General features: G+C 38.6%; 4 protein-coding genes across 7 annotated transcripts; 1 reads left to right on the top strand and 3 right to left on the bottom strand.

Annotated features, from left to right (window-relative positions):
• Window positions 1–305: 305 nt before the first annotated feature.
• si:ch211-1i11.3 (mitogen-activated protein kinase kinase kinase 5) lies at window positions 306–15,076 on the bottom strand. The gene is made up of 28 exons (XM_026372131.1): window positions 14,497–15,076; window positions 14,262–14,401; window positions 12,324–12,511; window positions 11,994–12,162; window positions 11,480–11,586; window positions 11,107–11,277; window positions 10,796–10,908; window positions 10,368–10,527; window positions 10,068–10,218; window positions 9,871–9,975; window positions 9,493–9,542; window positions 8,899–8,994; window positions 8,181–8,265; window positions 7,672–7,805; window positions 6,996–7,123; window positions 6,442–6,578; window positions 6,238–6,343; window positions 5,965–6,122; window positions 5,601–5,802; window positions 5,144–5,312; window positions 4,707–4,872; window positions 3,728–3,913; window positions 3,501–3,606; window positions 3,028–3,274; window positions 2,719–2,828; window positions 1,475–1,563; window positions 1,294–1,370; window positions 306–1,123 (listed from the first exon to the last, which is right to left on the bottom strand). The coding sequence occupies exons 1-28, from the start codon at window positions 14,981–14,983 to the stop codon at window positions 1,027–1,029; spliced, it is 4,134 nt and encodes a 1,377-aa protein (XP_026227916.1). The 5' UTR covers window positions 14,984–15,076; the 3' UTR covers window positions 306–1,026.
• A 1,171-nt stretch (window positions 15,077–16,247) lies between these two features.
• On the bottom strand, window positions 16,248–19,106 carry snip1 (Smad nuclear interacting protein). The gene is made up of 4 exons (XM_026371390.1): window positions 18,798–19,106; window positions 18,459–18,588; window positions 17,498–18,018; window positions 16,248–17,300 (listed from the first exon to the last, which is right to left on the bottom strand). The coding sequence occupies exons 1-4, from the start codon at window positions 18,962–18,964 to the stop codon at window positions 17,042–17,044; spliced, it is 1,077 nt and encodes a 358-aa protein (XP_026227175.1). The 5' UTR covers window positions 18,965–19,106; the 3' UTR covers window positions 16,248–17,041.
• Window positions 19,107–19,244: 138 nt separating this feature from the next.
• Window positions 19,245–21,496, top strand: dnali1 (dynein, axonemal, light intermediate chain 1). 4 transcript variants are annotated; one of them, XM_026371392.1, is made up of 7 exons: window positions 19,245–19,541; window positions 19,649–19,716; window positions 20,116–20,252; window positions 20,330–20,499; window positions 20,675–20,853; window positions 21,090–21,254; window positions 21,358–21,496. In XM_026371392.1, the coding sequence occupies exons 1-7, from the start codon at window positions 19,469–19,471 to the stop codon at window positions 21,391–21,393; spliced, it is 828 nt and encodes a 275-aa protein (XP_026227177.1). In that variant the 5' UTR covers window positions 19,245–19,468; the 3' UTR covers window positions 21,394–21,496. The 4 variants fall into 4 exon arrangements, with proteins under 4 accessions (XP_026227177.1, XP_026227179.1, XP_026227176.1 ...); XM_026371394.1 differs by having other exon boundaries at window positions 19,245–19,716; XM_026371391.1 differs by having other exon boundaries at window positions 21,090–21,392.
• gnl2 (guanine nucleotide binding protein-like 2 (nucleolar)) lies at window positions 21,478–29,772 on the bottom strand. The gene is made up of 16 exons (XM_026371389.1): window positions 29,556–29,772; window positions 28,888–28,972; window positions 28,684–28,778; window positions 28,018–28,157; window positions 26,863–27,047; window positions 26,696–26,762; window positions 26,431–26,589; window positions 26,198–26,311; window positions 25,414–25,542; window positions 24,227–24,331; window positions 23,762–23,920; window positions 23,488–23,595; window positions 22,880–23,361; window positions 22,473–22,558; window positions 22,132–22,211; window positions 21,478–21,950 (listed from the first exon to the last, which is right to left on the bottom strand). The coding sequence occupies exons 1-16, from the start codon at window positions 29,617–29,619 to the stop codon at window positions 21,807–21,809; spliced, it is 2,202 nt and encodes a 733-aa protein (XP_026227174.1). The 5' UTR covers window positions 29,620–29,772; the 3' UTR covers window positions 21,478–21,806.
• Window positions 29,773–54,563: the final 24,791 nt, after the last annotated feature.

Below are 54,563 nucleotides of genomic sequence, written 5' to 3'. Positions count from 1 at the left end.
GGCAGTGTAACTCAGAATCAATGTAAATTTTTAGCATGTGCCAAACATTATAACAGTTATGTAATGTTTAACATGTCTGTTAAATACTAAACTAACAAGAAAATATCATATTGGGTGAAGACACATGTAGAAAATGTAATCTACTTAGCTGTGGAAGATGTGGATGCACATTTTCATTCCACCCAAACAGTATTACAGTTCATCCTACAATCAGTTCTGATCAGAGGAGGAAGTAAAGGAACCAATGGCATCGACAGAGGTTGACAGAAGGGATCCCAGTGGAACAAACCTTGTTTTTTTTTTTATTTTAAGTATGACGATGTTTCCTCTCCTGTATATGCACGGAAACATGGCTTTATTCAACAAATAACAGAAGCATGGAGCTGGAGAGGAAGGACAGGATATTGATTTATTGAATTTAGTCAATAAAATCAAAGTTTTAATTTTCTTTCTGACACCATCCAAGGACAAAAAAAACCTAGCTAGATTTATCGGTCTTCTCTCTGATTTGTTCAGCATCTTGGAGTAATGAAGAGGTAAATCAAAGACTGATCTTTCAGTGTCAGAAACCTAATCAGTATTTCAGCCAGTAGGGCTGGAGAACCTGTCCACTTTCCTTGGGGAAGTGAATGAATAAAAGATGCCTTAAATGGCAACTCGTTTAACTCAAACTCGATTTGTAAAGCTCAAATTTGAACACTTAAAGTGGTACCTTGAAGAATTGAGGACCAGACAAAATAATTTATCAAAGAAAACATTCCTCACCTTCTGTGTCAGTAGACCTACTCCACACAGTAAACAACCACACTCAATCCCTCTCTGCTTGTTACAAAAAATGGCTAACAGTAGTAAGTAGTAGTCAGTATCTTTAAAAAAACATTCACAGTCAACAGGGTTCAAAATGTTTTCTGCTTTACATCCATTCCCTGCAACGTCAGTTCAGCCCCTCAGTGCCTCTCCCCTTCCAGATAACACAGGACCAGCCTGTCAATAAATCTGTCCTTTGATGTACAACATCAGCAGCCACTAAAGCAGAGTGTCCTCACTGTCCTCATTGTGCGGGCTCAGCTGGGTCTTTCTGTGAGCGGTGATAGCTGCCCAGATTCGACACAGCATGCCACCTCTGAAAGAGCAACATTGGACAGATTTAAACATAATATTAGAAATGAAGCATGTCAAACACCAGAGGAGCTTTCTGATGTAACTCAAACAAACAAGGTGAAGTCTGACAGCAGTTACTTCCTAAGCTGCTGCATGGATAGGGTGCGAAGGTGATGTGGGATGGCAGCTCACCTTATTCCGCAGTATATTAAGTCATCCCTGGAGGCCATGTAGAGAAGACAATCCAAGGTGAACTCATGAGACAGCAACTAGAGAACAAGATAACACAGGTGTGGATTAACAGTGGGTAGATGACTAACACCAACCGCCCTCAAGAGTCAAAAAAATGAGGCTGAGCTTCAGTGGAGTTTACCTTATCAATGGTGTTTTGATCTACAGGGACAGACTTGAGCCAGCGCACCAAAGCCTTCACTTCTGGATCTGAGCTTTTCTGTGAAGAACCTACAACACACACACATCACAGCTATTAATGGGGTCTGTTAGGACAAATCTACTGATATTAGGAACGACATTGTGCTTCCACAGTCACGCCTAATAATCATTATCCAAAGTTACAAGTCGAGTTTGAGCACATAAGCTGATGACTCTGTCTCGCCTACGTCTCTGACAGAAACCAGTCGGGCAGAAATCCAGAGCCAGGAGCTGAGGTGTGGTAGGGATTGTTACAAATGTTAAGAAATGGTGATGAGAATCACTGAGTGCACTGATACAACCAACAGGGCTTGGTCCATTGATGTAATACTGGCCATGCTGCAGCAAGTGTGACTAATCATCAGCCTACAGGCTGAGCTATTACCAACTCTTAGACTAATTCTTAAGCCGATTATGAAAAAGAAAAAAAGAAATTAAGAAGTATAAAATATTAATATTTCTGTATAACCTTATACTGAATGTACTCCATTAAATAAATGTTACAACATGAGGAATTATTTAACACACAGACTCTCTTTACCTGGATCTAGTTCAATATTACTGTTCTATAGTAAACTCAATACAGATAGCAGGATTACCAGCAACAGACAATGTAGTAATGATGACATACAGTGGCAAGAAAAAGTATGCGAATTTTGAAATTTTGTGATTTTCTGCATTAATTTGTCATCTGATCCTGATCTAAGTCAAGAGTATTAATAATAAACCTAAAATAATAAAATCTGATCTTTTATGACACCCTGTTCGTTTAATGTTTTACATCCTGTAGACTCATGAACACAGATGTTAGCCAGTTCCGATGATGCGTTTAAATGTTTGGCTGAATGTTTGCTGTGCTCTTGGGGTCATTTTTAATGGCCGCCCACTTCTTGGTAGAGAAGCCACAGTCCCAAAGTGTCTCCATTTGCAGATTGTTTGCCCAACTGTAGGCTGGTGAATTTCTTTTTTTCTTTGTAGCTCTGGTCCACACCTACAAACTAATTTTCTTAACAAGACTCCATGTATGCTAGCACCTGACTCCAGTTAGGGTTCACATACTTTTTCCAATAGCACTATGAGGTTTTTATGGTTGTTCTGAATAAAGACATGAAAAGTAATTTTTTATACGTGTAATTTCTGGTATAAATATAATTGTGGAGCAATCTACATGAATATTTTGAATACCTTGAATGACTGCTTTCCTCAGTGCATCTATCTGTTCCTGTTTCCCCTGGACAGAGTTCCTCAGTAGCTCCTGGAGCTCTCTCTCTTTCTCACTCAGCTGACTCAGCAGCCTGAAAAACACACAAAGCCATCATCACTCAGCAGAAAGCAGAGCACGTCAAACTTCTCATTAATCACTGCGTGCTACTTACTAGAGATACCTCTTTTCCACAGCAAACATGTTATTTACAAAAGCCACAGTTTATGCAGCCTTGAAAATAAATATTACACAAAAAAAAGCTCCACAGTAAAGGCAAAAGAAAAAGCTACCTTATGGTCTCTTGTCGGAGGTTTCTCACTTCCTCGCTGAGGGCATTGTTGGTGTTGAGGATGACATCTATAGCAGAATTAGGACCAGCTGCAAGCTTGATTTCATTTAGGGGTGCCTGATGCAGCGTGTCTGCTTGCGCCCCCAGCTGGTCAGGGACAAGAACTACCGGAGTGTCTAGGTCAGCAGACTGCTCCTCGGGAGTGCTGTCCTCAATCTCAAATGAGGACTGCAGCTGGAGTTTCAGCTCTGAGAGGAGAGAAGGAGGGTGACAAATGAATAACCCAACCCTCAAAAAGTAATAGAACCAGCAAATCAACAAATAAAAGCAACATACACACTAAATATCAAATAAGATAAAAATATAAACTGAGAACTGGTTGCTAATGTTATTTCTGCAACCACTTACTTACTCTCCAAGGATTTATCTGAAACTACTGGAACTTTACAGTACAAGTACAAGATGCGGCTCTACCTGGTAGAAGTACAGTTATGGCCTCCTGTACTGCCTGTCTCAGCAGATTGTCCAGAGCAAACATCCAATGAGGTTTCACTTGCTGTTGCTTCAACACCTTCTTCACCTGTGTGCAGAACAGTTAGTGTAGCTGTTACAGTAACTCATTTAATCGATCTCACCAAGCCTAAAGCAGACCACAGTGAATTACCAGCAAAATCGACGTGTTCACTGTAAAAGTAACTTACTGCATCTTGAAAGCTGAACAGCACCGCCTGCAGGCTGTTCAGAGGCAATGTGGCAGCAACGAGCATTGTACGAAGGCTCAGCAGGCCACTGGTCAGCTGTTTCCTGTCCGGGGACCGGATGTTGTCTCGCAAGCAGACAATGAGCTTCTTGATGTGATCTGCAGTGAGCGATGGTCCCTCATCGTTCTTTTAACGGGGAAAAAAACACTGAAAAATGAGGATACAGTACTTCCTGTGTTCTTATTATGGCAACACTCAAAGACTTCTGCAATCTACAAGAGTGCCCTTCACTTGGATAGCCTATTGTATCAGAGATATTTCAAACCTGTGGGGTGACAGCTGTGGCACTATAATGAAAAGCACTGTGTTTTACTGTTTATTAATAACTCTTTGCGCCAAAAGTGGAAATATATTAAAAACATTAAAAAGACCAAATTTCAGGATATTCAAACTTTTATAATAAAATAGTATTTACCTCTTAATAACCCAAAGAAACTTTAATATTTTAGGTATATACTCTGTATACCATTTAACTAAAAATGAATTGAGGAGAAACTGCTAACGCCTACAACTTAAACGCAATGAAAGTTAAAGTAGACAAAAACAATCAGACTTTCAGCTGTAATTGTTCTGGGAATGAGCGCTGCCATGCATAAGAAGATAGAAGCTATTAAGTGTGAAATAAATACCAAATGCTGTGCATAATAAGATAAAAATAATTGCAGAAGTGTCTAGATTATTAACTCGCAAACAAATCTTTATATTAGCTTTCCACATTGTCATGCTGTGGAGCTGTCGGAGCACATGAAGGCTCCATTTTCTCAGTTTTGGCAACATTTGGAGCTCATTTATTAACTGTCCAATAATTATTGGTGAATATACACTAAAAGTAAAATCCTATTGCTGCCATGCAGGAGGCCCGGTAGTAACCCATTTCCACACAGTGCTTAGAGCTGTTGTGCTGCTTTTCTTCACACACCTGAGGTAGAGATTCTTGTATATTAGAGACAACGTGACTGATGTAGTCAGTGAGAATACGATGTAGTGTAGCTCTCCTCTCGCTGTCCTTCCTCAACATGAAAAGACCAGTACTCTCCATGGTGTTGGCTGGACTGCTCATATCTGATGAAGAATCCTCTTGTACTCTGGACAATAAAACGGGGGTCAATAAAAAGATAAATCACACAAGATCAAAAGATAAAGATGAAAGACATTTAGGTGATGCATGATTAACTGCTGACTGCTGCATTTGATACAGTGGCATTGTACCCTTTGTACCTAAACAGGATGTAGCCTCACCAGACTATCTAACTGAAACCTCAGTGTGGTTTGCCACTGATGTAAGATCCTGTGGAACCCCGGCTGATGCAGCGATTGTAAGGCTTTTATCTACTGTTGAGGAAAAATCAAACTCACAACAGGAAGGTGCTGGTGCTCGGTGGGCTTTCAGAGATTTGATCTGCTCTGAGAGCGGAGTGGGGCTTCCGGAGGTCCAGGGAACACGACAGGTCAATTGAACCGGAGTATGAATCGGTGTCCTCTACAAGGATGGAGATAGGTACAGAGAGGCTGCGCTGGTAGTCAGCTGCAAAACCCAGTGAGATTGTGGTTAGATAATGTAGGTTGTTGATGTCAATCGCTGACATTTACCAAATTTCACAAAAACACTGTCAAAACAGAGAGAAAACAGAGAAATTTGAAAGTAAAAGAAGAAAACAAAAGAAATTAGATGCAAAGAAATCCGATAATAGTTAAAAAGGGGGAAGGATATCTAAAGTGCAGAGGATATTAAAAGTAATTTATATAAACGGCTGATGAAACCTGACCAACCTCATAAGATCTATGAGAAAGAAGAGCGACACAATATCCTCACCAGTAGAAAGGATGTCTTTAGGTTCTGCTTCCTGATGACACTTGGCCTTCTTTTTGGGGGAACCCCTTAGGAAGGTGTCCATCAGCAGCTCCGCAGCTGTGGCTCTATTGTCTGGATTCGGCACAAAACAGGTCATGATGAAGCCCTTTGCCTGGTTTGACATGCACTCTGGAACCGGGGGATGGATCTTAAACATGCCCACCTTGAAGAGATTGTTTAAAAGTCAATGACAGAGTTTGACGATTACCATTTATTTGTAAAAGAACATTGTTTACATTCATTCACACTTTTTTTTATGATTTTATGACAGAACCATTAAGTGTATTTATTTACAAAAACATAGGTGCAACAATTCCCTTTTTACCTTGAACATGGCTGCCTGAGGACTTCCCAGTTCATGGAAAGGTGGTTTGCCAGTTGCCATTTCTATGATAGTGCACCCCAGGGACCAGATATCAGCTGGCTTCCCATAACCCCGAGGCCCTTGGTCTATTATCTCTGGGGCCATGTACTGGAGCGTTCCTATTGAAAAATCATAACAACTGTAAATAAAATGTTTCTATAGTAGCAATGGTGGTACTATAACATATAAGATTATAATAGAGTTATTTTTGTAGAGGCAGATTCAACATCTTACCAGTAAATGTCTCAGTACAGGGGTTGATCCCTGCTAACCGTTTGGAGGTTCCAAAGTCAGAAATCTTCAGTACTCCACTATATGTGTTGATCAACACATTGTCACCCTGCAGAGAACACATATTCACCAACAAGGCTAGGACAATTTTTTTTTCTAGTAAATTAAACAAGTATTTGCTATGGTAGCCCAGGTTGCTCTGCTCACCTTAATGTCTCTGTGGACTATCTGATTGTCATGAAGGTATTTGAGCCCCTCAAGGATCTGTTTGGTGTAGAAGATGATGGTTGCTTCATTGTCTTTCAGAGGACCCCATTTGGAGCGCAGTAGAGATGACAAACTTCCTGCAAGGAGGAATGTAAAATTTCATTAGATGGTTTTCCCCCAGTGAGCAGGATGGTTTTGGAACCACCTACATCCTAAAACTGGCTTCCAGTAAACATTACACAATCTCTGCAGATCTGAATGCAATAAGACAAATACTAACTTCCCTGATACTTAATACGGTCATCATCTTGTAACCAGCAAAAGATTAAAACTAAACAAAAATTAAATTACATTTATCCTACTACTATTACTACTACTACTAAATTACTACTAAATTGTTGTTCAACAATTGTGTACCAAAGTGTATGATTTTACACGAAATATATTATTCGTAAAACATCTTTCTCATCTTTGGGAAAATAACATTTCTATTGTTCTTTGCAGTTTATTGTTGAAGCTACAAGTATTAGAAGTTTAAAATTTAGGATCCACACCTCCCGGTACTTCCTCCATAAAGATCTTGATGAAACCATCCTGACTGACAGAGCCCAGATACTGGACAATGTTCCTGTGTTTTAGCCTCTTGTGTAGAGCTATTTCCTCATGCAGCGGCTGGGAGTAGCTGGGATAGAAAATAAAATTAATTCAAGTAAGACATGTACCTAATTTTAAAACAAAGTCAGTTAACATCTCAATTGAAAGTTTGAGTAAAACTATACTTCCTATATACCTATACTTCCCCTTAGCCTCATTGTAGGCCATTATTGTAGTAGAAAGTGTTATAGTTTATGTATAAAACAAATGAAAAAGGTGAAACATTCAACTCTCCTATTCTAAAAACATAAAAAAACAAAATCTTCACAATTTAGTTATTTTACATATGTTTCCATATGAATAATCGCACATCCAGCAATCTGACACTTCTCCGTATGAGCAATTTCTAATAGCTAAAAGTATCTTGCAAAGCCTGGAAATTACAACATCAGAAGAGTGACGTGGTAAACACTGCCAGGTCTCGGACAAAGAGAGGTTACGCAAATTATGTCACTTTTCCATTGATGGAATCCAATTTTCACAAAACCCTGCAATACAGGCCTAAGCTTAGTGCCCCTCAGTGTAAGATGGCACCAAGCTGCAGTGGATAAAAACGTGGAAAATTGTTTTCCATACGTGCTGTCCTTCTCGGGGATCTCTTTGATGGCGATGCGCACTTGGTTGCTCAGGTCCCTCCCAGCATACACCACACCATACGTCCCTTTACCCAGAACCACCTTGTCGCCAATTTCATTGGTTTCATAGATGTACTGTAAAATGAGGTCATGACACAAATGAGTTTAAAGAAGTGTCTACAGAATTGTGAGGAATTTCACAAGCAAGCACAAGTTGAGAAAGAGAACTATTAAAAGTGAAAGAACAGATGTTTCATTGAGGAACAAAACATGACTAATGTATTCTGAGAATCAAAATAAAATCATACATGGATGTATCTGTGTTCTTAAACAACAATAAACTTTACACACAGAAGACTCTGGAAAATCTGACAACACGTTCAGAGAATGTTTTTGTTTTCGAGAATTAGCTTCCCCAGCAACTGCACTCGTTTTTTTCTACTTCATTTTGGAAAATAAGACCTAAAAACAGCACACTGCTCCTCGGAGGAATTAACGACTCCGACTGACCTCTGGAATTTCCTCAGTTAGTTGGTCCAGGTCCTGAGCTGGGTCTTCGGCCTGCTGAAGCAGAGAGTTCACCAGTTCGCAGAAGCTAGTGCAGGAACAGTATGAGACATTAAATGTGGATGAGAATAATGTTATACCAGCAAAGACAACTTGAGTGCATGTGTAGACCTGTAGGTCTCAGTTGACCTAAATCATACTTCCATTTCCAACCACATTTAACCTGCAGTATTACTGTTTGTCTTAGTGTTCTGCAGCCATGCAGAGAGTTTACTTAATTTATCAGTGCTCTGGGCATCATAAAAAAAATACACCTCTGACTTCACTTCTATTAAATTATATTAAAGTGCAGGCATAGGTGTCAGAATGTAATGTCGTCAAAACTAAAAGCACCTGTTGCGCTAGATAACAACCCAAGTTAAAAGGAAATGTTTAGATCAAGTGACTCTTAAATTGAGGGGGAAAAACTGTCCTAAGGGACTTTCAAGAGAAAATAAAGCAAATGTGACTCATACAAGGGAATTACGTCACCTTTTTTAGACTCAGTCTGCGACATTTGTTTTTGATTATTTGTCTGTTGCCCTCTGATTATTTTCCTTCACCCTCTAATGGTCTGTTTATCTTAATAAAGCTATTCAATAGGTTACTGAGTCATTCGCAGTGCCTTGCACACACACACAATCTGCCATGCTGTATCTTTGCCAATTTATTAGTCACTCACCCTTTACAGTGAAGCTCAGAGGGGAAGCAAAGCTGGAAGTCATCTGAGTTGTAGTGGACGTACAGGAAGCAGCACCGCTCATCAATCTTTGAAATACTTCAAACGGAAAGAAGAAAATAAAAATTCCAACTGTGAAATGAAATAGTCATAATCCTCAATTCATTTGTTTAGAACAATGCATGGCTGTGTTTACTGTGGAAATGTAATTCTGCTGAACATATTAGATACTGACACTGTTTAAACTATTTTCCTGCTTGAGGCTAATGTTTGAATTCTCCTCTCAGCTTCAAGGAAAAACACTCAAGGTGTTTCTCATCTTTCCCCAAATGATTTTCCAAGCTCATATTGTTCTGTGTTTTGCTTAGTTAAGTGAAATTAACCCACACTAGTGTGTGTAACTAAGTGTCACAGTGAAACCTTTCAGTAGCCTCAAAGCAACCATAAAAAAAAAAAAAACCACCAAACAACAAAGCCAGGATTTCTCGGAAACTCAGTGTGTGTTTTGGGTCACCTGGCTTTGCTGCAGGCTTGAACACACCCAGAAATTAGAGCAAATACTTCAGAGATGTTAGCACATGCTGGAATCTACATTACCTCACTCCCCGAATTGCAGAGGCTGGGAAAGTCCACTGGTGTAAACCTTTCTGTAGAAGCAAAGATGACGTCAAAAGACAGGTTAAACGTCTGTTTGACTGCTAATAGCAGGTTAGCTGGTTTGATTTTTATGTAAGTAGATGGTAAGACATTAGAGTATGAGGTAAGTATTTCCTTCACAGACAGTAAACTCAAAGACCGCACCTACACACTTCCTAGATTAAACATTCACTGGACCATAAATCACTGAGGGAAAAGATGGCTCTTCCTTGTATGATGTAAATTTGTCTGTGCTGTTTATGCACAGCAGCAGGTACTAACAGTCAAGGGTGTAAATTAGAGACTGGCTGCAGACAGAGGAGGCCAGTGGGTCTGTACCTTTAAGGGTGTGACGTGTTTCAGCTGCACAGTGTGATTTTCATCCTCCTCACTCACACACACAATAGCTGGCTGAAGGACCTTACTGGGCTCCAGAATGAGCACCTGAAAAACAGCACTTCAAATTCCAATACCTGTATTTTATAATACTTAGTCCTATGGATCTTGTTACTATCACGGCAATAGTGTCGTCTTACAGGGCAGCGTTCTGTGGAGACAGTGGGTTTACAGGTTTGCAAAAACAGCTCCATCCAGAAGTCCATATTATCCTGTTTAGAAGATTCCACGCCAGGCAGTTTGGCAAATTGACGATACATGATGTACGTCTCCATAATGGATGCCACAAACCTGAAATGAATATTTCACAGTCACTAATCCATTTCAGTGACTATGGAAATAATACTAATAATACCTACTAACCCCTGATGATGACTAAAAACCCACATCTGCATCACTGCATCATTACTACCAAGCAAGAATTAGTGCTTAGGTCTCACCAGACAGGAGCCTTGAGCCTGTAGAGCTTCTCAGAGGCGTCGATGACTTTTTTGTGCTCATTAGCTAATATATTTGCGCCAAGGTAGAATCCAACATCCCAGTACTCCTTCATCTTCTCCAAACTACCCTTCCTACCAAGCAAGCTGCTTATAGTCACACCTAATAAGCAACATGAAAACACAGTGCAAAACAAGTCATTAACCAAATGCATGCTTTAAATACTAATAAACTAATAGACTAACGTGTGCATCAACATGTGTTGACTGTGTGCTCATGTGCAGTGTAAGCTCATTCATCTTGAGAGATAAAGAATGAATGAGGATGTAAGGCTATTGTGCATAGTGTGTCGATGTAATGCATGCAAGTAGCACAAACAACATCAATGCTATTTGTTATTAATAATAATCCGATAAAAAGTATAAAGCACCTATTTTGTGTAGCTCCACAGATGTATTAAATTCGTGACCCGCAGCCATCTGGAGGACCACACTGTTGATGCCGGAGTGAAGAGTTGGCTCTGCCTGAAAAGCTTTTTTATACCTGACAAATGATGACAGACAGTACTGATGGACTATATCACAACATCGATGCAGAATTTAAATTTAAATAGTAGCTAGATATGACATAGGGTCTATATTGAGGCAATGGGCTGTCTAAGATACCAAAATTCCTCCTTTCTCATTGGGTGTGGCCAGACTTGTACAACTAGATTCACACAAACACACAAACTGGTCGTACCAGTAGCAGGCTTGATCTCTGCTGTGCTGATCAGTGAAGCCAGAACTCATGAACATGTCTTTGTATATCCGTCCACACAGGCAGTAGACATCTGATGCCACCGTGTCCCCTGACTGCACAATAGGCAAAATTGCTTGTAAAGCCTTAGTGCGATCTCCAGGGTGATTCCTCCTGACATAGGAAAATTTAATATTATCAGCAGAGCAGCAGCTTTGACAAAAGCCATTTTTATCATGTATACTGTAAATACGAAGCCAATAAAGGCTACAGGGTGATAACAGGACAAAAACACAAACTGTAACCAGAGAGGAAGAGATTAAATCTCCTCAATTATCTTTAGTATTAAAATAAAATCCTGGGGCAATCTGGATACCTGCTTAGAGCAAAAATGTAGTGAAACTGGATATTCTGATGTCCTGCCACTAGACACATGGGAAGGTCGTTCAGAGTCTCCACCAGTTTGATTATGGCATCATAGTCCTGAGAAAGGAGTGTGCAGAACGACATGAATTACTTGATAGCATATAATACATCATTTACATACACCATTTATCATTTAACATTACATTTAGTTTTATTCATCATTCATAATCATTATAACCAAAACAGAGATCTATTTAATCTCAAAATGTTTTAGATTCTTCAATAAGTTGGTCCAACATGTATTTAAGTAAGTAATTAATTAAGCAGGAAAACCAAGCATTCCTGCACGAATACATTTTACATGTATCTCATATTATTATTGATTGTCCCTTTTTTAAATAAAACTACAAATATTGAAATTTTAATTGATGAAGAATCAATACAGTAGTATACCTATCACACACGCCACATAGATTATGTTTACTCATATTTACACAAACGTACATATTCACTCCCATACACACCTGAATGTCCCTGTAGGACAACAGCAGGTTCATCACTATATCAGGGGTGAGCAGCTCTACACTGTCCAGGCGTTTCTGGATGCGACTCAACTCGTCACTCAGCTCTTCACCGCTGAACCGCTCCCGTGCCATTCGAATCTCATGCCTGATGGACTCCCGGAAGTACTCACTGTCAGCATAGAAAAAGGTGCCATTCAACACTCTTTAATAAAACTACTAATTAAAGTCAAACACTGAAGAAGATGCAAGATAAGCAATGTAGAATCTGAGATGATAATGTTTTTGATAAAACAAGTGATGGTGCACAGGGCGCTGAAGTTCATTTCTGACCTGGACTGAATGTGTACGTTGTTGAGCAGATGCACCAGCGTCTCCACCAGCGGTGTAAGCAGTGGCTCCAGCTGGAAACTCGGCTGCATCAGCTCTTGGATACCAGTCATTATTGTGGCATCACAGGCAAATACTTTACCATGAGGTGACACTATGTATGGAATGAACGTGTAACTTCCACACTGCTCCTAAAGGGAGACAATGCACTCATCACACAGGGCTAAATTCACACTGAGTGGGGCCGCAACATCAGCAACAATAGTCACTACTTCATTTTAATTATATTCTTATTCATAACTAATTTAATGCTAATTTCAAATGAACTCGCACACATAATACCTTCATCAACTCTCTCCATTTATTATGTATTATTATTGATTATGTGGTTTTATATCTTGCTTGATTTTTTTCTTTTTTTGGCAATTTGAATATTTTTGCATTTCGAATCACTGGTCACAGAAACAACAAAACAAGATTTAAGATCACACTTGGGTCTGGAAACTACTAACTGTCATTTTTCAATATTTTCTGAGATTTTCTACACCAAACGATGCACTGATGGGTGGAGAAAATAATACAAAAAGTAATGTTCTTGGGGGCTCCAACTGTCCAACCTTAAATACAGATGAAATGGTAATATTCACAAACCACTATGCTTGTGTTTGCAGAAGCTGGTCTGATGTTTGCTGGAAACAACATTGTCTTAAAACTAGATTTCTTTTGCAGCTATTAATATATATAATGTGCACGTCATCATGTTATTAACAAATATACATAAATTATAAATTTACTGCCACAATTTGTAAGAAAAAAAATGTATATACTCACTTTTCCGATATTATGTAAAGGTATTTTTTATAAATTCTGGTTTTGCCATATAGAAATTACAGCGGTGTTTATACTGTGCACAGTGCAGTGCACCATCATGTTGAGGGCACATGACTCACAGCTGTTTGAAGTTGCTCAAGTGTGTTTAGTTACCTGATTTATCTAAAAACAACAGAACTCTCAGCACCTGTAGCAGTATTTTCTGTAGTTTTTAAATAACCTGGAAACTTGGACCTAAGCTCAGTCACTTAAAGAAAGAATGCAATATGAACATAAAAAACACCACTAACATTCGTACAGGTATTATTCAAACCTTAGGCTGTCATTCCACGGCACTAAGAAGAAAATCTGTTGAGCTCTCGAATTGCAAATGGACCAACAGGCTAATGACATTGTGGTTTGGGCTTGTATAGCGGCTACAGGAGCTGACTCATGCATCTTCACTGATGATAGTAGTAGCAAAACTCGCTCTAATATATTGACACATCCCATCTACTTAACTTCACCTTCAGTCAAATCACTCAAAATGTAATGACAAAATAAAAACACAACTGAGCCTAAGACCCTAAGAAAGAAAACACGCCCCATCATTCAAATTTGGCTGTGTGGTTAATAGCACAGTTTGTTGCGCTAGTACAAACTCAAAAAAACATTTATTACTGTTTTAGCTGAAGTAAATCAGAAAAAACATAATCTGAAAATGGGTGCAGCAGCAACACAGGACAACAGTTTCTGCTGCTTGTTGTTGTTGTTGTTTTTCCTCTTTCCACTCACCCCAACCGGTCGAGGCAGATGGCCGCCCACCCTGAGACTGGTTCTGCTGGAGGTTTTTCCTCTAAAGGGAGTATTTCCTCTCTACTGTTGCCTAATGCTTGCTCAGTGGGATTGTTGGGTTTACTATATACGTTTTTATACAATTATACTCTGTAAGGTCTTAAACCTTAAACACTGTACAGTGCATTAAGATGACTGCTGTTGTGGTTTGGAGCTATACTCAGAAAATTGGATTCAATTGGATTGAATCATACACTTGATGTCATTTCATGCAAAATATCTGCAACAAAGAAATAAACAGGCCATGGATTGTTGTGTGCTGTTTAAGCTGTTTACCTTGACAGCCTGTAAATCACCGTCTTGCTTGTAACAGTACAGAATGATGTTATTGGTCATACTGAAACTTTCTCTCACTCCCAGGTGATAGAAGAGGGACGGCTGGCAGAAAGTGTCACTCATCTCGACCACTGCTACATCTGCAGGAGGAATAAAAAGGGCGCGTCAGGCTGTGGAGCTGGCACAACACTGCGTCATGTCCAATCCCCCCCAGATAAAGCGTGTCTGCACTTGCCTGCGTTGTAGAAACTGTCGAGGGTATCTGTGGTTCCCACTGAAATGCTCTCGAACGAGATGGTTTTGAACGCGGCGTGTGCGTCCGCGCACGCTTCTTTCAGACACTTCAGTGACAAGTTCTCCTCAGTTTGCGGCACCGACGCGTCCACGTTCACAATGTAAGCCACGGACAGGGCTCTGGTCCGACTCCGGGGAGACATGATCTGCTTCGCCGAGCCGCTGGCGCTCAGCTCTATCGCCAAAGAGTCCTGCCACAAACTTCCAGCCGACACCCTCACTGAGTCTTTCCTCTTCAGGTCGTGCAGGCTCATTCGCCTGCGCTCTGTCGTGTACATGTTCAGCCTGATTCCGCAACTGAAAGTCGCTGCATGGACTGCAACGGGACAACTTCCATAGAAAAATACGAGAGAGAGCACGTTTACTTGGTAACTCCCCCCAGGTGAGCCGCCCCCTCCGCTCATACGACACACGCACTGGAGCGCCATTCCCGGTCCTCCTCTCCAGAAGAGCCGCCCTCCTCTCCTGCTCCGCCCGCTGACACCGCTGCCCACACGGCCGCGACTCTCGCACGACCCCTGCTGTGAAACACATCACAGCTGGATCAACAGCAAGAGGGTTTAACACAGACGAGGTAGACATTACTGATATCTGTAATATATATCTGACTAGTCAAAACTTTAATTAAAGAAATACATTATGACAAGTCAAAATTCAGGTTACACATACTAATGCCATTTTAACTAGTCTCAATTCCAATTAAAGATTTCTTAATTGGCCACATTTTAAAGATATCTTAATTAACTTTTTTGATTTCTCAAAGCAATATATTACTAGTCGCATTTCAATTGTAGATATATTTAATTGTAGTTTTGACTAGTCACAATTCCTTTAAACATGTCTACAATTACAATACGTCATGTAAAGGTATTTACAGACGCCGTGTTAAAAGGGTTAGATTGACTAAACATAATAGCATTTTATATATATTTAATAGCATTTAATAAAGTCACATATTACTAGTCCACAACTGTATTCTGACTAGCAAGAATTACTGTTTTAGATCTCTACAATAACATTTTGACTAGTCACTATTTAATTTCAGATATCTGAATGACATCAGTGACGTCGGTCAAGTGATTTTTTTTACATCCAAAATGACGTCACAGACGTCATTGCGTCGACTTAGCATTTATAGATATCTGCAGTGTATTTCTGACTAGTGAAAACTGTAATTGGAGATATCTGCAACTACATTTTGACTAGTCACAATTCCAATTAAAGATATCTACAATTGAATTACGACTTTGAATATCTTAGTTTGAGAGATATAAAAAAAGGTAATTAAGATATCTATCTAAAATGTGGTCAATTAAAATATCTTTAAATCGAATTGTGAATAGTTTAAATGTTGTTGCAGATATCTTTAATTACAGTTGACTAGTCAGAAAATACATTTCAGAAATTTGCAATATGAACTCTTTTGGTCCAAAAAATGCTTAAGTTGTGGTGGTATCTGATAATGTTATTTCTGATATCCCCAAAAGAATTGTGACTAGTAAAAATGTTATTGTAGATATCTTAAAATGTCATTCTCACTGGTCAGAATGCAATTCCAGATATCCTGAATTATAATTTTGCTTATTCACATTATAATTTGAACTGGTCAAATTACCAGATATCTAAAATGTGATGGATATTCAAATGTGATCATTATATGCGTCACACGGTTTATTTGCTACTTTTGTTTTATATGTAGAATTAATAACTCCATTCACAAATCAAAGTTTGCAATTGTGCACCTAATAATCACCTTCAGTTTCATCTTCATGTCATAACCTTTTGTATTAAAATGAGGAATCAGAGAAAAACACAGGCTCAGATCTGATGAGATGTCTCTACTAAAACTCTTGAGACAATAGAAATTTTCTTCTTTATTTACATTACAAAAATGAAAATTTACTATAAATGCTGCGGGCACAGACAAAAATAAATGTGGGAGTCTACAAAGACAACAGCATCAGCCATTTTCCCTTCACTACAAAGCAAAAAGGCAATATGATTAAAAGTTATATGTTTGTTTACTCTGACAATAAGCAATGCTTGTTAAACATGAATCTAGAGTTCACATTCCACATTATAATGTACACTGACATATGCAGTCAGGACTTAGACATGAGATTAGACTTCAGCTATACACAATTACTCAGTGCTGCAGTCAAAAAAGATTTACTCAACTGTTGTATTCAGCAAGACATCTTTATCTGGCACTGAGCACTCTTGTAAGCACTGTCTGATGTGGGATCAGTCATGCATCACTGACATTACACAACCTGAGAAAAGAAAGTCTTCTTAAAGACAGTTGTGGCAGGTTAAAGCAATAATTCAGTACTTACAGAATATACAGTCTTGTTCCTTTATTTGTATCTTATTTTACGTCCCACATTTATCAGTTCAATTCATTGTTACACTCCCTGCAAAAACAGCTATTCGCTGAACACTGAAAATGATGTTAACCTGAACAAACTTAACACAGTGGGGACAATTTACTCATCGAGGCCCTCGTCTTCCTCTTCCTCTTCCTGCTTGGCATCCACCTCACTGGTGTCTGAGAATTCGTGGAGGAGGACGTACTCGCGGCTACTGAAGCCAAACTTGAGAACATCTTTTTCTTTGAGTTCATAATAGCGCTGGGCCTCGATGCGCTGGTTGTTCAGGTAGGTGCCGTTGCCAGAACCCAGGTCAATGATGTAAGGCCTTACCCTGCGACCAGGGGTGCCATCAGCACGTGTAAATTCCATCAGTCTGGGCATAAACAGAAAAAAGGTAGAATCAGTTTTCTATACGGCAACAAAATCATTCATGTTTAATGCAGTGGACATAAAAATGAATTTAAAAAAAAAAGTTGTCTGGATTTTGTCTATTTCTATTTACTTAATTATACTGATTAAAATGAATAATATATTAAATAAAACATCATAGGTAATGATCATTATTCTTACCTATATTGGAATACTGCGTGTTGCTTGGAGCAGGATGGGTGGTCAATGGGGATATCAGCAATTCTTCTCTGCCGCCCCAACAAATAGGCACTCTGTCTGTGAATGTACATGACTGGAAGAGGCTCGTCATTTTTAAAAGGGTAGAGTCTCCACCTTCGCTTGGGAATGCGAGCCTCAGGTGGCTCATTGTACTTGATCACCACCCCTCTGAAAGTGTTGGTATCTTCGGTGAGTGCCCCTGACAGTTCAAAATTGGGCTTCTCCTTTTCAACAGGAGGTGGAGGAGTTTCATTTCTCCCGCCTTCTGACTGTCCAAAATTATCTTCATGGTTTTCCTCACGCCGTTGACGGTTTTCCCTGCGCCGCTCATCATGTTGCTGTCGCTCCATTTGTTGAGAAGCAAGTGCATCTCGTTCTCTGCGTCTGTCTCCCCCACGATCTCTCTCGCGCGGTCTGTCCGATTCCCACCTGCTCCGCCTCTCCTCTGGCTGGTCATCCCTTCTCCTCTGCTCATCTCGCTCCTGTGGGATATTTTAGAGGAAGTTAAATATACAAAGTTCTACACACATTAACGATGCCAAACAAGACTGAAAAGTGGAAATCTTTTGAGTCACTGTTATCAATAAAATGTTATTTTATATCTATATGTGACACTTAAAATGTAAGATTTTGTAGTTAAAATGATAAGACATTCCAAGGAAATACATAAAATCAGCACGCTATTAAACTATAATAATATGATTATTATTATTATTATTAATAATAATATGATTATTATTATTAATAATAATAATAATAGTAGTATTAGTATTCATCCCTCTGTCTCCACTTGTAGGCGTCAACATGTCACCATGAACTGAAATAACATCTCACCAGCTACAGAATTACTTTACTGCCACCGTTTGATCACTTCTAACTTTCATGAGGTCCTGCTGATATTAACAAATTAAAACCTAATCACCCGCTTCATTTTAACATCAGCACCGCGCTGAGGACTGCGACTCCTCCTGTTCCTGGGCGATCTGCTGCCGCGTCTAGCGGGAGACGCAGCTCTTCTGCCCGGTGAGCGGTCCCTCGTCCTGGCAGGCGATCTACGTGAGAAACAGTTTTACGTCACACATTTCTTAAAAACAACATGATTTCGACATGACGCAACAAGCATGGGCCGTAGCCATGTGGAAACAATCACTCTCCTCCACCAAGGGATTCGGTGGCAAACAACTCGTTTAACGTCTGCCGAGTGAAACGACGCTAAACACATGACAATAGCGATGCGATAAGATCATAATGTCGAATCTACCTGCTTGTTCTTCTCCTCTGTGGACTTGAGGTGCCGCTGGATCTTGACCTCGAGCGCCGTGATCGCTGTGGCCTAACGTTAACAGGGCTCAGTTTCTCCTGCTTAATCTTGACTTTGGTCTCCCGCTCCGGAGATTCCCGTCTTCTGTGTCGCTTTTCTTTGGCCATTGTAAAGTAATTATACAGCCTCAGTCGTTAACGTGACTAAACAGACATTTCCGACCAAACGCAACCGTGTAATAAACAAAGAAAAAGTCAGAAACAAAGCGATTACAAACTTCGACTGTTGTGCTCAAAACACGCACTTCCGTTTTCCGTTGTGCGCCGATAATTTATCTCCCCATGAACGCTGGCCACTTTTCACTTAGGTTCCGCCAAGACTGCCTTTTCTTTTCTTTTTTTTTTTAAATACACATTGAGTAAAACAATTTTTAAAAAACGATTATTTTTTATTTGTATCTTATCTAGTTTGATAACACATATCTAGCATTAACTGTAAAGGAAGCGGTAGAAAAAGTAAGCATAAAAAACGTGATAACGCTAAAACACACAATGTTAAAACCCGTGAGCGCTTAAGCTGTTCTCGTTTTATTGTGATAATTAAATCATATATTTTTGAAAAGAAGAGAAATAAACGAATACTGCAACGACATCCTAACGTGATATCTGTGAATGGAGCACCTGATTCCACCCGGTAAAACTAAAACGGAACACAGGGACGCTGTTGCCATGCCAACCCAATACAGTAAGCACCAGCTCGACAACAGCACCGATGTTCGTGTAACTAAGGTCTAAAGCCACAAGTTCTGTGTTTAGTTGTATTATTTACTGAGTAAAACATGATTCCACCAGCCGAGTCTCTCCTGAAATACGACAACCCGGTGCTGGTCAGCAAGAGCACAGACAGAAAATCACCGAAGGTAAGTTTGGCTAGTTCCTAAGTAACGACACCGACTTGAGTTGACGTTAGCCCGCTAAAGTAACGATGGGTAAACATGTGTACAGGACTGTTTATGTACTATTTAATTCTCCTTAACCTGTTTTAAAAACTGCTGACACGTGTAATGTTCAATTGTTTTAGAAATGTTAGAGCAGAGCCACTAATCTAGTCTGTTAAATTAAATAAAACGTTTAAAATATAATGTTAATATGGCAGCTAGGGTTAGGGTTAGTCTTAACATTGGTATATACATGCTGTTTGTATTTGTACGTATTGTACACGTAGTTATATTCATACTGCAGCATCTGTAAGACTGTTGCTGTTATCCTTGTGGATATTAGATCATGTATAACATTAAAAATATGTAACATCACTGCAGGGACGCCCTTTGAGAGTGAGTCCTCAGCAGTCTGCTGACTCTACCCCTATTCCACCGCCCCCCAAACCTAAATCATCTTTAACTGATGCTACCAAGCAGGAAAGTGAGGAGATCCTGAACGCCATCCTTCCACCCAGGTATGGTTTTCCTCATCTACAGAGTTTTGCTCAACAAGTATATATATAGTCATTTATCCCAACTTCTGCCATCAAAGAGAATGGATGGAGGGGAACCAACTCTGGATGCAGCATGTGTCCAGTACACCATGTACGAGAACTGATGTTGTGCACCTAGAGGAGCTTCTTGACACAAAGCTGCAGCAAAGACAGGCCAGAGAAACTGGAATCTGTCCTGTGCGGAGAGAACTGTATTCCCAGTGCTTTGGTAAGGATTAGGGTGATCATCATAATACATGTATTAACATGTATTATAACTGTTTTGTCCTCTGTGTGGTTAGATTTTGTCTTTACTAAGCACATCATCTGCACGGTGGTATCTGATAACTCACCCACATCACCATTTTCAAACTGCCTAGTCCTAATTTTTTTATTTATTTAAGATGAGCTAATTAGACAGGTGACCATCAACTGTGCTGAGAGGGGGCTGCTGCTGCTGCGGGTTAGAGATGAGATTCAAATGACGATTGCAGCCTATCAGACACTGTATGAAAGTAGTGTGGCTTTTGGCATGAGGAAAGCACTGCAGGCTGAGCAGGGCAAGGCTGACATGGAGAAAATGGTAAGAACACAAAGTTGCTTGTTATGACTTATATTAAACATTAACATACAAGACACAAACAAATTCCTAATTGTTGCAACAATTGTCAAGAATCATTTAGTGTTTTTCAATCAGACTTCCAGCAGAGAGCACCATTTCACTTTAAGAGTTTCTATAAAATGAGCAGAACACTACACTGCAAACTCTGTCCCATGTTCAAAACTATGTTACAAGTCTGTATCTTCCTACATTTGTAGATTTCTGATCTGGAGAGTGAGAAACATGACCTGAAGAAGCAACTTAATGAACAGAGAGCTAAATGTGATGCAATTGAAAAGAGAGAAAATGAAAAGCGACAGGTGGAAGAAAAGAAGCACATGGAGGAGATTCAATTCCTGAAAAGAACTAATCAGCAACTCAAGGTGAGGTTTTATAATTCCATACAAAAAGGTCCTTTAGATTCACTAATAACAGTTTTGCTGCCCGCCTTAAGAGTTTAATCACATTACTTCTCGTTCTATTCAGACACAACTGGAACTGATCATTACACCAAAGAAGTGACCTCAACAAGCAAAACCAGTACAGAAGATTCCTCTGTCTTTTGTTTTCCTTCTCAGGACACCAATTAATGTAAACACAACTGGGTTCAATTATCAAATATTTATGTGTCTTAAACAGTGTTACATGACAAGTACAGTACAAAAACTACTGTACATTTCTCTTGAACGTCAAGAGAGCATTAGACTTTTTGCTGAATGAAATGCCATTCAAAAACAGAAAAGTTGAAAGAAAATGCAAGTTGAAAAGGCAAAACACAAATTCATATTCCTGACGGTCAACTGAGGTCAAGATCGTCTCTACTTGATGAACTCCCAGTTTGCATTCCACCTTTTATCAACTCTACATTCTCAATAAAAACAGCCTGTTTGGCTTATTTAAATAAAGATTTATTTCGTATTTTGTGTTTTATAACTCTAGTGCTTTGATCGTTTGGCTTTTTGGCCTTCTGTGGTCGACGCTGGAGCCTTTCTGTTCTTGTTCTTGTTCTTCACATTGTGTGTATCATAATAGCGTACGCCAACTTTCTTCGTCTTCTTAGCACGGTCCATTGCTCTTTTCTGTAGAGACAGGCAAAGAGGAACAGAAGGGGAGAAAACAACTGATGAAATATTCAGCTTAAAATCACCAGGGCTTTCATCATCCTTCCTGTTACATCAGTAAGAGAAATACTCATTAATCTTATGTGTCTACCCAGAGAAATCTGCCTGTTTGACGTCAGAGAGAACAAACAGTGCATACCTGTTTAGAGGTCAGTCTGCGCGGCTCAGTGGATTCCTCATTGTCCTCCGCTTTTCTCTTCTTGCTCTTCTGGGTTGCAGCTAAATTCAAACAAAGATTAAGAAAACTGATGTCAGTGTCAAAATAGTTTTTCCATTTCTACAGGTAAATAACATACAAATAAGGTAATATATATTTTTGTGGCAAATAAGTGGCATGTGAGTAAGACAGAATGTATGTGACCTTTTAATTCTGTTTTTTGTTCAAAGAACGGTGGAAGACTTTTTAGACCATAACCAAAGCTGATATACTTTCTACATTCAGAACCATACAAAGTCATAACAAAGGTATTGATTGACTACCTTTCGTTTGTGCTTGCTTAGCTGATGCTGCTGCTTGTTTAGTCTTGATGTCTGTAAATGCTTTGTCAGAAAGTGCCTTAGGTATCCTGTCCAAAGAGAAGGAAAAAAGAAAATCATTAGCTGGGAAGGTCAACAGTTTATTCTGCTGCGATCTGCTGAAATGATCAGTAATTAAATTGAGCCCAATATATCTATACATCTCTTGTTTGAACTTTGTGGATTGATGACACAGTTTTAAGAACTTGTGGAAACTGATGACTGCTAATCCTCAGCGGCTTAAAGGCAGGTAGCATACACAACCTGAAATGCATGGCATCTCTGCCTGGCAACTTCATGTTACTTGACTGGATGAAAGTCATGAGGGAAAAGAAAATATGTAAGTAAGGTCTGAGCGAGAACAGACTGACCGGATCGCAGAGAAGTGTTTGGACTTGGCCCGGTCCAGGAACTGCTTGTACTTAGCAATCTTCTCATCCAGCTCACGGATCACCTCACGCGAACTCTTGTTGCTGTTTGCTTTGCCTGCCTGAGCAGTCGTGGGCTCAGAGACCTCAGTTTCACCATCAGCTAGCTCAGCATTGGTCCCGTCTTCCTCTTCATCCTCCTCCTCCTCACTATTTTCGCCATCAGAGCCGGAGATGTCAGACATGTCCAGATCAGGCATCTCCACAGGAACTAAGTCTTCCTCGCTGAACTCAGGTGCCACATTGATCTTGCCAAAGTTCTGTCGCACATTAGCCAGAATCTTCTTGACCTGCTCCTTCTTTCCCTGTTGCTGCTGCTCTTCCCCCTGCTCATTAGATATGGTGTCTGGATTGTTTGATTGTTCCTCTTGCGCATCTTCAACTGACTCTGGGGGACCATAAGCCACTGTCAATAGCTCATTGCCCTAAAGTAAAAAAAAAAAAAAAAGAAGTAAAACATAGCTTGACACAACGCGCACAAGCTGATGTAGTAATGTACTGGAAAAAAACAAAAAACAAAAACAAAGGTGAAATCTTCAGTCAATACCTACCTCTTCATCCCCCTCAGGTCCAGGGGGTTTCACAAAGAAAGGGATACGTCCTCTCTGCCAGTCGTTCAACACCATTTTGGAGACTGTGGTGAGATCTGGCTCTCCGCCCTGCACAAACACATTGCTCAAGCTTGAAATGGCATTTTGTTTGGTAATCATATCCTCTACTTGTTAAAACCTTTATGTTTTTTATTGAAGATTTTATGAAACCGGGAAAGGAAACAAAACAGCCGGCAACATCCTGCAAGTTAGAAAATGAAAGGAACATTTAGACCTTCAGAAGTTTCCCAGTGCGGAATGCCAGCTTCTCAAGAAAGTCTTCAGGAGAGTTCCAAGTAGGGATGCGGTAGGTCTTCTGAATGTATTCTGGTTTGGCCCGTTCCAGTACGGCCCCAATGTGCTCCTCTGGGTTCCTGATCTTCTCCACTTGAACCTTTAAGAGAAAGGGGAAGGGACAAAGAATGCTATTTTACATATAATTTTACAACTAGAGGCCTTCACGGTAAAGCTGTGATCTCGAATAAGGAGAGAATCAGAGCTGACAAAGTTATTTTTTTTAAACATCCAGTTTTGTATTTCTGTTTGTATTTAGTGTTATGAAGCCAAATCCACTTTAAAGTCTTTGCTCGCTGCACTGCAGGAACTGTTGAAAGTTACACACATTAAGAGTTAATGAGTAACTGGGACTATTATGTGTTGTAAAAATTTAATACACAATAAAAATAAAAGAGAAACTTACCACTCCCTTCAAGACAATATCAGACTCGCTGTCTTCTGAAGGATACACAACACCAGGGCAGTCGATGAGGAAGATACGCCTCATTAAAGTGATGTACTGCCACACCTTAAATACAAAGAGGTAAATGTTATACATTATTTATTTAATTTAACATGTGATGTGAAATCTATTTTACCTTGTTGATATTTACTGTATGAAAAGATTAGACAGAACAGAACCAACGAGGCAAATGTATAAAATAAATACTAAAACCAATTTATCTTTTGCAAAGTATTATAGTGAATGTGAACAGAAATAATAACAGGCTCTTCTCTTTTCTGTCCTATTTCCTTTTCTATGATCGTTCATCAGATAGAGGAAGATTAAAGTGGCTGTTTATATCACAATACACAATCATTCTAAAAAACAGAGGAATGAGAGGTACAGCAGTGCTGTGGATCACGAGCTTGTCACTGAAAAATGTTGAGTATGTGATCGGAATGAAAGACAGGGTGGGAAATAAAGGAGTGCTGGGCATGGGCCCATCAGATTCACAGGTAGGTGTGCAAAAACATCTCCCATCTACTGGGATCCAACATCGGCATTTTATTCCTGTTGACCCTTCTTTGGAAGTTTGGGTTTTCAGATCCTTGTTCGTTTCCAAACAGGATAAACAGTCCAAGAGAGAGGAAATTAAGGATAAAAGTGGTTGTTGTTCTTTCTTTTGGCTCAGTCTGCACTTAGATTTTCAGTTATATAGTTAAGAACACAGAGTCGACTATTTCTGTTGTTGCAGCTATCAATCATTGCTGAGTCGGGAAAATGTAACATGCATTTTTTAACCTCACATCACCTCCACACCTAATCCAAGTTCCTGCCCTCCTTTGCTCTATAGAGTTTATAGAAAGCTTATATACTACTGCTGTAGTTATTTCTTTCTGCAATTCTACAGTAAAGGCCTTTGAGTTGCATCAAAAACAAATTTCCATTATGTTGTTATTTTTGCCAAATGTCTTTAATGTAGGCAATGGCCAATATAGGCAAACTATTAGAGATGATGATAAGAAATCAGTGTAATGTCGAGGTCTGTAAATCTGTATTATAGGTTTGCCTCCTGCAGAGCTTTCTACAGACTTTACAATAGCTCATTATGCTTCCTTGTATAGCAAACGTTTAAATACAGTTGCCCGATGACACACGAACATTACCTTGGTTTCTCCAGCTATGGGTGCCACATTGCAGACCTTCTTCGACCGCAGCGTGTTGATCACTGAGCTCTTTCCCACATTAGGGTAGCCAATGAATCCCACGCTTATCTGTTTCTTGTCGGTGTGGAGCTGTGAGAAGCAAAAAATAAAGTCAGTGTTGTGTTTCCTAAACAACAGTCTGTCCTCAGTTCATGGTGGTAATTTTAGATGGGACTCTGTTGCCATTAGCAATAAAACAAGTGGACTTGTCATCACTCCAGAACTACACTGTAGTCCCAGTTCAAAACACACACCAAATGATATTTTAAAAGGGCTTTTTATGTAAACAAGTCAATCCCAGAGATCGAAAACATTTTAAAACAAGATATCAGGCATAACTTAAAAGGTGTTTTGGAAAAGCTTCTCTATCTTATCTCCTGACTTTTTGGTGAACGTGGTTCAATAGAAAAAACTTTTACAAGGGGGAAAAACAGGTTTTTTGTGTCTTCCTCACAAAGGCCTCCTTAAATCACAACATTAACTGTAACAAGAACATTCTCCCATTTTGATTTTTAGACCTTTCCGATAATTTAAGTCCCACGTCTTCACAAGCACAGGCTATGTTGCACTGCATGCGAGTACAGATAAAACATCAGACTACAACACCTAACACTTCTGGTTTGTATGTTAAACCAGTATTAGGAAGTATTTCATATAGAATAATGACATGTAGATCTTTTGACTGATCCAGCGAATTAGATCTGTAACGAATGTGTTAGTACATGGGTTGAATTTATGTTCGTACCTTGCCAAACTGCCTGAGCAGCTGAATGAGTGAACCTTTACCAAATGAGTTGGTGAGGCTTGCATGGAAAGCCAGAGTGGGGTACTCCTTGGACAAAACAGCTACCCACCGTTTCTGGTACAAAATTAAGTGGAGACAAAAAGACAGATGACGATTTAATAAAAGGAAAACACACTCAAAACTGTTTTAAGTCAAACAAGGAAGCGAAGATGAAGATGGTGTAAATATCTTACTGTGACCCAGGTGGGGATGAGATCACACTTGTTTAGTACAAAGATGAGATGTTTCCAAGGTTTCTCCTTTTTCATATATGTCTCTATGCTTTGGGAACGTGTTCCCATGGGATCACGGGCATCAAGCACTTGGATGATGACATCAGATGAGTCAATCACCTGTTGAAATAAAAACAGCCAGTAATGTACAATAAAACCCTTTTTTAAGGTGCCAGTTTTACAGTAAAGATAATGCAGAATATGAAGAGGAGGATGGAAATGATACCTTGTAAAGTTCTCCCCAAATCCTCTTTGACTGACCCTTCTTGAAGATTTCCTCACGTGCTTCCTCCCTGATGCAAAAAAAAAAAAAAAAAAAATTCAATTAATCAAATTTACTCCCACCCAATCAAATGTAGTGTGTGCTATTTAATTATCTGTTGAAATTCTTACCGGACTCCTGTGTCCTCAGTCACTAGGTCTTTGTCCTTGTCTGCGTTGTAGCTCATGGCTGAGGCCTCGGCTTGCTCTACAAGGTCCTTCACATCCCCCACCACGAGACTGGGCCTTTTCCTCTGAGCCTTAGGTCCAAATGTGGTCTCAAAAGCCTCTGTGTCTAGAATGTGCACTTTGGAGTTCTGTAGAAAAAGAGAACAATAGATCACATCATTGTGTTAACAGCTATAACCACCAGAACAAATGCGAACAGAACACCCAATTATGCAAAGACTAAATCAACAGAACAACAGATAAATCTGCCTTGACTTTATGCCAAATGTTTCTAGAGGAACACACACGTTCTTCCAGTGGACGATCTCTAGGTGATCAGTTAAGTTTAATTGAATTAATTTGCCTTTTTGATGAACCAATGGTCAGATATCAAAATTTAAGTACGCTGTGAAACAGTCACACATTATGACTTCATAATTATAATTTCAACAGAAGCAACACTACAGCAAATGAAATTATATATATATATATATACATATACATATACATATATATATATATATACATATATATATACATATACATATACATATATATATATACACACATATATATATATATATATATATATATATATATATATATATATATATATATATATCTATATATACATATACATATATATATATATACATAAATACATAATATACATAAATAAATAAATACATAAATATCTGAATCTAAATAATAGTTTGGAACAATAAGCACTAGATCATATTTGGAATTGTGTTGGTTATAATGTGGAAAATTTACAACCTGGCTGAAGGCACCTTTTGCATGCCAAACACAGTGCCAGTACACTCAGGGTCAGAGTGAGAACTGAAAAAGGATTAAAGTGAGGCCTCATGTTCAACTCACCTCATAAAATCCCTTCAAACAAGTCACTGAGAGAGGGTTGTTCTCTCTCTCTGCTCATCATTACCAAGGAAAAAATATCAAAAGCGTAATTGACCATAATACGCATAATAATATTTAGAAATGATGTCAGATGCACTGGAGAGCCTACCTACAGCCACAAAGATTCTCAAACAGACTGTATGAAAAAAAAATTCTATCTTTAAAGCACAGTAATAATAAGTTTCTACACCCTATACTTACATGGGCTTTGACTCTGTCACTCAAGAGGGACATAGGGAGTTTGCTTTGTCTCATCACCACACGATATGGATCCTTCTGCACAGCTCCCATCTCTTCCTGGAACTTCTGGAGAGACGACTGCTTAATCACACGGGTATTTGCTGAAAGATGCCAAGTGTGACCCAGTTAGTTTAGATATAGAACCAGCTATCACACTTATAATCCCTTGTTTACTCAATTTTCCATTATATCCTCTTACTTCTTGATGAGTTATTTTTGACTAGTTATAGCAGGAAAAATATGTAATTAAACAGATTTCCTTAATGTTACATCAAGTGTCCTGGAAAGCAATGCTGGTGAGCCACCCAGCATGCACAATATAGAGATCCTGAAACTGGCTCCCTTGAGCTGAATGCAACTATCACTACTAGTAAGTGCACCAGCAACTTTCCTATTATTAGATGTCTTCCATGAGAAAAGTCTAAGGTCTCAACTTTAAATGGATTTAATCACCAGTTAAGTTAATGTAAGTAGCATCTTATACATACTACAAGACAGCTAGAAGTGTGGGTGTACTGCAGAAGCAGCTCCAGTAGTGTGGGGAGAGGAGTACAGTATGCAGGGCTGTGTGACAGCCAGACATAGATAAATATGACAAAAGATTGCATTGCAAAAGAGTGCATTTACCAAACCATTTGATGTTCGGTTCAACTCTGGCTACTGTCCCTGGAGTCACTGTGGATTGGTACTGTAAAGGCTTGATGACTTTTCCACGGTTATTACTAGAAACAGAAGATCAGAGTCAGTGTGACTACAGTGCTGTTAAATTTCACAGGCACTTTAAAATCTCACAGGAGCTTACAAGAGCACCTGAAAAACGTCATCAATTACCATCTCTGCTTTTGTCTGTACATATTCAGACGCTTGATAGTTGCTCGGTCCCTCATGTTGTTCCCACTAGCACCTTTCACTCGATCTGTGAAAAACACACACGTTACAATTCATCTGTTAACAATATCCTTATATACCCAGTCTAATGCCACCGTCCTGTGAGAAACAATACAACCGAAAAGGTTATAATGTTCGTTATTGGTTTCAGAAGAGTGTTGACTTAAGTGTGGTGCTGCTGAGATGTATTATACAAACTTATACTTTGACAGTTACAAACAACACAACCTTCATCAATTTTACATTCACTAGAGAAGAGTCATATTATATCACTTTTAGCTAAGTTTAGCTAATAAACTGGTAACTCAGACTATGTTCACATTTCTAAACAGTAGACATCTTTCTGAGTTTCTAAAGTAAACACCTTGGTGTCAATTTTTAAAGGCCTAGCTTAACATTCCTACGTGTGTTGTACCTGTGGCTAACGTTTTAATAAAGTCAACTGAGCTGTGTTAGCCATGTTGACATCCTGTACTTATAATGTAAACCCCTTGTTCAATTTAACAAAATAATAAATCTAGAAATGACTTTCTCTGGGTGATGTATCACACGGCTAGCAAGCATTTAGCATTAGCTGTAAACAAACACTAGCTAATGGGAGGTTAGCTCACCAGGATTGCTGCTGGACGACGAGGGGTTTATTGAGCTTTTCCCCTTAAACCGAGGCTTCACCATTTTGACGGCTGAGTTGGCAAAGCCTTCTACGGACGAAAAAGATAGAGACCACACGGATATGTCCGAAAGCTGCGGTTAAATAGCTATTTTTCCCTTCAGCTCGAAACGGTACACCGTACACGTGTTGTACGGCGAAGGAAGAAGGACGTCATCAAAAGAGCGACAGCCACAAGAACCAATCAGAGCTCGTCAGAGAGCTCCCATACATCCATGTGAACCAGCTCATAATATCATACATGTATATGATCTGTGTGTGTGGTAAGAGCACCAAACACATCCAATCCAACTCTGTAGCCTACTTTTGTTATTGCAAAAAAATTTCAAACAAAGCTGACAAAAGCTTAAGACACTAATGAAAATTAGACTCCATGTCATAAATATTTGTACTCGGCTTGATGAATGTCTTTCTTTTAAAGCATCGCGTTGAAAACCAAGTGAAGAAACTAAGACTAAAGTTATTTATTTAAGCCAATGGCCTTGTTTTTCTTTGGAAGCCAGGAAAAGTTTGGTGGTTGCCACCAGTTCTTGACTTGCAAAGCGAACATGAATACAATGTCTTCATATGCTGGACTGTGTTTCACCACCACTAAAACCACCAACCACCACCAACCAGTTCCCAGTATGCCGAAGAGCTGATCTTCTCTCCCATATACACCTATACACAGTTTGAGTCAGTATATTTTTATTTATGAAACCATTCTAGATAATCTTCCCTATTATTTTTGTGAATTTAGACATTTAGACATATCATAGACTCCATCTTACAATTCAGTTGTATTTAGGTTGAATTGAGTACAAACTGAGATGGCATAGAAAGGTTTCATGTTTTTTTACTCCGGACACTTTGAATAACCTGGATTGTAGAGATAAATTATTGTGAAGTCCTTGATAGCTCAGACTGAATTAAAAACAGGATACTTAAAAAAAAAGGTTTTATCACATTTGAGCTTCTTTATTATTGACAAATTTTTACGGTGTCTTTAAACATCATACATTTTTGCCTCATAGCTAATGTTGGATGCCGTATAGTCCTGTATGAACGTTTGTATGAACATTCTCAAATCAACTGTATCAGCAACTTTATAGCTTATTTGCAAATTAAAACTTAGTTTAATAGAATAAAAGATGCAGGAAATCAAGTTTCCATGATTTTCAAATCCAGAGAAGCTCGAACAACCTTGAAAGAGAGCAGTCTAGAGTTCAGTAACAATTATGTGCACATTTTTACTGCTATACACTTTTTATCCCAGAAGAGGGTGCAACACAGTTTGTATTAGGATATTGCCATGTGCCTGTGCCCTGCTGAATAAATATGGTCTGTCATACCAGTGTTAGCCCATCATTACCTGAGTGGCTGCTGCTTAAATTTGAGGTGAATAACCAGGGTCATAGGAGGCACATCACTTGAAAGGAACCATATTTTGCGTGATAAAAGACGCTTGGTGGTTCAAATATATTTAGAAATATATTCAGGCTAAATTAAGGCAAGAAACAAACACGAACAGGGCTGTGGCAGCAATTTTTAGAAATACAGATGTTGTTTGTTTCACTAGTATACCAAAAAAAAGTCGGTGAATGTTTGTAATTGGTGCAGCTTTTTATATAAAAGGTCTAGTGAAGGCCTAAATGTCTAAATGCTGATTCAAAACCTACTGATTCTTTACACTACAAGTATACAACAATGTTACAGTTGAGAATCAATTAGTTTTATTTTTTGTTAGTAAATTACCCCAGTGTGCTCACAGGTGGCTGCACCCCCGCTTATGAAATGTAAAGCTGAATTAACGGTACAATTTCCTATTGCCAGTATTTAAATAAGTAAAGTACATATTACTAGTCTGATGGTCACGTTTGTCTGTGATGATGCTGTTTTCACCATGTGTACAGTATTTTACACAAATGTGGCTAAGTACCAAGGTAAAGACTCTGGTCTGGAGAGGCTCCATCCTCTATTCAGTTATACAGCAGGGAGACTAAGGAATGTTCTCTGTTCAATTTCATTTGGATAAAATTGGAACTGACTGCGTCAGTAATCCACTGCAGTGAATAATTTTTTAAATCAAAAAGTAGCATTTTTACTCTTGAAGCTAAACTGAGAGATGAAAAAAAAACAAGCAGAAGAAAAGGAAAAAGAATCGGCTGAACAGTCCAAACACTTTCTCCATTTTAAAACATACATTTACAATATAAAAGTTCTTATTACAAAGCATATTTATGAAGATAGAAAAGAAATAAACAATGTTAAATTTCTTTTATTTAAGTTCAGCCTTTCACCTCAAACTCTTTGAACGTTGACTTAAGCAGCCATTTCTGCATATTACATTTGTATTTTTGTGTCTTTTTGCACCTGGTACACCTTGTCTTTAGCAATCATCATCCTCGCCTGCAGTGGCTTCGAATGCCAAACACCTTTATGAGAGCCTGTTGAAATCCTTCCTAAAGACTGAAAGGAAGATGATTTTTGTTGCGGAGGAAATGTAGTTTCCTCTCATAAAAAGCCACTACCAGTTATCCTCTTCAATTAGAAGAAGCACTAAACACAGTTTACAGTGTTCTGTCATCAGAATGAATGCAGGCTATATTTTGTCTGTCCTCACGTCTGTATTCAGCGGTTGTGCATTTTACAGCTGCTGAACCAACTGGCTGGCTGAACTTTATGTGACCTTGATTTGCATGAACGTGTGTAGTTATAGGCAAGGTACCAACACAACTGAGAAAACAAATTCACTTAACAAGTATTATTCAAAGTGTGTACGCAGGAATATAAAAGGATAACGACTGGATCTCCGTCCTGTCATCTGTGACAGACTGAGCACAATTTATGATTGATCATCAGCAACCAGAAAAGAGGCCATTTAAACAACAACAACATCATATAGCTGTTGTGGAAACATTAAACATTAGTAGTTGCCCACTTTGACTTGAACTGCTACAATAAAACCAGTAGCAGATCTATGAAGCAGACCTACATTACAACTCACCATTGTGTTCCACACCAGATTTTATAGACCCATATAACATGAAAAAGGTTGAAAGCAGAGGTTCCGCATGTTCTCTCATAAGCGTGTTGGAGTGAGAACACCTGACAGATGATGTGAAAATTTCCCCCACTTGCCTCCTGCCTTTGGTCTTCTAGCTGTGGAGCGTGACAGGTAGAGCTTGTTTATTTCTTTCTAACTATGTGGAGTGCCAGCCACTGAGGTCACAGCATCCATCTTTCAGGCAGAAACCTCTTCAGCCCATCAGCCTCAACAGTTTCTGACTGGCAGTTCAGGAGTTATAAGGAGTGAGGTGTTGGCGGTTAGCACCAGAACACCTGCATTCAATAAGGTTATGTGCAGATTCATGCTGCAGTCTCAGCATGTGTCTTACACATTGAAGGCTATTTATCCTGTTAAAGAGTTTAATTCCAAAATATAATAAATGATGAAATGTCCACTGTTTGAAAAAAAAAAAAATGACGCATTCTTTCAAAATGATTAATGAAAAGCATCAAAAAGAGAAGAGAAGCCTTTCTAACAGGCAATAGACCTGGATAACACCTGCTCGCACTGGGTGTCATTAGAAAGTATTTTAGATTTATGGAATCATTTTCCACACAAACACATCCTCTGAATATATGTTGCCTAGATCCTGAAATAAAATAGTCCTTGGTTAAAGTTCCACAAGAATTAGGAGAAGGAAATAAAGTACAAAAAACAATAAATTGTGTTTAAACTGGAATTTGTTAATCGAAAACAGTGGAAATCTAACAATAATAACACATTGACAGTGCATCCTAAAGTACACAGTTTCAATATAATACAATTAAGCTATTGCTTCCTCCGTGTTTCTCAGCAAGGCTATAATGTGCTGTGGCAGGAATTATAAACATTTTGCTTTAAAACATTTTTTTTGCACCAACACATCCCACATTCACTCGGTGATAAAGACCAGATGCAGAGGATTTCACCGGGCAGAGGTAGTCAAGGTTAAATCTACTATACACATTAAGATGAACATAGGTTATATGGGGTTAGTGTGACGAATGCTGCTTCACAACTCAGCGGCAGTGCACTGAAACTCCCCTAAACTGCTCATGTCAGTGTGTGCATTTGTGGATAATATTTCAACCTGGCTCACTTGCTGAGTCTCTGCTTTGGGTCAAAAATTGGAACACGGGTTAGATGACGGAGAGCAGCCTTCGATGGGCCTGACTAAACAAAACGAGAAAAATTGGCAAAGGCCTGAAGGTCACTCCTCCTTACGGCCTCGCTGTAGAGAGGGCTTGCACATTTCTGCTGAGACTAAATCATGACGTCACCAACGTTAATTGTTACTGTAATTGTCAGAAAGGAATCTGCGAGGCTGTTTTTAAGTGCTAATGTTAATCATCATTATCACTACCTTAATGTGTGCTAGTTGGCATGCAAACATTTCCTAATTATCATTATCACACAGGTCATTATTCTCTTGGGACTTAAAAGTCACAAAAATGTCCGTCTCGTGTTGGCGCTACAATAAATGTCAGTGAATCAACAAGTCAGGAACATTTGTTTGTACAAAACTGGTGGTGGACCTACAGTCTCAAGCCATCAGTACTCGTGTGTCTGTGATGACACTTTCCTAAAACCAGGAGCTGAGGCCTTCTGATAGCAACCACACCCCCTTTTTATAGACAGAGATACTATTAACAGGTTTGAAGAAAGGATTAGAAAGATTATGAGGACTCAAAAATAAATAATGGTACATGAGAACCATGAAAAATTAAACAAATGAAAAACCAATGTTGGAAAAACCCGGCTGGTAATGAAGTGATGGAATATGTTGTTTTTCAACAGATTATGTTTCACTAATGTGTAATGTCGTCTGTGTTTATTTTTACCAAACCTAAATCTTCCACTTATTTAGTTCACAGCTTGTCGTGGCCACAAGTTTCACACCACATAAATCACAGCATAATCTGTTGGCAAGGACTATTGGGAGGTGTTCTCAAAGCCGTCTAATGAATGGTGTTTATGAGCGCTAATCTGTGGCATGTAAACTACCAGTTTGGTTGAGATAAGCCACAATTAGGTGAAAATGTATTTCACAGTGTTTCAGTGTAGCCTGTACACTCAGTGAATTATATTTATATAGAGATATATATATATTTATATGTGTATACATGTGTGTTTCTGTGTGTGTGTACTTTTTCTCTGAGGTTGCTGAGACATCAAAACATAAAAATAAACTTGAATGCATTGGCAATTTTTGAGATGGATATTTCTCAATAGATGGCAATTCATGCACAATTACTTCATAATCATTGAGACACAACTCTGCACCACATCTGATGATAGAAAATGAAAAAAAAAAGTGTTGGCAATCCCACAGTCAGGTCTCTGGGTGAAGGTAATAACTGAATATGATTTATGGAAATATTGAGTTTTACAAGAAGTCATTTGGTTACCTGAAACATTTTTTTTTTAACTTTTGGTTAGTACTGTGCCTGATAAGATTGATATCACTTGAGAAACACATGGGAACAATTATAGGGAAATAGGCCTAAAAGGTCTAAATAACCATGATTTGAAGGGATTTTAATGGAACAACATTGAGGGCCTTTATAACGGTAAACCACAGTGCATGACTGAGCTAAGAGGGACAAGCTTGTGTCTAACAGTTTCCATAGCAATGGAGCATCAACACAGAGCTCTCCCACACGCTTAAGAGAAGAGAGGAGAAAGGTTGAAGCCTGTCTTTCTTTCTTGTCTTGTGTTCGTGTTTAGTAGAACAATAAAATAATTACCTTACTTACAAGAATGCTCCTGTACTATTTCAGTGTACCAAACCTGTTTAGTAGCTGCTAAAAGATGTCAGCACCAGCTTTATCTCCACCTCTCCTAAGAAAAACAAAACGTTCTCGCTCCGAAGTTTGAAGATGAGCGGTCAAGTAGTTCAGGCCTCTGTTTGCAGCATGCCTGTGCATCTGGTCTGCAGCACCAGCTTGACTTTGCCAACACAGGGTGTTTGTGCAAAAAAGGTTTGGTCGTCTACAGCACTTTGAGTGTCAGTAACTGGACTGGTGTTCGGCCATGATGTAAACTTAAAGGGTCATGGCATGTTTCAGGTGGGCTGTGTGCCACAGTGCTTCTTGCCAGCAAATTTCTCCACTTGAATTGAAATAGTGTTCACTGGAGGTGGGCACCACCACCCTTCTCCCGTCTCTCTGCTTGTTTTTCTGTGGCTCACCAGGGCAGCTTGTCTCTAACATTTATCTGCTGCCCTTTCAATTAGATAGGGACAACAGAGAAGCCTATTTGGGCAGAGGACTGTGTCACCTCAGGGCTATGGTTGCCACTGCTGAGGTCATGCCATGAAAGGGAAATGGAGCACTACTGTTTCCCCTGAGTGCTCTGAAACACAAGTGATTACATTGACTGATCTGTCCAAGGGACCCTGGTTGGTGAGGATCAAAGCAAGCCTGGAGACCACCTGGAACTTCTCTTGGCAGTAGACTTGGCCTGTAGAGGGATGAGAGGCGCTGGGAAAAGGAACAGAAGTACTGTGCCTCTCATTCCCATCCTGATCTTCGTGAGAACACAGGCTCTTTGAGTGAAGAACCTCACTTGCTTCCAATGTGATTTTTCTAAGCATTCATTGTCACATTCAAATATATAAAGATGAGTGATTGTAGAGAGAAGACCAGAGTTCAAAGACAAAATTTGAGAAGTTTGGAAAGCTTGGTTTCACTGATCCTTGGCGTTACTCTCGCACAATCCAAGTAGACTGGGGCTGAATGGGGTGGGTTGCTATAGTTAAACAATTGGTTTCAGCATCCTGGTGGGTCTTCCTGGACCCCCATGAAAGCTGGACAAATTAGTTAAGACCTGGTACAGAAAGGGCACAACGAAGTCAGAGGAACTACACTGACAATAAAAGTATCAAATGGAATAATTATATTAAAATTACAAATGTTCACACTATATTCACAAGAAATGACTAGCATTTTTTAATTTCTCAGCAATCAAATTTCACCTTAGTGCATTAAATGCTGTGCAAGTGAAAAAATATGGAAAAATACTGCAAATCACAAAGGGACGTAACAAGAGTAAGTAAAATGTTGGACCATTTAGCTCTTAAATTCCTATCAATGGGCCAGTAGTGTGGTTTGGCCCTCTCGCTACCCAATGACAAACATACCCAAATGTGTACTCAGTGCAAGAGAGAAGACAGAATACATTTAGTGCTGAATCACAGAGTGGGATTGTGTATATGGCCGGGGTCAACTCTTTACAGTACATACAAGCAGCACACTGGGGAAAAAAGGAAAAGATGAGCCTGAAAATCAGTTCCCAGTTGTCTGGGATTTACACACGTTTACATTGCATGTATGCAGGCAATGTAAATATAGTTGTACATGTAGTAGTGGTATACACATTCCTTTTTCATGCATGTGATTCTGAAAATAATTTTTTTGTACTTCATTGAGTTCATATGAAACCATTAAGCAACATATTGATTGCATCTTTGTGATGCATTCCTGGTGTGTTGCTGTGCATGGGATAAAGACAATAAAAGTGCAGAAACAAGTTTATTAATCTAAAAATGTCACACTAGGAAAGAGTCAGCCTGCACAAAGTGTCTATAAAAGTGAGATTGGTCACACCTCATGTTTTTCCTCCTCTGTTTCCATTGCGTGCAGATAGTGTGCTCGGTTTTTGTTGCTGAACACTGGCGGAAGTAAACGCTCAGCACCCTCACAAATTACCAATGGAAAGCCGACATAGCAATGTTTGTTTCCACCAGCTCAGGACTTTAATGATGTGTGTCCCATGTTGTTGCTAGATGTGCTTGTTTCTCCACAATATGTGCTTGGCAGACATTATAGTGTCACCATGGTTCAAATGTTACCATTTAACTGTGGTTAAATGTTACCTGCTGCTGTTCTGGCTGTAAAGGTGATCTTAAAAACACCATCCGCTAAACCTGCAGCACGATTCTGAAACATCCTTTTTTCTCTGAATGCACTGGAATGGCATGTCTGTTGAGCGTATGCGTGGACAATTAGACGACCAAATATGGACTAAACAAAGTCTAAAAGATACGCTAATGATTAGTAGTGTCTTCTGTAGATTCAGCAAGATTGGTCCAGACAAAAAGACAAATGAGTTTGCCTTGTGGTCGTATCAACAATTCATAATGCTGCATGCTAGCTGAGGAAGTGCTGACACTGCTTTCAGAACAGACAGATAAGTGAGTGCACAGATTTCTGAATCCACCAGGAATTAACACGGTGCAAATAATTTTTGCAAATTAAATTTACACTTGACCGCAGTGGAATCTGCATATATGAGTGTTAGAGATAGAGACAGAGTTAGAGCTGCAGGGCTTTCTAAAGTTTATTTTTTGAACCAGACTTCAGAGGCCACAACTCTTCTGTTCTTCACACAATAACTCAGCGGTGACATACAATTTAAAACACCATAAACAATTTCTAGGCACGCTCGGCTGAAGCTTAGAGGATTGTCCACAAATATGCAATAACAATGATTTACACAGCCAATGCATCCGGACCTGAGGCCACAAAGGACTTTTTGGCATCCAAACAGATTAGCAACACAGTGTCTTAAGCTCCTTAGGGATATATAAATTTTTCCTTACATATGGGGATAAAACTTTACTCGATTTTTAATTGAATACTTTGTGTTGAACTCCTCACAATAGTGGTCTAAAATTGTTCCGAAAATTATAAGAAGTCAGTCTGCTGGTCTCCTGCCATGAGTTATATGAGATCTAAAATACTGGCTTTTACAAGCAAGGCAGGATAAAGAGCCAACCTGTGTGTCTCCAGGAGGAACTAAACCTGAGTCTCGAGGAATGTTCCAGACCATAGAGAGTTTCTGTGGTGCAGATCAGAACCCAGACGTGCAGACCATTGTGAAGGGATTATCAGTTCCCATGTAGTCCTCATACCCTCCAGCTCCCCTTTTTCCTTCTCCACACTCATCTTTGTGCTCGATTCTACTCCCCGGGTCCACTAAGCTCAGAAAATTAGTTTCTGGCCTTTAAAGTGTCATGTCCACTAACTACGTAACTCAGCATCTGTAGTGTTGGTTTGATGTGTTGGAAGAATGTTAAAAAAAAATGTTTCCAAGAATTTGGCTCATTAGTGCCATATTTCTCAAGACACTTTTGACCTCAGTGTTTTTTTACTGCCTTGCTTGTCCTCTCTAATGGTTCCAGTTTGACCTGACCTCGGGAGAAAGGAACAGTTTGCCACTGGCTGTAGTTTTGGTGCTAAGACAACTCCAGCCAAGTACAGCATTCACACCCTGGCAGGCCTAAAGACTTACATGAAATGAGTTCCCCCTAATTGGCTTTTTAAAAATTATTCGATGGATGAAATCTAACGGTGTTCTCTGCTGGTGAAACAGTGAAATGGTGGATCTGACACAACTCCGACACTGTTGCTATGTGAAGTCCCATTACTTCTGCTTTGAGTTTTGGTGTCATTGAGGTCGGTGTACCTTTCCCCTCACTGTGTCTGCCTTGAGGAAGAGGAGAGATTAAAACATTCAGCTTGCTCCTGTGCTGTTTTGCATTGGGGTAATGTTACATTGAACCTCTCCCAAATCTTGGTCCTGGTAGCCTATTTATGGGCTCTTTCATGCCTCACCTACTTTCAAAAACATTCCATCATTTGTGCACCATTAAGTTTGGTGTAGATGGATGTGAGATTCCTTAGATCACTTTTTCCAGTTTCACAATCTTGGATGCAATTTTGACACATTTGTGACTGCATTTATTCTTTGTGGTTAGTATGCAGTATGTTAGCAAGCAAAGGCAAGATCAACAAAAAAGTATGGTGGTGGCTCAATACAGCTGCACATTATCTCTGTCTTATCTTGAATTAGGGGCGGTTCTAGGATTTCATCCTCACTACTGTATAACATCACTACTGATGTTTATCTTTGTTAGCATGTTAATGGGGAATTCTATTATGTATTAGCATCGAGGTAATAGGCTAGTTTTTCATTGTCATTTGATTAGAATGGGAAACATGTTATACTGTTGTAGATATGCTGCCAAACTGGACACCTACATTCAGGAAGGGGGAAGACAACACAGAATTGCAAAGGTAATAATAATAAAAAAAAAACATGTCCTGCATTTCTTAGTTATTTAAATTTTAATTTTAATAAGTAAAAAATATACTTTCAATACATTTTGATAGTTCGAAATAGTTTAATAGTCTAGTATTGTGATAAACTTTTGCGATAGACTTATCCTTATCACATTTGACACATATGAATTAAACAAGACAATAAACCATTAATTCCCACTAATTCCTGATGTGCTATGACAAACACTAAAGCCCACAAATTAGCCTTACAGGTCATCACACCCAGTTCATGAAACTATTTCCTACAACTCAACATTTTACCGTTTTTGACCAACTGTGATTAAATACTCACATTTGAAGATTATTGTTGTGATTTTATCATTTTACAGTTGATTTTAAATGATGATATTGTTGGTTTGTTTAAGCCAGTTCCTACATATCCCACATGACAAATCCTTAACATTATTAAACCTTAAAGAGTTTTAAGACATTATTTTATTTATTTCCTACCTTCCTGCGTATCACATTATTTTGAGAGTGAGGCAATTTCCCTGTATTTGAGACGATGTGGCCGCAGGCTACTCCACATCCCACCGATTATTTCTTCCAGGCTCTTTTGAAAGAAAATGTTTTGGACCCAGAAGCAAATAAGCCTAGAGGGGTTCTGTGACTGATCAAGACATGGCATGTCTGTATTCATCATGACAGTGATTGCCCTGGCAATGGAGTTTGTGGTCAGTCAATTACTCCAGGGATCATTTCCCCTCTTTTGTTTTTGTGATTTCTTTAAACAATTTAAAATTTGATTTCCACAGAATTCAAGCCAAAAAAAAAAAAAATCAGGAATCAATGAATTTATGTCCATGAATCCCACACCCGTCTTTGTGTGTATGTGTATGTGTATGTGTGTGTGTGTATACAAAGCAAAGTATATTTGCCCTTGCTTCCTCAGTCACCTCCCACTTGAACCACATCTGGAAGGGATCAGCTGGGAGGGCTGGAGACCGTGAAAAATTAAGAACCACTTAAAACACAACAAAATATTTAAATTGAGCGAGCGGATAGGATGTGTGAACTACACCTCCTTGCACTACAGGAATGTGGAACTGGAGAGGGAACATGTATCCCTCACTTTCTCTTGCTGGACTGCTTGTACTCCTTTATGGATTTATTTTAAAACACAGTCTTGATGCTTCATCTTGTTACATGGGGGGCGGCAACCTTACACTTAAACTTGTGTAACGATGTAAACTTGCCCATACCAGAGACTAATACACAAGAATCAACCTACATTCAATACATGTAATACATTCATACATGTTCCTATGCTCTTTTGTGTGTTAGGTGAGAGGGAGAGAGGCAGATTCAAAGACAGAAGAGAGTACTAGTTATATTTGGGGAGACAAAAACATTACTATGCTGATGTTTTGCAGGATTATTATTTAAGAAAGGCCTGGATAATACAGATGCTGTCTATTTAACAGGTGTGTAAACTCAGTTTCATTTTTCTATCGAGCTCGATCAGTGGTACGGTGGCTCCAAAACAAGAGGCGCACAGGACTGCGTTTTTTTTTTTTTTATAGTGACAGCGGTGACAACTCGTCTCCCCACCGGCACACAGCTCACTGCAACACAGCTGCAGGCAAGAAAAACATATACACCAACTCAGCAGGATGGTAAGCTGTGAAATTTCCTCTAAATGTCTGCTGTGTCTTGTAAAAGATAAAATATTTACTTTTCAAATGACCATATGATCAACATTAAGTATACATTGTGAAATTTTTTTATTATTATTATGTAATGCAAAATATACTGAATGTGGCAGACTAAACAATATCAAAATCACCCACCTGTTTTACCATTCCTGCTTGGAGGTAAAATAAAGAGGTGGAAAAAGTGAAAGTCCATTGCACCTCATTTCTTAATTCCCCAACCAAGCATACTAATTTTAAATGATTTTCCCACCTTCGAAATTGAACCATCACAAGGTGTCCATACCCAGTTCCTGAATAAGAAAACTCTCATTTGACAGATGTCAAAATCTGTTTTGTCCAAAGAGGAGACGAAGAGGAGTGACCCAAGTAAAAAGTGGAATTTACTGACCACCCAGCAGTCCACATGTATGCTGGAGGAAGCTCAGGGTCAAAGGTCTGCATGTGTGACATATAAGAATGCTTTTGCAGTCTATCAAACTCATGTTACAGGATATTAAATGTTGTCTTTAGCAACAGAATAGAGGTTACATTTGAGACAGCTGGGATACATTTTGGAGAAACCAAACGGTGTCCTGTTTGTTGTTCTTTCAACAAGTTTGGGAGTTCATTAATGTCTCAGTCTCTTTTAGTTCCCTTTCACTCTGCATTGATCTGTTAAGTCACATGTAAAATAAAAAAAAAGTTCTCTTAAAGCAATTCCCACCTCCATAAATCTGCATGTGCTGGTTTCACAGAAACACTTCTATTTATTAATCATGACAATCTTTCTAGCAGTCTGTGATTTCAATTACTCTTAATGAGCACAGCAGAAATGTGAGTGCTGAGAAAATTACGTCTTTACTTCTGTAGATTTCAGGTGAAAGTGTGAAAATAAAATGAGACAACAATTTGTCTAAAAAGGAGCGAGCACCAAGATTGCACTTTCACACTTTTCTGTGCTTCAGCATTGCTCAGACGTTGTGCAATTACACAGTGATGGCATCCTTCCTGCATATTTCTCTCAGAGTTTAATTTCATACACATAAGATTTGAATTATAGGAATTTCCAGTCTGTGCCATATCTTTTGTTACACAAACTGATCCTTTGGTTCCTCAACAAATCTTCACTGGCAACCTCACTTTCTTTTCCTAAGTAATCAGTTATTTGATCCTCCATAGGGTCTGTCTCCTACTGCAGCACTTGAGTTCAATTATTGGGCGGTGAGCAATCTGTAGACAGTTTAACTGACTCTCAAGACCAAATCTTCTGGGGAAACCAAATCTTGTCTGAGATTTTTTCCTCTTTTCTTTTTCTTTTCTTATACTCACAAGCTCGTGTACAAATGTAATCAAAGTTATTAGGAGTTGGGGGTGTGTACATCTGTCGAAGATGCGTGATCAGGTCTGATGTTTGAGTAGTATAGGGGATCATATGGGGTTTTGATCATGGTGTTTACTGCACAGTGTCATGTTAAATCACTAACACATTCACATTTCCAACATCCAGCTCTACTTATGTTCTACTTGTACAGATGGGAAAACAAGTTCCGATAATGACTTCTGCTACCAATGATCATTTGAGTGGGAGACACGTGCATGTTCAAAGAGTGAATCTGTAGCATATGGAGGGTTTATTCATTCTCAAAACAGACACTTACACAGTAATGCATTCAAATGTACTGCTCAGAAAAGTTTCTTTATAAATAGAGTTAACTGTGTCACCCTGTGGACTCATCCACGTAGTTAAGCCTGTCCTTACAGATGTGGACAAAATTGGTGGTAAGAAAGAAAAACCCACAAATGTCACTGAAATAACATGAAACTGGCAAAAATAATAATAAAAAAAATTACTAAAAATTTACACATGAAAATCAGGCATTGCTATTGAGCTGTTGTTCAATAGAACTGGACAAAAATGACTTCATATTTTGTTGCACCGTGCAATCAAGTGAGGTGTCGACAGGTATTTTGGTCCAGTCCTTGCAAGCAAACCGCTTCAGCTGTCTCAGGTTTGAAGGGTGTCTTCTCCAGACTGCATGCTTCAGCTCTTTCCACAGGTGTCCAATATGATTTAGATCAGGACTCATAAGGTCACTTTAGAATAGTCTGATGTTCTGTTCTTAACCTTTCTCTTTCTTCAGCTGTGTGCTTTCGGTTATTATGCTTTTAGAGGACCCATGACCTGCAACCTAGCTTTCTGACACGGGGCAGCTCTAGAATCTAGAACTTGTGATTTGCTCTAGAATGCCTTGATAGTCTAGAGATTCCTTTTTATCCTGCAAAGATTTAAGACCCGCTGTGCCAGATGCTGCAAAGCAGCCCCAGAAGATGACCTAGCCTCCTACATGTTTCAGTAGGTACAATGTTCTTTTCTTTGTGTGCTTCATTTTTGCATCTGTGAACATAGAGCTGATGTGACTTGCCAAAAAGTTCCAGTTTTGTCTTATCTGTCCAATGGACATTCTCCCAGAAACTTTGTGATATGTGTTTTCCCTTTTTGGTTATCATTTGTATATTCTGTCTCTTCCATTTGTCACCAATTTTCCTCTTATCGCCACGGACCTTAAACTTCTGAATAATATGTGAAACTGTAGTCAAAGGAACATGAATCAAAAATCAGGACACACTTTAGTTTAACATGTTTTTTTTTTAAGTTCTGCTGAACCACAACTTAAAAGCAATGTCTGATTTTGACAAGTTAATTTTTAGTAAAATTTTTATTATTATTACTTTTGTCAATTTGAAGATATTTCATTGACCTTTGTGGCTTTTTTTTTCTTTAACAGAAGGGTACCAACCATTCCGTCCATGTCTGTATATACTTCATACAATATATTATTCTTGATATGGCAGACACCTGACATCATATACATATTTACATAGTATATATACACATACGTAGGTTTCCTCAACACTGTAATCTATCTACCTCGCTCACTCTCTCTCTCTCTCTCTCTCTCTCTCTCATATATATATATATATATGTACATACAGCATATTACAGCAAGCCATCAAGTGCTTTGTAATAGCTTTGCAAAAGCAAAGCCTGTGTTGTGAATTCACATATTTTAAGCGTGTTGAAAGGTGCATTTATTGAACTAAGGCTAAAAAAGTTGTTTCAGGTGGTTTCGATTCATCAGCCACATTGGACATCTGTTCCTGGCTCAACCAAGAACCAAGAAAAAGGACTTAACTTACAAAAATGTGTTTATTTTGGAGAGTGTTTTAAATGACCTTTCCAATCCTAACAATTTGTCAAGTACATCCCACATGCAGGTAAACTGCATAGCGCTGCCTTAAGACCTCCAAACAGTAACAAAAGTAAAGACATTTACATTTTCTATTCTGAAACTGAGTGACGTGGGACCATTAAATATAATTTCATGGTGTACAATAGTGTATAATGACTGCTGACATGTCTACTATTTGGTCTAAATAATTCCAACTATGTGATTTTGAAACACATTTTTCCAACATAGCAATGCTCTTAAATGCTACTGAAATAACATTATGATGTAAAACCCACAGCTAGTATTATTAACAGCTCAGTTTAGAAGTGAAGAAATATCAAGCTGCTTCCATTCCTTATTCTGACGACCTAGAGGCTTGACTTGGAAAGAACTTTTATTTTGATAGCTTGCTTTAAATGAAGAATATGAATGTGTAATTTAATAATTTATGTATTAGAACAAAATGCAAAATGTTTTGTTGCCAGATAAGGATGGAGCTAATATAAGCCTGGCAAAAACTACCCACTCTTTAAATATCTTGCGTCAGCCTCAATAATAATCCACTTAAAAGATGACATTACCCATCTCTGTGGGTCACGTTGTGCTGTTTTAAAGACACGGCCTTTGAGATTGGATTAGCCTGACTTTTCTCCCAGGTTCTATACTCAAGAAAAATAAATCTTTTCCAACTAGTTAGTATAATATAAACAGTGATGTAAATTGTAAAAGTCAGAACTGGAAAGATTATTCCAATAAATGGTAAGGGGGAATTGAAGACATGCTTCATGATGAAATATTTCTTGTCTTGAGATAACTAGACGTTTTCATTTTAGTAGGGAACACTAACAGCATCTCCTGCCAAAGTTTAAATGAGCTGAAGACACAAGACACAAGGGATTTTCTGTTATGATGCTGCTTATTGTCCAGTGGCTTATTTTGTGTGAGATTAAAACAAAATGTGAGAACAATCCTAGTATGTCTACAAACAAGTCATTTTAGGAAAGGAGGTCACACGAGGTTGGATGGACAGACTAGAGAGGTATCAGAAAGACAGAATTAGCTTTTCAGCCACCTGTATTTGTCAGTCTTGTAAAATCTTTAAGGTCATATAACGTTACACAGCAAGTTCTCCCAGCTGGTGCTATTAGACCAGTTTGATCAAAACATACTGACAATATGTGACAAGTTCAAGACTTTAAATAGTTGCAGATGTATTTGTTCCCTCTGGATGTTTTTGTATGAATAAGCTGTTGAGTGTCAACATTTTTTACAATTTGATGAAGGCTGGAAATGTGTAAGAAATGCAGAACAGCTGAAATCAAGCAGATGCATGCTGCCGTGATTTATCTTTCAATAAAATCATTTTCACATGCAACACAGGGGTCACATAAAACTTAAGCATGCCCAGACTGTGATTTGTTCAATTCTAGCAAATACATTAAATGTAAGTTTTTGCTGGCATTACCGACATTTTTGGTGGCATGTGATGACTGTTTGATTTAGTCTTTTCTTAAATCATGATTAATTACTGCTGTAAAGTACCCCCGAGCTTCCAGATGTTTTCTGGTTCAAATAAATTTAGGGGAAATACAGCTGCATCTGGAACTCTCTTAAGTATGATTTTATTTTACGTTGATTTCACAGGAGTTTCTCTCAATGTGCATGTCTCTGTAAGTCCATTTATCCAATGTGTGGTGGTCTTCCCACATTTCCCTCAGCCATGATATTTGTCCTCAGTGTTCCCTGAATCAGAGTACAACCCTAATGACAGTAGGTTTTCAGGCACGGTTCGGAGAAACACGGTGAGCATCAGACCTGTGGCTTCTGGTTGCTGTTCAAACTAACACAGGGCTGGAGGTTACATATCTGATGGCAATTTGTAAAGTCACGCAAGGAAACCCAGCATGTATGCGAGGACATCATCAAGCTACACCATTCTGGATTTTAAATAAAACTTTTTTTTTTTACTCCTGTCTTTCGTTGTTTTCTTGTCTGTTGCCAGTCATGCAATCTTTGTAACACTGCAGTTCTACACAAATCTCACAGATGCTTGTGTCTTTCAACCAACTAACTCTATAAGCCAATTACCCAGCTCCAAACACTGAACCAAAGATTATTTATGTGGATGTTTCTCATTAAATGTCAGAACTGCAGGCCAAATGTGTTGTATGATGAGTGGCACGGCAGCATTACACTACAGCCTGACCAAGACTTAATGCGCTTACAACATTATTCATTTTCACATCATGCCCATGACATGTTATTTTACAGTCTTTGTGTTCACAGGAATAGTCATCTTTTACTGGGATACAGAACCTAAAGAAATATAAAGGAAAATGTTTCCTATGGAGCCATGAAGGTAAAATAATGTGTTAAAAAATAATGTATTTTATGTCTACATTTATATATCAAATGAAAATATCCTAGATGCTAATTTTATGAAAGCTACTACTCCAGAGGAATATTTCTTTTGCAGCAACTCATATAGCATAATATTTACAAATGTATTTATGATGAAAATACATTTAAAGAAAATGTACCTTGTTTAAAATAACCTTATTAAGACATTTGAACGAAGGCTTTATTTTTTTAATTAAAAAACAATTCTTGTAGAAAATACTGCATCTTTTATAGTGACTGATGACAGCACTTAAAGTTTAGTAGGTGCAGACACTTTATGGAGCCGCTCTCACTTTCAAGTGTTAATGAACTCATTAGCCTCTGGATGAGAAAAACACATGAGCCTTACGCAGAGGCTTGGAGAGAGATTGAAATGTCACCAGGCTCTTTTACACCACGGAGTATGTTACTTGTGATTAACACCCTGGACAGTTCCAGAACATCTGTGGGAGACGAATCATGGTTGAGTGAAACATAAACAATATCGGTCAGAGAGAAGAAGCATGACTGGAGCTGTGTAATCCATGCACCATGCAGGGAAAGGGGATGAGAGAGAACAGCAGAGAGAAAGCGGAGGAGCAGAAAAAGTGGTGGAGCAAAACTGACATATAACTATATTGTTTCTGTTATTTTAAATATGTGTTATGTACAACAATATAATGTATCAGACAAAACTATTAAAATTTTTATGAAAGAAACAGTAAGGTGGATGCCTTCCCGTGTAGCATTTTAGCTCATATTCACTGGAACCATCTCTTAAACTAGACTTGATGTGTGTGTGAATCAGTCAGTTAATTTTGTTTTATCTGGAAAAACTAATTTGTCATGACACATGATTAAGTGTGACATCAAGAAACAATAGGGTTTGGCATGACCCGCATCCAGCAATTCTCATTGGACACGCCAATAATCCGTCTGAAGGCGAGGGAATAAGTATATATATTTATTTTTTTCTAGGAGACAGTCCAGAGAGTTATGAATGTGGTTATTGATATGACTAATATTGTTATTGTCATGATTTGATGTAAAATGATAGGCCATAAAATTGCAAATTAGTTTTTGTCCCCAATATGTTCCCATGCTGGAACTGCTTATTGTTTGTATTCTTTATGTTTTAATTTTATTTTGTGCTATTCAATTGTGTTTGCCAATCAAAAAATTTAATCAGAATTACATTACATTGTTGTTTTTTTTGGCTAAAATGTTACCTGAAAAATATCAGGTAATCTTATCTCTGGAGTTTCTTGGCAGTTTCCAATAGTCAGAACAAAACGAGCCTATGAGACCCTGTTTAAACTTGGTTTTGAAATGCATCATGAGTATTTGGATCACAAGTGGACAGTGCTAAAAACAATTGTAAATATCCACCAAGACGGATTATGATCCACTCATTCAAACCACTTGCTGAGGTGACTTGGGACACATTTGACCACATACCTTTTGCAGTGTAAACTCGAATGCTTTTACATTACAAATGCATTTGCTACGTGTTCTGATGCATAACCAACAAGGAATTTATAGGAAACTACATCATCGGTGCAGAGCATGGCAGTTTTTATGGTGAGACCACACTGGACTGAGTGAACCCCTATTGGGCCCTGCACCGCCCAATAAATCGGGACCAAACTTGCAAACTTGTGTGATAGTTTGCAGCAGAAATTGCCAATTGCTCCAAACCCCAAACCAACAAATCAACGATCCAATATGGACAATTACCATTTTCTCCTTTTGATCTTTTATGACTTTTATATTCAGCTGCAGCACAGATAAGAGAAAAAAAAAACAACCACAACATTGTATAAAGATTATTGGATCAAATCATTTGCTTTATCTGACAACGCTAACATCTGTTAGCGTTGCTTGTTTCATTCTCTGTAAAATCAGTCAAAACTAAACATGGAGAGGTTACATGAGCACTTGATGACACCACATAGATATTAATCCTCTGATATAACCTTATATATTTGATTTATAGTTATGCAAAACTATGTTGTCAATTTGTTTAAATGTTGGCATCTGATTTCATTTGAAGTACTCTTCTGTTGCATGTAAAATTTATCAAACTCACTATCAGACAAAACCGATGTGACAATTTTAAGACTTTGGCACTGACATGTGTAATTACTTTTAGATGAGCAGGGATTAAGTCACTTAATCACTTAAAGCTACGGGTTTATATGATTCAGATAGACGCCAAGTCAAATCATTTCACTATATTCACAGAGTCAGAGAAATAGAGGAAGGGTATAAAACTGAATAAACAGACTTCGTAAGAGCGCCTCAGAGAGTTGTCTCAGTCTGGTTACAGGAGGGTATGAAAATAAAAACAAGATTTAATGACACGACACTGTCTGGAATCTCGGAAACAGTCGGACGCCATCTTGTCTGTTCATGTTTCTTTTTATGATCAATGGCGTGAATGTTAACCAGCGATTGGGTGCGCCTTCATCAATTTTGCATAAAATCTCCAAAAACTATTGTTTTATGTTCCACCACCTAGTATCGATCATCTTTTTGCGCACCTGCCAGACCACAGCTGCAGGTTTATGGCATTGACCTCCATGACCACGCTCACCTTAAGATACCTTTGCCTTGGCTTTGGATTAGTCAGTAAGATTAAGGTGCACCAAGTAGTGGTAACTAATGGGACATTGTATTTTACTTGCTCTATTAAAAATACAACCAGACAGCCAGTAAGTGAGAATCTGTTTCTGTGATATTCCTTGGCTGGATCCTGCAAAAATGTCAGCTGCAATATATAAGCGTCTGCCACTTCAGAATAAGGCATCCTTAAAGCTGCATCCACATAACCAAAACTATTGTTCTGGATATTTGGGGCTATGGGAGCCAGCTGTAAACACAACAGAGGCAGCAGCAAACACGCCTATATCATTCAGACATGGGGGAACATGTGTGTGCGATATTGTTTTTGACCACATGACAAACATAACTCCAATATTCGCGCTCTCTAGCTACATTTTTTAAGTTCTTTAAATCTTTAGCTCTTTAAATTGTGTTATATGCTGTTGCTATGTTGTGTTCTGCCTTTTGATGCAGGGCCGAGAGAGTATGTTAATTTATATGAGCTGTTCCATTGAAGACAGCTGCATCTGGATAGTGCAGTTAGTGCAGTGTTAAAGTTATCATCCTTAATATGTCAGTACTGTTTAATTTGGCAGCACTTGTGGTTACTGGTAGCTGTGTAAGTGTGTTTTAATAACTGATCCCAGAGTTCTTTATAATGGGACATTTGTATTTAAACACCGGAGGCAACAAATACTCTTTAAAGATTCATTTAAAGGACACGTTCACGATTTTTCAAGTCCGTCTTAAAACAATTGTCAGGGGCTTATGTGAACACTGAAACAGGTTTTACTTGCTCTAATCAGTCCTCCTGTCCATACTGGCTTTTAAGAGATCCATCCAAGTGATGCCTCTGTAAGTGGTGGGGGCCAAAATCTGCAGTCCTCCCTCTGTGCAGAAATGCATGAAGTATTTCAATGTAAGGTTTTAACAGTGGTGTGACGAGATTTATTGCCTCAAACTGTTTTATTAAAAAAGACAACAGCAGGCAACATGTGATCTTTCACGATAACACTGATAAGTCTTAATCTTATGCATCTTGGCCAGAACATGAATCCTTTGTGCATAAACATGCAGTGAAACCTACAAATGATGCAAAACCAGCAACAAAGATGAATTGTGAGACATTTACAAAATGCAAATACATTGGCTATTTGCAGAAAGGCATTTTTTTAAGTTTAGAGTAGAAGTGGCAAGAAAAAGTATGTGAACCTTTAATTCATCATAAAATGTGATCTGATCTAAATATAATATGCCTAAAATAATGACACAAAAACAATCTGATCGTTCATGTCGTTTTTTCTTTAGGTCATTATTCAAAGGGTTCACATATCTTTTGCACTTGCACTGTGAATTTTTTATGGTTTCCTAATAAATACATGATTGTGTTATTACTTTAGGCACATTATATTTGTTAATACTCTTGACTTAAGATCAGATCATACTTTATGACAAATTAATGCAGAACACCATGAAATTCCAAAGGGTTCACTTACTTTTTCTTGCCACTGTATTTAGTGTCTACTGTACTGTGAGTTTCACATCTGGATTGTTCAGGCATCTATTACAGCCGAGCTATGTGCCTCACACATTTGCAAGCCTCTTGCACTCAGATCTTCATGAGATTTACTGTCTTTCACCTGGTCTGATCTAACATTGGCTAATATCCTGAAAGTAAAATTTTATCTTTAGTGTAATTAAAATCATACGGAGCAAGATCAAATTGCAGATGAGTATTTAGAATCCTTTGTAGTGAGTAAATTAAATTTGTTTACTTTGGGGCTTTTCTCTCAGTTGAAATCCTAGAACATGCAGCTCACCTGGTTCAAATTGTCTGAGAATAACACAAAATGTTTATATATCATCCAAGAGGACGGGGAATTTCAAATAAATGAATAAAAAATTCGTCTAAAATAAAGGGCCAAACTTATATTTTGTATTTAAACAGTGACAAACATGTCAAGTGTAAACAGTGTGAGAGAAGCTGTACTCCTTTCTCCTTATGAATATGTTGAGGAATAAATGCAAATTTTAAGACTGATTTAAGTATCTACAGTATGTTGTAAAGTGCAAGAGCTGACTGGCATTGCACGTCTTTTCAGAAGAACCACATGCCTTGCGTGTATAAAAATCAGGTGATATTCCGGTTGTTCAATTGAGAACAAATATGGCAAACACATGTTGGCAGTAGTGAACTCCCTGGGCACGTTGTTTCAAATGTGATCAATCTTTATTTTCAAGTAGTGGGAAGAGTTTCAAAGAAAAAGCTTCCCATAACATTGGAGCTACACATACATCTTTTATTCACTTGACAGGATGACTTTTATTTAAATATTCTCAATCATAATGTTGATGTTGAATAAATTGGTTTGATAAATTGCTGTGCACATAATGTTTATGATCACTCAGATGGCCGTAAATGTATTGCAGGACCAAAAATGGAAGCTTTCCCTTCTCCAGTAAACATTGATTTGATACGGTTTCAGAAGACACACAGTTAGAGATTCGGGTTAAAATGGAGACTTAATATGTAACTACTGTAAAGACAAAATATTACATGTTGTACATACTATACAACATTATGTGCATATGTTTAAAATAGGACAGTGGCAGTAGGTCATTGTTTGCTCTAAACGAAGTGCAGGCACTCACTGAAGCCACTACTCCACTACACAATAACCCCCACGAATACTGAAAATGTTTGGACAACATGAATATTGAGGAGTATTTTTGTCTTTAAAAAATAACTAAGCTGTCTTATTTTGCATGTGTGGGATCTAAATTATTTAATTTCTCTTGAACTCTCTGCTCTGAATTTTGGAGTCAAGTGGCAAATCCTGCACCTCCATAAATTCTACAGAGGTGCTGCTCAGAACAGAACAGTAATCTGCTGAGAAAAGCAAACACTCCTGTCTTGTTTCCAGCTTTAAATTAAAACATTTATATTTTTATCGTGGATGCAGCACAAGAATAATCTATTTATCCTTAGGTGTGCATGCAACAAAGCACAACACCTATGTATGCTCACTGAATGTATGCACTGTGTCCACACAAATTTACATTTGATCTCAACATCCCTGAAGATGAATGATCAGTCATGTCCTATTTGTGCTCTCCAGCTGTGTTCATAGAGAGCATCTAGGGTTACAGCATGTAGCCACGAATCTATCAACACTGTGGCAGAAATGGTTTGTGTTTGCACAGGGTGGACAGAGCAGACAAGAAGACTGGCGATATAATAAACAGCAGGCAACAACAATTCAGGATATCTTTTTTTGTTTACCTATAGAGTTACAACAGGGTTACATAGCAGTCATTATCCCTCTTATTTTGAAATTCCGTAACCAAAGTTTTTCTGCTGTTTGTCAAACACAGTAAATTGAGTAGTATGACATTATTTTAGTACATCTGACAGTCCAATGAAGTGGTCATGTAATCCTGGAGACACTTACAAAAAAGGAAAAAAAAAGCCACAGCTCTAAATGCTTTTTTCGTTCTTTTGTCCAGTTGTATACTTTAGTTTTCAATTCCATTGTTGTTATCTCATGCTATTTATAGCCTTTTCTTAATGGGAATGATCTCTGTTTTCTCCTTCTGTTTATTTTATGATGCTAGGCTTTTTTTTTTTTTTCTTTTTTGTGACGAACAGGCACCAGTACTATGCTAGACATTTTTAATCAGTACTGTGCCCAGCTGTGGCAAACATCTGCACAATCACTGACTCACTGGTAATTAAATCAGTCAGATGCATCTCAGTCAGCACAACATCAGTTCATCATTTAGTGTCATGTGCAACAAATACAGCATCGAAATCCTATTTGTTAGTCGTTCAGTCATATTACTGTCCACCAAGCACCATGACAGATGACTTGCATTCCCCATCACATCCAGCAACATACAGTCACTGCCGCTTCAACCTTCTTCCCATAACTGTTTCTGATGATAAGTTGGATTTTGTTTTGTGAGAAGCATGTGGAGCGATAAGGCCGTATGTTAAAAAGGCCTGTCGTTCCTCTTAGACTTTCATTCCATCTACATCAAATACGACATTAGCTGACAGCCGCATCAATTCCATCCAAAACTGTGGTTATTTGATTTTATTCTTTAAAAACAGAAAACACTACTCCAGTGTGAGATTTTAATCTTATCCAGACTGTCATCCTGATGAATTATGGCAGCTGGCGACAGTGGGTACTGGTTGTTCTATGTAATAATGCACCACATTTGATTTAGATTTAAAGCTGCCAAAACGATGAAACTGTGGTGAAAGGATTGGCTTTGATAATAAATACTACACTGGAAAGTACATACAGTACTTTCCCCATGGGGTTCCCTGGAAAACTTTTTCTTTTTCTTCTATATTTGCAAAAATTTCGTGATAACAAAATCTGTTCAATCAGTTTCTTTCAGATAGAAAAGACATAATCAAGTCATGATAGCGTTTTTAAGAACAGTGTAATGTGCACAAGGTAACTGAGATACAGCGTGTAGAGCGTGGACACAAGAGCCCGGAGTCATGAGTATTTCTGCTCAGATGACTGGAGAGATAATTGACTTTGCAGCAAGCCCCAGCTGTGGTTTTGTCAGGCATTAGAAGAGAACTGAATGTGGTAAAGAGCTGTTGGATGAGAAGCTTGTGACATGTTACTGCACTGTATGGCACACACACAAAATATGCAAATACCCTGTTTGACCATGCCCTTCTCACACATGTTGCAAGAACTGCCAAGTCAGACATAATTATCACTGAGCAGTAGAAATAGCTACCTTGAGAATAAAGGCCTTCCTGACATCCACAGTGTTTCAGCTGGGAACATGAGTATATGCTTAAAAGAAGCAAATGAACAGATCTAATGTATGAAATATGACATCATTACCTTTCTACTTCATATCTGAGAGACAGGATGATCTCTTACAGTCCTGTTTGAGATTCGTTTTCCTTTGTGTAGG

Source organism: Anabas testudineus, chromosome 16 (assembly GCF_900324465.2).
Source record: "Anabas testudineus chromosome 16, fAnaTes1.2, whole genome shotgun sequence".
Taxonomy (NCBI): Eukaryota; Metazoa; Chordata; class Actinopteri; order Anabantiformes; family Anabantidae; genus Anabas; species Anabas testudineus.
This window is presented reverse-complemented; position numbering and strand designations above follow the sequence as displayed.

What these genes read in the sequence shown, in the direction of transcription:
- dnali1 (XM_026371391.1), top strand. Translation starts at nt 19,469, where the DNA reads ATGGAGCACCTGATTCCACCCGGTAAAACTAAAACGGAACACAGGGAC. An exon ending in TGCCATGCCAACCCAATACA is followed by an intron (nt 19,542 to 19,648) that starts GTAAGCACCAGC and finishes TGATTCCACCAG; the next exon opens with CCGAGTCTCTCCTGAAATAC. An exon ending in AACGCCATCCTTCCACCCAG is followed by an intron (nt 20,253 to 20,329) that starts GTATGGTTTTCC and finishes CTGCCATCAAAG; the next exon opens with AGAATGGATGGAGGGGAACC.
- snip1 (XM_026371390.1), bottom strand. Translation starts at nt 18,964, where the DNA reads ATGGCCAAAGAAAAGCGACACAGAAGACGGGAATCTCCGGAGCGGGAG. An exon ending in CTGATGTTAAAATGAAGCGG is followed by an intron (nt 18,019 to 18,458) that starts GTGATTAGGTTT and finishes AATATCCCACAG; the next exon opens with GAGCGAGATGAGCAGAGGAG. An exon ending in CACGCAGTATTCCAATATAG is followed by an intron (nt 17,301 to 17,497) that starts GTAAGAATAATG and finishes GTTTATGCCCAG; the next exon opens with ACTGATGGAATTTACACGTG.
- si:ch211-1i11.3 (XM_026372131.1), bottom strand. Translation starts at nt 14,983, where the DNA reads ATGGCGCTCCAGTGCGTGTGTCGTATGAGCGGAGGGGGCGGCTCACCT. An exon ending in CGACAGTTTCTACAACGCAG is followed by an intron (nt 14,402 to 14,496) that starts GCAAGTGCAGAC and finishes TTCCTCCTGCAG; the next exon opens with ATGTAGCAGTGGTCGAGATG. An exon ending in TCTGCAATTCGGGGAGTGAG is followed by an intron (nt 8,995 to 9,492) that starts GTAATGTAGATT and finishes TTCCGTTTGAAG; the next exon opens with TATTTCAAAGATTGATGAGC.
- gnl2 (XM_026371389.1), bottom strand. Translation starts at nt 29,619, where the DNA reads ATGGTGAAGCCTCGGTTTAAGGGGAAAAGCTCAATAAACCCCTCGTCG. An exon ending in GTCGTCCAGCAGCAATCCTG is followed by an intron (nt 28,973 to 29,555) that starts GTGAGCTAACCT and finishes TGTTTTTCACAG; the next exon opens with ATCGAGTGAAAGGTGCTAGT. An exon ending in CCATAGCTGGAGAAACCAAG is followed by an intron (nt 24,332 to 25,413) that starts GTAATGTTCGTG and finishes TTTGTATTTAAG; the next exon opens with GTGTGGCAGTACATCACTTT.